The 59,172-nt window shown below is 51.6% G+C and overlaps 2 protein-coding genes and 1 pseudogene across 6 annotated transcripts; 1 reads left to right on the plus strand and 2 right to left on the minus strand.

Annotated features, from left to right (window-relative positions):
• Positions 1-16,757: 16,757 nt before the first annotated feature.
• Positions 16,758-21,463, minus strand: LOC103000190 (ADP/ATP translocase 3-like; annotated as a pseudogene).
• A 4,239-nt stretch (positions 21,464-25,702) lies between these two features.
• On the plus strand, positions 25,703-55,233 carry LOC130706203 (melanoma-associated antigen 10-like). 4 transcript variants are annotated; one of them, XM_057537504.1, is made up of 3 exons: positions 25,703-26,122; positions 53,897-53,989; positions 54,300-55,233. In XM_057537504.1, exons 1-3 carry the CDS (start codon positions 25,996-25,998, stop codon positions 55,175-55,177), a joined length of 1,098 nt encoding a protein of 365 aa, XP_057393487.1. In that variant the 5' UTR covers positions 25,703-25,995; the 3' UTR covers positions 55,178-55,233. The 4 variants fall into 4 exon arrangements, with proteins under 4 accessions (XP_057393487.1, XP_057393489.1, XP_057393488.1 ...); XM_057537506.1 differs by having other exon boundaries at positions 25,703-26,080; XM_057537505.1 differs by lacking the exon at positions 25,703-26,122 and having other exon boundaries at positions 53,610-53,989.
• LOC103018497 (melanoma-associated antigen 10-like) lies at positions 46,500-48,438 on the minus strand. 2 transcript variants are annotated; one of them, XM_057537508.1, is made up of 2 exons: positions 48,173-48,438; positions 46,500-47,862 (listed from the first exon to the last, which is right to left on the minus strand). In XM_057537508.1, exons 1-2 carry the CDS (start codon positions 48,366-48,368, stop codon positions 46,988-46,990), a joined length of 1,071 nt encoding a protein of 356 aa, XP_057393491.1. In that variant the 5' UTR covers positions 48,369-48,438; the 3' UTR covers positions 46,500-46,987. The 2 variants fall into 2 exon arrangements, with proteins under 2 accessions (XP_057393491.1, XP_057393492.1); XM_057537509.1 differs by lacking the exon at positions 48,173-48,438 and adding an exon at positions 47,937-47,998.
• Positions 55,234-59,172: the final 3,939 nt, after the last annotated feature.

Consider the following 59,172-nt stretch of genomic DNA (forward strand, 5'->3'; position numbering starts at 1 on the left):
CAGCCACCATCTTGGCTACATGAGTACATTTGGGAAAGGAAGAAGAAGTTTTACCACTTCAAAGGCAAGAACTATAACAGTAGTTCCCAACCAGGACTAGGGCTCTCTGTTGGTGATAGCATGTGACACAAAGACCTAGAAAACAAATAGGGTAGGGTTATTTTGAAAAATGACTTAGCAGACCAGGTTCCCAGCAAGCCGGTTGATCCCCAGTACCCAGCCTCCCCTATTCCTCTTTCCCCTTTATAGATCCACACCTGTGAGGGCCCCCAACTCATACACCCCCATGTGGGGTCCTCTGGGGGACTCTGCTTATGAATGTATTCCGCCTGTGAATTTCCACACAACACATTTCTCTTGTGATGTTTCTCTGCACAATATCCTTTTCCCATGAACTTCCCAAGGGAGGAAAGCTTCCACCAGGGGACCCAACACTGGGTTACATTGAATTCAAAGTTGAGATCGCTACCTGGCCATTTGGGGCCCCTCTTGCCACTGAATCAACAAGAAGGCTGTTATTTTACCTGCTGGCTGACTGCTCCTGATTATCGAGGGGAAAAAGGGTCGCTGTAAGGACCACATCTGAAACCTAGGAGAAAAGTCTTCTGGGAGTGTCTCTTAGTGTTCCCATGTCCAATAATGTAAGATAATGGATGACTGTAATGACTCACGCAGGCAGGACCACTAAGGGATCAGATTGGTTAGGGATAAAGGTTTGTATCTGACTGCCAGGTAGACAACCACAACCAGCTAGATGAGGTCATAGGGAACTGAAATGCTAGTGGAAAAGGAAGTTACAAATACTATGACCTCATGGCCAGTTGCAAAAATAACAGCTATAGAAGCTAGGCATACTTCGTCTTGCTTTGCTATTATATATTTAAATCTGCCCCATTACTTTTCTTTCTCCCATTTCCAAATCTTGCGTTTAAATTGTGTGGGTGGTGCTTAATCATATAATTTAACCTATAGATTACAGCATGACAAAGTGTAATTATGACAGAACTAGAGAAGGAACAGACATCCCCCAGAGAATGAGAGTGTATCTAATGGGACTTTTGACGTCCCCCCTTCTTGAAGAAGGCAAAGGCATATTCATGTATATGAGGTATGGTTGCATCATGCTAAGCAGAAGCGTAGTGTCACTGTTGTTATCATTTGGAAGAAAAATATGGGGTGTCAAAAAGAGGGTACACCTGGCTTTTTTCCCGGTGGCTTCTGGGAAACCTCCTGCGAATTATCCATGACAGTCCTGCAGGTGGAATTGCTGGGGGCTTTTTCCTCGTGTACCAGGTCTCCCTGACCTTCACTGCTCCAGCCTTCTGCTGCTTGTGTAAGCCACTGATTCCTTGTTCTCAACCCTTCCTGCTAGGGAAAGAGTGGCACTGCTTTCCTGAGGGGCTTCCCTGTTAGTGCTGTCTCCACCCAACCTTCTTCTGTACCGCATGCGCTGCCTGTGAATGGCTTCTGCAGCATGCACTCTACCTGTGAATGTTTCCTACCATGCCATCTGTCCCATGAAGAATCCCTGCTCCAGGCCTTCCTCGCTGTACACTCTGTCTCTGAACACCTTCTGCACAGTGCCGTCGCCCAAGGAGCACTTTGTGTGCCAGGCCCGTTATCTAATGCCATCTGCAGGATCCCTTTCCTCTTGAACATCCTCTGAACACCGAGCCCTGCTCATGAATGCTGCCCGTGTTCCCTCCCCATCCCACCCCCAACTGCCCAGGAACTCCTGTCTGCTGCACTCTTCATAACGTCATCAGCGCGATCTCCTCCTCTGGGTGCCTTCTGCATCTAACTCTCTGCTTGGGAATGTGTGGGTCTCTTCCTAAAGTCCTCTGGCTGTGAGGGATTGCTACAGGCCATTCTAGTGAAGATTGTCTGCAAACTCATATTTTTAACAGCTTTACTGATATCTATTTAACACACAAGAAACTGCACACATTAAAAGTGTTCACTTTTTTAAATTAGTTTTGACACATGTATGTATCTGTGGACTCATCACCCCATTAAAATAGTGAATATATACATCACTCTCAAAACTTTCCTCCTGCTTCTTTGTAATCCTTCTATCCTGCAGCCACCTATCTGCTTTCTGCTACTATGGATTACTCTGTATTTTGAAGCATTTTATATAAAAAGTTTTGTATAAAGAGTTTTACATAAATGGAATCATACAGTATGCACCCTTTGATGGAGGGATGGAAACATTCTAAATCTTGATTGGGATGGTGAGTATATACGAATGTATACATTTGTCAAAACTCATCATATGTACACTTAAAATGGATGTGTTTTATTGTCTGTTAAGTATTGTCAAATAAAAAACAAATACAGAGGGCTTCCCTGGTGGTGCAGTGGTTGAGATTCTGCCTGCCAATGCAGGGGACACGGGTTCGAGCCCTGGTCTGGGAAGATCCCACATGCCGCGGAGCAACTGGGCCCGTGAGCCACAGTTACTGAGCCTGCGCGTCTGGAGCCTGTGCTCCGCAACAAGAGAGGCCGCGACAGTGAGAGGCCCGCGCACCGCGATGAAGAGTGGTCCCCACTTGCCACAATTAGAGAAAGCCCTTGCATAGAAACAAAGACCCAACACAGCCATAAATAAATAAGTAAATAAATAAAAAATTTTAAAAAAAGACTAAAGGGAAAAAATTGCAAAAAAAAAAACAAATACAGACTCATTAAGGAGAGACTTTTATTCAGAAGAATTGTTGAAAGAGGGGAAAGGGACTTTGCAACAGAGGGAGGGGGACTTTTGCAATAGGGCGAATGCTGTGATAGTAAATTCTGCAGGCATCTGAAAAGTAAGGAAAAAAGTTTTTCTTTCTTAAAGAAGAGTAAGCAAGGTTAGAAAGAACTGGATGTGGGGAAGTGGGATGAAATGGTGGCATGATTGCATAGCAGATCAGAGAATATTTTCCACTGAGGCCAGTCTATTCTCAGGAGGGGCTGTCTGCTGACTCAGGCTGGGCATGGGCCAAAGTTCAGGGGCCTGGAGGAAGGAGAGAAGCTGAACCAAAGTTTGATGAACAAGCATTTTTTTTCCCACTCCATCTGTGCTTAAAGACAACTTAGAGTCTTCATAAGGATCTAGGCAGTCAGCTTTTAGGTCTGTGGTGCCAAATCAGGAGGGAGAGAGAAAAATGAGAAATGTTAATTTGGAGGGTTGTAGCCAGATATTGAAAGAAATTGGAAAAACTGAAAATGTGTTAAGTGTTGACAATGTGTGCAAGATTGCAGGATTCAGTCCAATTTACAAATTCTTACATGGTAACAAAACCACAAAGTTTTACAAAGAGGGGCAAAATAGCTCAGAGACAATGAACAGGACCAGAATGTCATAACCCACATCTCATAGTATTTTCTGATTTTCTAATGAAATGCAAAATGTCTCTCAGGGGTCACCCTCTTTTTGATGAAAGATCATCTCAAATAAGGTTATTCTTGATTGCAAACTAACTCTGGTCTTACTAGATTTGACCTGATCACTTGCGCAGGTGCAGCAAGGATGGTAATTGGCCATACAGGCCTTTTAAAGTTTGCTTTGCTGTAAGTTTTTATAAAGAATTTCAGATTGGACTTTGAAAGCCTCTCAAGGCTAGTAAGCCAAGCCAAGAACTTACCACCAGATTTCACCTGTATATACATATTGGTGAATTCCTCTCTTCTCAAGGTACCCAAAACAACCTAAGTTTCCTGGAGTTGCCAGGAAGAGACCTTCCTTACTCATCTATAAGGCTGGGAACTCTGTCAGCCAAGTATCAGGTTCCCAAGGGAGTTTTATAAGACTTGGCTTCATAAACCCAACCCGAGTTCCTTAAAATTGTCAGGTCATATGTGATTCTATGAACATCATTTACAGATATGACATTCCAGTCAAAGCCTTGGTTATATAACCAGTGTTTCCAATTATGTCCTGTTAATAAGAAAGGCAGGTTCTTATTGAACCTAGGCATATAACGGTATTACCATGAAAATAAGAGTGCTCAAAAATAATTTCCAAATTCTAGAGGGATTGGGCAGGGAGGAAAAGATAAATGGTTTGTGTCCATTTATGAAAGTATAATCTACTAAGTTGTTATCAGTTATGGATAGCCTAAGAGAAATGAGAAAGGGTTCCTTATATCCAGAGTATAGAGCATGAAAGCATCAGCAATATTCCAAAGAAAACCCATAATCATCTTTCATGAGTTCATTAAGTCCTATGTAATTAATTCTTGTTCTGCTCAGTCTTGGGTTAGCAGTCTCATGAACCCATCAGCTTCTTCACTAGAGTTCTGGAAATTCTGGCCTAGTCCAGTGACAGGATTTCAAAGTTATTTAAGTAATGGCATCAGAAGCTTGTGCCTCAGAGCATCTGGCATAGTCCTTTCCATGGGGGTCTGAGACAGTCCCTTTTTCTGGAAGATGAAGCATTCTGGCCAGTAGCTGATTGCAAGCGCTTTCAGGGAAGCCTTAGTGCATGACAAAAGATTTAAAATGCTCATGGTTAAAGATCTGATGAGAGTTCATCGCAAAAATAATGCAATTGACAAGGAAATTTTGTTGTTTCCGTGGCATGCAACATTTTAAAAGATAACTACAATTATGATTGATAACACTACACTTTTTAATATCAGGCAAAGCAACACCAGGACATATCATCAACACTGAGGGCATTGACAAACCTCCAGGAAATTAATACGATTTCTGAAACATTTATATTAATAACATTTCGCTCACGCAAATGTAACCTCGAGAAGGTTAGGCATCTCTTATGATTTGACAAAGCCTCCCATGAAACTCAATATATCAAATAAACCTAATTATTTCTGGCACCTCTGTTTTTACAAGGTAAGAGATACTTTGTGGTTTTCCAGGCTCTATCTGGGAAAACTCAAATAACCTTTGAGATCAAGAATATACCACTCAGGGGAATTCACTGCCGTTCCAGTGGTTAGGACTGAGCACTTTCCCTGCCGAGGGCCAGGGTTCAATCCCTGGTCAGGGAAATAAGATCTCACAAGCCACCCGGTGCAGCGAAAAAGAAAGAAGAAAAAAAAAAAGACTATATTGCTTAGGATTTGAGTGTGGGGAAAGTAAGATACAAAAGTTGTCAGAAGGTTTGAACACTTGGTTAAATAAGCTCACGTGTCAGTAAGAAACACTACTTGTCTATTTAACCAAAGTGACAAAATATTTTAAAAGTAAATCTTTGGAAGTAACGCAATTATAAAGAACCTTAGTTCTTTCAAAAGTGACAAGACTTGGTTGAAGGCCATGATAAAGTCAACATAAAGCAAAGAAAATTACTCTGATAAGAAAGACTCTTTGGCCGGAGGTGCGCCCGGGGCCGCGGGACAAGCGGGCGCAGAGGTCGCTTGTGTTGGGGGGCGGCTCCGCCGGAGCATTGTGGGTCCGGGGCTGGGGGCGTCCGGGCTTGCGATGCTCTCCGCACTCTCCCGGCTCTGAAGCCTCGAGAACATGGCTAGGCAGCTTAATGGGGAGTTGGCCTGCTGGGAACTAGGGGCCTGCTGGGGTCTCAGTTATTGGCTGGCCCCGGAGCACGAGGTTGCCAGGCATGTGATGGCAGCAGGTAGGAGTGAGCCGCTGGTGCGGTGACGAGCAGGGAAGGAAGGACACTGGCTGTTGGCCTGTGAACCTAGGCAAGAATGACCAGCCGACACAGTCCAGACCAAGGTCCGTGGGCCCAGCTCGGTCCTGTGCGTCTGGTCAGTGGAATAGACCTGCACGTGTGGCTCTTGTCACTCTAGGACTGGCTTCAGGACAGATCCTGCTGATGAGCCCAGGGCACTGCCCTCAGTTCTCCAGGAGAGTGCGCCGGAGTGGAGCCGGGGGGTGTGCCCGACTCAGCACTGCGGCCACGCACGTCCAGTCTGCTGGCAAGGGCAGTGGGGAGCCGGGGGAAGTCACGGCCTTGGGAATGTCCTCTGATGAAAAAGAACCTGCAGGCTTATAAAATACCTTGTGTGTGGAACGTTGGTGTATTGAAAAGCAGTTCTGTGTGCTTTTCCCCCCTGGTGTGGATCAGCAGTGCTGAGGCAGCAAGCGGGATACAGAAGTGTGAGCAGAGACTGTCTGGAATCCCCAGACTCCAGGGGAACTAAAGGTGACAGCCAGCCTAGCGAAGAGGACAGGAGTTGGGGGCCGGTGGCGGTGGGGCAGGAAGGCGCCCAGTGGCAGCGTGGCCCGTCTGCGGTGGCAGCAGCCCAGCAGGCGCCCCTCGTCTCAGGGCCCTAATCCTGGCTCCAGCCGGGTGGTCAGGGGAGCTGCAAGGTCTTCTGGGCGAGCAGAGCCCACAGTCCTGAGCTGTTCTTCTCTGTGTTTGGGTCATCTCCCCCCATCCAAGGGGAGAAATCTAGATGAGGTTTAAGAATCAGTGCTTTAAGACTGTGGATCTCGGAGTTGAAACCTTGGAACACGTGTTTTCAGCACAAGGTGTTAAAGTGAACGGAAGGATTTAGCGCCTTTTCAAGGAGGGTGTCTCCATGTGGGCAGAACTAGAGAATAAAAGGGTCTTGAATAAAAAAAAAAAAGAAAGAAAGAAAGAATCTTTGCTTTCTAGGCAGATTACTCAAAAAGTAAAGAAAAACCTTCTAGTACCTCTTATTAAGAGCAGACCAATAATCTAAGGAAATGTTTCCATTTTAACAGAGAAAATCAAATTCTAGTTTTGCATCAGTGTACTATTTGATATTATAGCTCATTTTTTTTAAACCTATCTCCTTTTTTTAAAACTTGTTCAATATGCTTTCTTTTTTTTTAATTTATTTATTTTATTTATTTTTGGTTGTGTTGGGTCTTCGTTTCTGTGCGAAGGCTTTCCCCAGTTGCGGCGAGCGGGGGCCACTCCTCATGGCGGTGCGCGGGCCTCTCACCATCGCGGCCTCTCTCGTTGCGGAGCACAGGCTCCAGACGCGCAGGCTCAGCAGCTGTGGCTCACGGGCCTAGTTGCTCCGCCGCATGTGGGATCTTCCCAGACCAGGGCTCGAACTCGTGTCCCCTGCATTGGCAGGCAGATTCCCAACCACTGCGCCACCAGGGAAGCCCTATAGCTCATTTTAAAAAATCTTATAAACAAACCCACTGAACTTTAGCCAGCTTTGACCACAAGAGATAAAATATCCTCTGAGAACCATATCCATTCAGGTTTTGTCCTACACTTCCATCTTTTTCATTCTGGAACAACCAGTCATTTTACTTTAGGACAAAATTATTCTTTTATTTAACAAAAACACATCCTGCATAGTTAATTTAGTATAAGTGTAAGGATTTAAGTTAGCAAAAGATCTTGGAAACTATCTTTAAGACTGACATACTACATATGAAACAATTACTGCTGAAATAAAGTTTTGTGAGAACAAATTCACTGTCATTAATTCCTGAGAATTTTGAGTATTCAATTTATAAAAGCACTTAAGTATCTCTAAACCAGTAATAATGGAGCTCCTTGAAAGACTTTTATAATTTAATTTGGTAATACCATCAGGGTAGGAAACATTATATATGCATACATACACACAAAAACATAAAATAAATAAGTCCTGGGGATGTAATGTACAGCATGGAGACTATAGTTAATAATACTGTACTGTATTGTATATTTGAAATTGGCTGAGAGAGTAGATGTTTAGAATTCTCATGATAAGAAAAAAAAAACTATGTGCGGTGATAAATGTTTACTAGACTTACCATGGTGATCATTTTGCAACATATACAAATACACCTGAAACTAATATAACGTTCTATGTTTTCAGACATACTTCTTAACCTCCGCTGTCTTCCAGGATGGCGGTCAGAACCCCTCTTCCCATGATATCACCCTTTATGACACCTGTCATACCTGTAATGCCACGTGGCTGAGTGGGGGCTTCATGGAGGCACAGTGGGCTGGTGTTATGAGAGCCCTCAAGTAAAATGTCCCACTTGGGGTCCGTGACTTTCTGACACCAGCAGGTAACCTTTTTTCTTGGCATGGGAAAGAGAATGATTTAACAGCCTCTCAATAGTACATTCTAATTAAGTAAGGCATGTTCAGGTCTGTGTTCCCCTTCTCTGACATAGGAAATATCTGCACTTAAAGGTAATCTTTAATTTAAACTTTTGTCTGCTTTTAATATTTTTATTAAAACGTTATCGAAAAGCCTCTTCTTCTGTGTCCCAAATAAGGCAAAAGAAATCCATTCTGTCACCAAATGAACACAACTTCTGGTCCGAAAAGTGACTACAGGCTTCAGAGACTTGGTACTCCAAGCGTAGTCAGGGATCTGCTGCATGGGAGTCACCTAGCTTTCGAGAAACGCAGAATCGCAGTCCCACCCCAGTCCTCCTGAATCACAACTTGCATTTTTATCAAGATCTACCAGATTTGCAGATTTCCAGTGCGATAACCTGAGCTCCCCCCACGCCGTTTTGCGGAACAGCGAGTTACGGTCCTGCGGGCCCCAGGGAAAATATTCCAGTCTTCCTTCTGTGGAAGAAATTTTCGTTGGAAAAGGGCGGGAAGCAATTTGGATACTAGGTGGGTAGTACTAGGCTGTGAAGTCAAGGGAATAATGGGAAAATGGAATTCTTTGAAAGTTTTCGGTGTCTTGGTGGATACGAAAAATTTTCGTGCCCTTGCATTTTTACTGGAAGCAGCTGTATTTCTGCCATCCTCCTCTAGAAAACAGACCAATTAAAAAAAAAATCAGGATTTCATTTAGTAAGCACCCACTGGGCTTTTACTTTTGCACCCGGCCCTGCGCTGACCGCTTGGAATATTCAAATAGGGAGAGCGACTGGTGACTGTCACGCCACAGCTCCCGTCCAGTGGGGAACAGACATGTTAAACAAGAGCCACAGTGGCTGCTGGGCCTGGCGTGGCACGTGGTGGGTCTGGCAGTTTCTTTCCAGCGACCAGCCTAGGAATTGCAGGGGACCCTATTCCACACCTATCCCTGTTCACAGTCCAAGGCTGGATTCTGTCCGGCTCTGCAGTTTAAGGTGCCGCGATTTCATCCGAACTCTGTCCGCCTAGGTGCAAACACTGGCTGAGGGTGGGGCGAGGGCTCCCCCTTTCGAGGGGGGATGGTGGGTGCCACGCTGCGCTGCTACGGGGCGGGCGCAGCCGCGAGTGGGCCGTGAGCAGCTCTGCGGGGGCGGGGCAGGAGCGGGGGTGGGGAGTTTGTAGCCCGACAACCCCTTTCCACGGGCTCCGGCCCAGAATGCACCGCGCGAGGGCTCCGGCCCAGAATGCACTGAGCGAGCAGCGGCAACGGTCGCGAGGTGCTTGTGGCGCACAGGCGCTCCGGCCTGCAGGCATCTCCAGCAGGTACTGCTCGGCGCCCGGGGCACAGAGAGCAATCCAAACCGCATGGGATTCCACACAATGACCCTTGCCATCTCCCTGGGCGTCCCAGGGGTTGGTGGCTACAGGTTTCCCCTGGAAGTGGGATCCCACTACATCAGGCATGGCATCGCATCAATTCCGTGCCATTTCCAGGCACCGCGACCAGCCTAGGAACTGCGAGGGAACCTATTCCACACGTAACCCTGTTCACAGCCATTGCGGTCAGGACTAGTGGCTCTGGGCCTTATCCTGGAGGGAAAGTGGCTTCAGCCCTTCCTCCCCTGGCCTCCACCAACTTCCACTGACCAGGTATATTCCTGCTCTGGAATGAGGGATGTTTGAGGTAGCGGGTGTGTGAAGGGGTCGTGGGGACTTAGGGAGGTGGGCTTAGGTGTGGGTGGGGACAACAGGGGAATGAGGGCGGGAGGCTTGGGGACAGTAGTTGGACTTGAGTGAGGTCAGGGCTTGGGACAGGGATGATGCTTGGGAAGCGGTGGGACATGGCTTGAGTGGGGGCAGGGATTTGGCTTGGGTGGAGGCAGGGCTATGTTAGGGACAGGACTTGAGTGAGGGGATGGGACATCGGAAGGTGTGGGGGTTGGGGGGTGCTGTGAGTGGGAGGCTGTAGATGGGGCCCCGGGATGACCCCTTCCTGCCCAGAGGCTAAAAGTTTTTGAAAATCATTTAATGTATGTAAGTGATCAGTACATATCTCAATTTTCTGTGGAATAATTTTTGTGGCATCGATAAATTTTCCCAGATAAGAAAAAGGGGATGTTTTTTGAATCTTTTCATCTGCTATTACTAGACCAAAATTTTGAAGTGATCTTTGTAGTTGTTCAAGGGCATGCTGTAACATAGTAACATTAGAGTGAGCTAATAATATATCATCCATGTAATGAATTAAATATAAAGAAGGAAACTGAAGACGGACAGGTTGCAATGCCTGAGCAACATATTTCTCACATAAAGTAGGACTATTAGCCATACCTTGGGGCAACACCTTCCACTGATATCGTTGCATAGGCTCTCGAAAGTTAACAGCAGGCACACTAAATGCAAAACGCTTTTTATCTTCAGGATGCAAGGGAATAGTAAAAAAACAATCCTTTAAATCTATAACAATAATATGAAAAGTATGAGGAATGGCTGAAGGAGAAGGAAGACCGGGTTGTAATGCTCCCATAATTAACATAGTTTGATTGACAGCCCTTAAATCTTGTAATAGTCCATATTTTCCTGACTTTTTTTGTATAACGAATATTGCAGTATTCCAAGGACTAGTAGAAGGTTCTAAATGTCCTAATGATAATTGCTCATTAACCAATTGACGAGCAGCTAATAATTTCTCCTGAGTCAGGGGCCATTGGTCCACCCACACAGGTGAATCACTCACCCACGTTATGGGATCAGCAGTGAGTGGAGGAGACTCCAAGGCCCCTAAGAAAAACCCAGTCCCTGTCTATTAGTGAAAGTCCTTGGAACAGCAGGTTCAACAACTCCCTGTTGATTAATGCCTAAGCCTCCATTAGGAAGAAAACCTTGGTTCAGTAACATACTAGTCACAGTAGAGTTAGGGCTACATAATAACACTCCCATATCTTTAAGTATATCACGGCCCCATAAGTTAACGGGCAATCCAGGAACAATGTAAGGTTGAAAATAACCCATGTGCCCCTCCTACTCGTCGCGGCGTAGCGTCCGCGGGGGGTGGGGGTGTCCCGCGGCGGCGGCGGCGGCGGGGGCGGCGGCTTCTTGGGCGATTACTGCCATCGCCGCGTGCGCGCGCGCTCGCGCTCGCTCGCTCGCTCCCGTCCCTCTTGAGCTCTCTCCGGCTATAGTATCAATCATAGCTGTTGTAAAAGGGGCTGTAGCCCCGTATTGGGCACATGCTGCCTTTAGATCTTTTAAAACTTTAAAAGGGATAGCCTGATGTTCCCTAATACCCTGCTGAGGATTATTAGGATCTGGTCTTTCAATAACCAGGCAGCAAAACAAAGGATCTTCTCCTCTCTGCATTGCCCCTTGAACAGCCCTCTGCAGCGGGCTTAAAGGGACAGCATCATGTGATTTACAAACATTCAATTTTTTAAGAGACTTTTCCACCAGAGCCAATAAAACATCATCATTAGGATATTTATTCCTTTCATATCGTGCAGCTTCCTCAGCAAGATCAAAAGGCACATTCTCCTCTGAAAAAGGAGGGCTGATTGCTGCCTCTGCAAGCGGCGGAGCAGAGGAAATAGGTTTAATGTGTTCCCCTTCAGAAAGGCGGGGTACAGAATCACAGAGGGGTTCCAAACACTCCTTGATCAAATTCCATAGACTAAAGGTAATAATCGGAACTTGAGCTGGGCCATTGGCCTTATAATGATTGCGAAGATCTTCCCCTACTTTCTCCCATATAACGGCGTCTATAGAACCTCCCTCAGGAAACCAAGGAGAAACCTCATATACATGCTGTAAGAATTCAGAGATCTGTGAGGCAGATACTTTTGTGCCCCGTGCCTTTAACATAGACAGCAGCACTTGGGCGAATAACTCACGCTCCTTGGAGCCTTTTTGTCCCATCTTATTTTACTTCTGACTCTTATTTGCCTTATGCCTCTTATTTTCCCTTTTTATGATTCGTGGCGGCCACTTACTCTTCTATATTCCGCATAAGGATCCACTTACCTCTTTTTCTATATTTCCTCAGCCGTCAGGTCCCTGTTCGGGCGCCACTTGCGATGGTCCAGCCACCGCAGGGGGTCTTCCAGGTCCCTACGGACAGGGGTAAGGGACTGAATAGCCCCGTGAGTATGGGGTCAGAAGGACCAAGACAACTGATGGTTGCAAGGCACTTTATTTAGAATCTACTGAATCTTATATAGACAGAAGAGGAACTCATTATTAGACAATAATCCCATGGAATTGCTTATCGTCTCAGTTCAGTCACTACCACGGACGTCAACAAGGTTACAACTCTCCTTGAATATTATCTTCCCTTAACCAGGCTCACACACAGCCCCCAGCCATGAGGAACAACCAGGACTCTCAGTTCCCTGAGGTCTCCTGGCTTGAGATAGCTTTGCTAACCTCTTTTACATTCCTCAGGCCTTTTGAGTGCATTCCAAGGTAAGGGCTTTGCTTTTTGTGAGAGACATACTGTCTCCTCCAGGAGTTACCTCCTGCTAAGACTGCATGCTTCCCACACGCGGTGCAGGATTCCGGGGTGGGGGGGTGTCTGCCCACCTGCCTGAGATCCGTGTACCCCTGCCGGCCCGCAGCGGCCTGCCCTGGTCTAGGCGCTGAGGGACGTTTGGGGACCTGGGGGTATGGGATGGCCGAGGGAAGGAGGGCCGCCCAGCAGGAGTTCCAGAGCCCTCAGGCCCTGGGTGGGGTCTCGGAAAGGCAGGGAGAGCTGTCCTCCAGCTTAAGTCCCGGGCGGGGCGGCCGCCTGAGGGGCAGGGGCACCCCCTCCCTGTCCCACTCCCCTGCATCACTCCTGTGTCCTGGGAGCAGGCAGGAGGCGGGGTGGGGGTGGGGCGTGTGCTGTGAGTGGGAGGCTGTAGATGGGGCCCCGGGATGACCCCTTCCTGCCCAGAGGCTGGCTCTGGACCCCCGGGGCCCTCGGTGCCGCCTGAGGAGGGCATCGGCCAGGGTGGAAGGCACTGCTCATCCGGGAGTATCCTCCCTGACCGTGAGACTGTGCCTTGTGCTCCTGCGCGTGCGTGACCCGGGAGGGTGTGCGTTTGCGTTCGGCGAGTGTGCGCCTGCGCGCTCCGCCATTTTCTGCAGTCCCGAGCTTGTGTCCGGTGCCTATCGGGAAACGCGACCGTCCACACAGCGAAATGGCTACCGTGGGCGTGAGCGGCCTCGGCGGCGCTTCTCCCGCGGTCGTGCCCGCGCCTGCCGCTAGATGGCGCGCGAGGATCACAATTGGGCCGGGCTGCCCTTCCCCCGTGGCCTGGAGGACATGGGTGGTTCCACCGTCCCTGGGGCTGAAGCAGCCCTCCCGACCACGTGTGCACCCTCGCCGCAGTGCCGGCGGAGGCGGGAGAGAGGAAGGGAGCTGGGTGCCCGCAAGGAGCCAAAGGGGCTGTTTGGCGGGGTGCCCTGGTGTCGGCGGTGTCTGGGCACTGGGCGCTGGTCTTCAGAGCTGGCTGGGGCCGGGAGCTGTGGACTCGCGGGGAGGGCGGCTCGACCCTCCAACCACGAGGGCCCTCGGGCGGAGATGCCTGCTCTGGGCGCTGGGGCTCCGTGGGGAAGCGGCTTGTTCCTAAGCGGTGGGGGAAGGAGGGGAGTGGGGTGGGCAGGGGCCTCCTGCAGAGCGGTGGAGCCTTTTCCTAGCTCAATGTTCATGGTGCCTTTCCGTGTTCTGTGCTAGAAAGTGAGTAGAAGCGGACTGAGGGGAGTGTCCTGGTTACCGAGTTGCAGAGCTAGGCTTCTTAAGTCTGGGACCTGTGCTTCTTTCGTCACATTATGTATTGCTTCCAGTTCGTGGGTAGTTTTTACCCCTAAGGCCTTGGTGAGCCTGGTGGACACGTCCTGATAGCTCTGGCAGTCAGTCCAAACGTGAGGCAGGGGCGCCTCTTAAACTGTCCTATTTGTTATCAAACCTCCTGCCTCCCAGATGCTAATGATGGTGCGCCAACACCTCGATTCTATGTAGACATCTAGCATTACTATTCATGCCAGACAGACCCTCTGTGTCATTTAACTAAAGCTCAACTGTTACACTCCGGGTGACATGATTGTGGCTCTCGTTGTCTCCCTTTCCACAGTCAGGTTCTGCCTTTCAGCCTTATTTGATGTTTATTCTTTCTAGCAAAACCTCTCCCTGAATTAAGGCCAGGCACAGCACAGGTAATTTTGAGGTTTATATTTCAAGTCCTAAGAGCCCCCATTTCCCAGAGCACCAGCAGTTCAGGGAAGCGTACCGACCCCATCCCTTATTCTCGGTAGAATCTGGCCTTTCCTTTTCAGCTAGCCCTCCCTCTTCCCCTTGTGCCCGATGTCTGGGCAAACTGGTAAGAAAGCCTGGGTGCTCCTTCCTTTGGCACCAGAGGGAGATTAGAACCATGTGTGCCCCTGACCACATGTGAAAACTCTCACCTCGACCCCGCCTCCTCACCATGGTAAAATCTCAGGCCACTCTCTATCCTTGCTCTCACAAGTCACTTCACAGCTGGTTGAGAGGCTTGTCCTGCTCTCTTGAGACCCCTTGATTCTGTAAGTAATGAACCATTTCTTGACTTCTTGGTGTGTGTGTGTGTGGTGTCATTGGTCTCCACGTCCAAAGCAAATTTTGGGTGGGGGTCTGTCTGTCTCTCAGGTTACATTGGTGGAAATTATGTGCAAGTCTATGGAACTGCCCCCCCACCCCCCCACACACAACCAAGAGAGTCAATTACAGACAATATCACAGGAAGCATGGCAGAGATTAGAGCCGCTCTGAAAGATGTAGGGGTGGTGGTCCCCATCATATCTCCATTTACTTTGCCAGTCTGTTCACTGCAGAAATTGGATGAATTCCGTAGAGTGACTGTATACCCCAGGCTTCACCAACTAGGAATTCCAGTTGTGGATGCTGTGTGCTGGACGTGGTATAATTGCTCAAGCAGATGAATAAGGCCTTAGGTCCATGTTACGTGGCCATTGATTTGATGAGTGCATTCCTTTCTATTCCAACCAACCAAAGAAAGAGGATAAGAAGCAGTTCACAATTATGTGGACATCTTTATTTACAGTTTGGCCCACTACCATGTTAACTCTCCTGCCCTGTGTCATATCTGTACTCTCTTATAACATAGTACAAAGAGATGTGGATCATCTAGACAGCCCATAGAACATCAGTCAGATCAGTTACACTGACACCATCATACTGATTGGACAGGAAGAGTAAGAGGCCTCTCTAAGACACATGTGCTCAAGAGCATGGGAGATAAACGCTATGAAGATTCAGGGACCTGACATTTCAGTGAAGGTTTTAGGAGTCCAGTAAGCAGAGGCATGCCAGGATGCCCCCTCCAAAGTACAAGACAAATCATCGCGTCGTGAATCCTCCACCACAAAGAAGAAAGTAGCACACCTGGTAGGCCCCAGCATTATTGCTGCGGTCCATGTATCAGGTGATGCAGAAGGCTGAGGGCTGGGGTGCAGGAGAGGAACCTGCAGCAGAGGTAGGGTGCAGGAAGGAACTTGCAGCAGAGGTGGGGTGCAGGAAGGAACCTGCAGCAGAGCTGGGGTGCAGGAGAGGAAGCTTCAGAAGAGGTGGGGTGCAAGAGAGGAACCTGCAGCAGAGGTGGGGTGCAGGAAGGAACCTGCAGCAGAGCTGGGGTGCAGGAGAGGAACCTGCAGCAGGTCCAGGCTGTAGTGCAAGTAGCTGTGTGGACCATCTTATATGACAGACCCCATGGTGTCAGAGGTATCAGTAATGGGCAAGGATGCAGTGTCAAGTTCAAGGTCAGCCCCTGTAAGAGAATTGCCACTCAGTCCCCTGGGGTTCTGGAGGAGGGTCATGCCATCAGCATCAGAGATTATATGTCTTTCTAGAAATAGCCTCTGGTGTGTTTCTGGGCCCTGGAAGAGACAGATGCTTGACTATGGGACACCAACTGACTCTGTGTCTGGAACTTCTCATCATGAGCTGGGTCCTGTCAAGTCAAAATCAGATGGCCGATCAGCAACTCACTGTAGGATGGAAGTGGTGCATCTGGAATGCAGCCCGGGCAGGGACAGAGGTATAAGGTTTGTGAGCAGTAGCACAGGCCCTCATGTTACCCATCACAGTCATACCAGAGCTCCTCCCTCAGCTCACACTATGGCCACATGATCCCATACAGCCAGATGAAGAAGGAGGAGAAGGTCTAAGCTTGGCTTTTGGATGGATTTGCTTGGTCTTTGGGTACAAGTTGAAAATGGATGGCAATTACATTCAAGCCACACCTAGGGATGTCCCTGAAAGAAAAGGGGGAGGGAAGATCTAAACCCCTAAAATGGGTTAGGGTGGAGGTACAAGGGGTGTTTTTTGTTTTTCTTTTGTCTGTGTCCTGGTTTTATTGTTTTGCAGCAGAATGCCCAACATTGAACATAATTGCAACTATTTGGCTGTGCCAAAGATAATAATGCTTAAGTGCAAATGGGAGACATGATTTTTTTAAATAAATATTTAAATAGAAGTTGGTCCTACGACCACCTGAAGTCTAGGTCTGGTCGGAGCTGCCTCACCTGTGGACCCGTGAAGACATCATGATTCCACTCCCTCCCTAATCAGTACATGGACACAGGGTGCCAATGGTCGTGATCACAATGAGCCTTTTGCCAGAGCCACCTCCACCTCTCCACAAACATGGTGAAATTTCTCGAAGATCAATGGTCCATAAACGTTAAGTATTCTACGTGGTTCTCTTGGTCTGTGTGCCCAGCGGGGTGGGGCCTAGCTGACCCCCTTCAGGCCATCATACAGGACCGGCATGGAGGCAGCGCCCATGAGGCAGAGGACGCTGGACAGGCGCCCTTGAAGAAGGCTTTGCCCCTTTCGTCTTTGAAGATCTTCTGCTAGCAGTTAAGGGCCCCCCTGTACATGATGTTGGCTCCTTTGTGCCCTGACTGCATCATCATCCGCCACCACTTGGTGCTGAAGGGGTAGGAGACCATGCTGGCCACCGCTGTCATGTTCTTAGAGTCAAGGAGCATGACTTTGGCGCTGTCGTACATGCCAAAGTAGGTGGCCTGGTAGATGATGCTCTGCACGGAGACGCTGAAGCCCTGGCACAGACCCTGGATGCCATCAGACCTGGTGATCTGCACCAGTCTCCTAATCCTTTGAACTCGATGTCAGATTTCCCGAAGTCAGCCGCCAGGTGGGTTCTGGTGAAATCCAGGGGGTAGACGAAGCAAGAGGGAGGTGGATCTGGCCACCCCACCAGAGGCCAGATTGCCAGCAAAATACTTCCAGAACTGCGTGTGCTTGTCCAAGGCCCCCAGGAAGCTCTGCTTATACTTATCCTTGAAGGCAGAGTTGAGGACTTGAGTGGGAAGTAGTGGATGACCCAGGTTGTCCGTCCAGAAGAACAGCACGCCCTGCTCCTTGGGGATGCGCACGATGCAGTCCACGACGCCCTTGTACTGCTTGTCGGCTACAATCTTCTTGCTGGTGTACTGCAGCTGCACAGCAGTTTTACCCACTCCATCGGGGCCACAGCCATCTTGGAGATGGTGGCGGCAATGCCTCTGGCCAGGAAGTCCTTGGCAAAGGAGAGGGCCTGTTTCGTTGTGGTGGCAGAACGGGCAGCTCAGTGAGTGGGGAACAGAGCGGAGGCACAGAGAGCTGGAGGGTGGGCGCTGCCGGTCAGCCCTGTTGCCGCTGGGACCGAAAATGCAGGCCTGGCATCTCATACAAGATGGTATACTGTCAGGGGATATACTTCAGACTGAAGGATGTGTCTGAGTGGGCGCATGAGCGTGGGATCCTCTGGTATCCCATATTGCATCACCCAGAAGCTGCTAGCTTTGTAGCATGCCACAATGTCCTGCTGAAGGTGCAGCTGAAGCACATGCTTCGAGGCGATACTCTGCAGTGATGGGGCGCCATCCTCCAGAATGCAGTATATGCACTGTATCTGAGACCTCCATGTGGCACTGTGTCCCCAGTAGGAAGAGTACGTGGGACTGGGAGCCAAGGGGTGGAAGCCAGAGTGGCCCCACTTTCCATCTTTCCTAGTGACCTACTCAGGTGGACATTGTGTGTCACATCTCCTTAGCTCTGGACTTTGCAGGAGAGGATATTCTGGTCCCTAAAGACAGTGCACTCTCACCAGGAGACACAGCCAGAGTCCTGTGGTGCTTATAGATATGACTGCTGCCCGGCATTTTTTTGCTCCCTGTGTCCAGAGAGCAGCAGGCAGGAAGAGTCGCCATTTCAGCAGGGGTAAGCAACACTTATCAAGGAAGAGGCAGAACTGCTCTGACAGCTGCGGCAGGCAGCAATGTGTGCGCAACACAGATGATGTGCTTAGGTGACTTGGTGCTCATTTGCCCAGTTGTGCCTGTGAATGGCCAAGTGCAGCAGTTCTGCCCTGAGAAGGGTATGGATGCCAGGGACTAAGGCCTCAGGGATGAAGAAGAGTGACCAAGACTGCAGAGGTGATAGCAGAGGGTGAGGGAAGCCTAGAATGGGCGGTGGAGGAGGGAGGTAACGAGTAGCTGTCACAGCTGCAAGACCAACTGCATCAATGGCGTTGTACTTCGTCCCACCAATTTCTCTCTTCTAAGTGGACACTCAAGAAGACAGGCACGTGGGAGCCACAGAGAAACTGCTCCCTGAACATGTGTCCATGGAACAGTGGATCTGTGTGGCGCAAGGGGTGGACTGGGGCAGCTACGGAAGCTCACCACTTAGATGTCACTTTAAGAGAGGACTTCAGTCAGCTGACAGCGTCCAGATGCAATGCTTTCAGGATCCACTGCAGCATTTGCACAGAGGTCATGCTATTCCCAGGCAGCACCCAGTCTACGACTTAGCACAGCAGGGCTACCAGAATCATTTCTGCTCAATGTGGGACTCCTCAATGGGCCGTCTTTGCACCAGAGCTCCCAGTGGGCTGGCCAAGACTTTCTCAAAGCTGCACCATCGTCTAAGGCGCTCCCTTCCAGCCCTTCTTCTATCTCCCTCTCCTTCCACAGGTGTCGTACATTCACTGTGGTCTGAAGGCTCTTCCTGCCTACCCCCCTTTATCTTTCTCAATAAATCTTTTGCACTTTCTAACTCCATCTTGGCTTCCTGGAGGACCTGAACTGACACATTTCATTTGAGGCAAGAGAGTACTCTGTCTCTTCTTCCATGGCAAAGGTAGGAGAAAAGCCAAAACACTCTTTCCTCCTAAAAATTTCCTTTCAAAATTACCTTCGAAATATTTTCTCTTCTCTTAAATAGCATTGATGGGATGGTGCTTGCTGCAGTGGCTTTACCATATTTTAGTAAATTCAGCACCGTAGGGGGTTTGTTTGAGGGATTTGGGAGCTGATCACACGCAACGAGCTTTATTGGGTTGCATGTGCTCCGTAGCATGAGACCATCCAGAGGCTTATGGGTGGGCTAAGGAAACACCACCCAGAAGGAGAGGAGGGTAAGGTAACTGTTAAGGGAGAGGGAATCAGAGAGGAGGCTTAAATGTCTTGGTGATGGCACTCAGCAGCATGGCAGGGAGTCTCTAGGTCAGAGAATTCTGAAGGGCAGCAGTGGCTTGGCGTCTTATCAATGGCCAATGGATGTGGGGTAAGGTGTCCTGGGAATTACAAGGCAGGCAGGCCCTAATTGACTAATAATCTGCTGGTTTGGGCTATTTTAAAAATAATTTAATGTGTAAAAACTGGAGTTTGGCACCAGTGGGATTTTGAGCTAATGAATCTCAGCCTGCAACGAAGAAATAGAAAAGCGAGGGGCCAATACACAGAGGCCATCTGAGGCTGATTTATATAACAAGCATTTTGATGTATTTCTGTTGAGAACGGAGACCGTGCAGGGACTTAGCACCTCCTGTCCTCAGGTTTGGGCTAAAACCCTGAGGAGACAGGCAACATTCCATTTAACATCCTGTTACATATTTAATAAATATGTATTCAATACTATGTATATAGCTATGTTCTGCCATGCATTGCCCCAGGTGCCAGAGATACAATGGATAGCGAAACCACTCATGGTTCCTGCCATCATGGAGCTTTGAATTGCGGGAGGAATTGCACAAATACATATGTAATCATTATGTTAAGTGCTTGAGAAAGGCAAGTACTACAAGACTGCTACAAGAGTGTGTTAGAGAGGAACTTAAGTTAGATGGAGGCAGGAGTGCCAGTTGAGGTGCCCTTGGTGAAGGGACATGAATGCTGAGACCTGAAGGATGAGTAGGAGTTGGCCAGGCAAAGAGCGAGGGAGGTTGTGCTCAGGCAAAAAGAACAGAGTATGCAGTGGGCACAAAAGTGACCTCTACCTCAGCCACCCACTTCTGCTGTCACTTTCCAGGCTTTGTCATCTCCTGTAACTGCCCCCACCTTGATAATCAGTGATTCAAGCTTCTCACTCTGATTACAGACTCCCCGCTGTGGTCATTTTCCAACCTCTTCAGGGCCTTCAGGCATTGCCTTTCTCTGTCTCTCCCTATCTGTCAGCCATCTCCTTTTTCACTTAATCTTTATTTAAATGACTTTACTCAGGTATAATTAAAATGCACATATTTAAAGTGTACAGTTTGATAAAGCTTTCTCATACCCCTTTGAAGTCCCTCCCTCCTGTATCCTGCAACCTTGTTAAACTCACTTATTACTTCTAGCAGCTTTTTCTTGGTAGATTCTATGAGATTTTTCTACATAGAAAATGTTGTCTTCAGATAACAGCAGTTTGACTTCTTTTCTAATAATGAATACCTTTTACTTCTTTTTCTTAACATGAGACAGAACTCTTCTCTGTCTTAGAAAGGCTTTTTGCTTAGCTCCTTAGCTTCTGACTCAGTCCTCTACCTCTTCTTTGTCATTGCAATCTTGGCTCCTTAAGTCTCCAATTTTGTGTCTCCAGGCCTGTGAGACCACTGAAAGCTGTGCTGGTTTTTTGGTCCCCAGATATATCCATCTACCTGGATGAAGCCTGGATTCTCAGCCTCCTTCACTGCCCTAGAATTGGCAAATGTCCCCAGAGGAGAAGAAGCTGTAAAATATCAGTGTACCTTTCCATGGTTCTCCTTTCTCCTGCACGTTGGCCCCTTAAGTTCTGATCACTTCAGTAGGTCTCCAGTGGTTTAAACTGATCTTTTTCGTCATATTTTTAAAAATTGTTTTTGCTATTTAGAATGTTATTATTATTAAATATTGCATATATATAAAAGAAAGATAATGTATCGTGTACATTAACAGTCCAAGGAATAGTAGAAAACCAAACGCCCATGAGTCTGTAACAGAGGAGAACAAACCTAACTCCATATTCGATCTATTCCTTTAGCTCTAATCTCTGTGCTTAGTCATGCTGGCTCTGAACCTTTGTCTCTTCAATCAGTAAAAGAACATTGCCCCATAGCCTGAAATATACAATAGTCTTTTCTCAAGGCTCTGCCTCCCAGGCTTAACCTTTAAAGCCATAACACTTTCATTCATATAGACATAAAAAGTTATAGAACAGAAAATCACATTTGTCTTATTGAAGGTTTACAGGAACTCCGTGACCTGATCTACCTGGACGCCTACAAGAACAAGGGACTATCACATCCTCTCTGGGGTCTGGCCAGCACCAAGAGGTCTGCAACAACCAGCCACACCCTCTCCCCTTTTAGTATAAAAGAAGCCTGAATTCTACCTTGGGGAAAATGGTTCTTTGGGATATGAATCTGCGATCTTCTCAGTCTGCTGGCTTTCTGAATAAAGTCGCTGTTCCTTGCCTCAACACCTTGTGTCTCCATTTATTGGCCTGTCATGTGCCGAATAGTATGAGCTTGGACTTGGTAACAAATCCACCATGAAGGTAAGCTTTAGGTACAGAGCCCCCCGACCCTCCTCACTTATATTCAGCCCTAGTCCACCCTCGTGCCACTATTCTACATTATTGTTATTTTAAAAATTCATTTAAAATGAGATATAATTGACGTATAACTGTGTAAGTTTAAGGCGTACAGTGTGTTGACTTCATACATTTATATGTTGCCATGTGTTACCACCTTAGGGTTAGCTAACATGTCTGTCACATCACATAATTTTATTTATTTATTTATTTATTTATTTTTTGGCTGTGTTGGGTCCCCGTTTCTGTGCGAGGGCTTTCTCTAGTTGCAGCAAGCGGGGGCCACTCCTCATCGCGGTGCGTGGGCCTCTCACTGTCGCGGCCTCTCTTGTTGCGGAGCACAGGCTCCAGTCGCGCAGGCTCAGTAGTTGTGGCTCACGGGGCCCAGTTGCTCCGCGGCATGTGGGATCTTCCCAGACCAGGGCTCGAACCCGTGTCTCCTGCACTGGCAGGCAGATTCTCAACCACTGCACCACCAGGGAAGCCCACATCACATAATTATCATTTATTTTTTGTGGTGGGGACATGTGTCATGTTTTAATGGGATTTTCCTGTTGTTCTCTATAGGAGCATTTGTCTGCCAAAAACTACCCTGTCATACCCATAAGCAGAAGTCAAATCAATAAAATCATGACCCCTTCAATGTTTCTCAAATTTTACCACCTGTTCTCATCTCTTCTACCACCATGTAGTCCAAATTAAGACCATATATCCCCTATATTAGTCCAACAGCCTCCTAAATTGATCTTGTATCCACTTTGCCTCCTTCTTATGCGTTCCTCATATAGCAGCCAGAATTATTTTTAAAAAACAAATCATATTATGTTACTTCCATGCTCAAAACCCTTCAATTGCTTCCTACTGCTTTCTTAGCATAAAATGAAAAACATTTTTAATCACAATAAATGGCATTTGCTGAGTTGTGATAATGCTCAATGTACCAGGCACAGTATCGTTTGATTTTCAGAGTAATGCAAATGATTATTTCCATTATTTCCCTTGTTTATACCAATGAGTAAGTGGAAATCTATAAAGTTGAATTGAATTGGTTAAGGACACAGTTAGAAGCGGTGAAGCTGGAATTCCAAGCCAGGCCTTTTCAGCTCCAATGTACGTGTTTGAAACAGTTATATAGATATAGATATATAGATACCTGACTTCTTCAGGGCAGGCAGGTAGGCTGGAGACCCAGGGAAGAGTTAATGTTACAGCTTGAGTCCGAACGCAGTCTGGAGGCAGAATTTCTTCCTCGTGGAGGGACTTCAGTCTTTTCTCTTAAGACCTTCAACTCTTTGGATGCAGTGCACTCAGATTATGGAAAATAATCAGCTTTATTTATAGTCCACTGATTCAAATGTTAATCACATCTAAAAATACCTTCACAGCAACATCTAGAGACATGTTTAACCAAGCAACTGGGCAGTACAGCCCAGCCAAGTTGACACATAAAATCAACCACCATACTCCCTGACTATATTTTCATTGTAAAGAATTCAAACAATGGGAAGTATAGAGAAGAAATACCGAGAGTCACACTCCCACCTCTGTCCCCTACCCTCCACAGAGGTGAACACTGTCAACCTCTCAGTGAACATCCTTCCAGAGCTCTGCCTATTCCTTTAACATTCATACATATAAACATATATATATATATATATATATGTTTATAATTTGGTTTATTTTATTTAAATGGGATCATTCTATAAGTATTGTTTGTGTCTTGTTTTCCCTCTTGATTGGTAAGTCACATATATTTATCTTTTATTTTTTTACTTGGACAAAACATTTATTCAGTGCTTACAATATTAGGTGATACAATTGAGTAAAAAGCAAAAGTCCATCTTTGACCCCCTTCCTGAACCTCGCCCTCTTCCTCAAAGGTAAACACTGTTATCGTTTGGTGTGTACACATGCAAACTTTGGACACAATATTACACACGGAGCTGAAGATGACAGAGTGTGACTCTGCATCCCCTTCATGTGCTCTATTCTTCTCCATCCTTACCCCTGCATAATTTATGTCAAGAACGGCATGTTATGACATTGATATTATGTCATGAGACAAAGTCTATATTAATAAGAGAGAAGCTTGTTTGTCTTGCAAGTGTGACACTATGAAGCATATGAGAATCTTAAGACTATTCCTATGGAGGACTGTCAGTGACTGATGGCTGTAAGAATCACCCTTTCCTTTCAAACCTGGGGCCAGGAGCTATTAGCTCCCAGGTTGGGGGACGGGTATATAAAGGTCAAGAATAATTTTTCAACCAGAAAGCCAAGACTTTGTTTTACTGTGTGGATTTATTACACAATTATCTGCAGGAACTTTCCAACAGAAGATATCAGGGGAAGGGAGGATTTTGAGATGGGGAGCTTATCCTGGGTTATCAAGATGGGCCTTAAATCCAATCACAACTGTCCTTATAAGACAGAAGCAGAGGAGATATCTTTCTCTCTCTCTCTCTCTCTCTCTCACACACACACACACACACACATATACATACAGAGGAGGAGAAGGTGTTGTGAAGGAGCACAAAGAGATTGGAAGATGCTGACCTTGAAGGCGGACCTTGAAGTGATGCAGACACAAGGCAAGGAATGCTGGCAGCCAACAGAAGCTGGAAGAGGCAAAGAAGAATTCTACTCTAGAGCCTCCAGAGGTAGCTCAGCCCTGTCAACCTTGGATTCAGCTCAGTGATAATAATTTTGAATTTCTGGCCTCCAGAACTGTGATAGAATAAATTTCTGTTGTTTTATACCACCCAGTTTGTGGTAATTCATTAGAGCAGCCATAGAAAACTCATACAGGACCAAGTCTAACTGTTCAAGTGTCAGCCACAACTTCCATACACACCTAGTGTGTCAGTGCTAAATGTCAGATGGTCACAGAGGAGGTAGGAGCTTTGGAAAGGCAATTGCCAACATGCTTGGATCCACAGGCTCCAGGGGTAGGAACAATGCATAAAGATTTTGACCTTGGGAATCTCCCTGAGACTGAGGAATGGGAAGAGAAATTAAAGGGGAATCTGAGGACTTGGATCAATGTTTACTCCCCTGTGAGTGGTTTGTGAGGTAGACAAAGGAAGGCAACAGTAAATAGAGTTACAGGGCCCTCATTCTTTAAGCGAGCACTCTAGGGGAGAGGCTTGGTCAGAGGCCAGTGATTCGAGGGACCATATTAATAAATTCTTAATTAATTAGTGGCACTTTGGCAGAATCTTAAAGCTGTAATGAATCTGCCATCACCGTGGTGCACAAGAAATCTAGGGGACATGGGATGACTATGCATGGCAGGATGCTGGGAAAATGGAGACAGAGACTGACTGGAGATCAAGATGCCCTAGACCACCTCAGAGGCCACCTATGGTTGTATGTAAGGCTCAGGGGAAAGGGGGAAGACATAGAAATAGTCACTGCTATTTGTACTCTGTTTAATGCCCTTTAAATCAATCTTATGAACTTTAAAGGAACCAGTTAATAATAATAACTTTAGAAAGACAAATGGCCAAGATTCCTCTGAATGAATATTCCCTTGTTAGTTTTGGATTTGACAAAGTAACTTTCCCCAAACCTTTAAACATTGGCCACAGAACTAATCAAACACTCCTAAGCATTTAAGGAAAATTACCTGTATATCGGACTGTCTTTACTGTTTCAAATACCCTTAAAAGCCTGGAGGAGAGAAGCTTTAACTGTCAGGCTCACAGAGACAGGGGGCTAGATTCCAAGTCTGTGACCGCACTAGGACCTCCCACCAGCAGAGGGCAGTGGTCCAGACAGCGCGGCCTCTTGACTGGCCGAGGGAGGAAGGCTCTGAGAAGTGATGGGGATGCCGCTAAGCCTGTTGCAGCCCCTCACAAGCCTGAACGGCTCAGGAAGTGCTTTCCCCACAGGATGCTGGGGAACAGAAGGTGTTTCTCCTCGATTCCTGCAGGGAATACGTGTGCGCGGTACACATACCGTCCAAACGGGGGCGGCTCACAACCCGTCCGGATGTCCCAACCAGAGTTAAAGTGGGCTTGCCGAGGCAGCTCTGGGGAGTTGCTCCGGGCGGCGATGGATTCAGCCAGGTTATAACGCTCTGGAACGGCTTTTTCCCATTGAGAACACTCAGGGAGGAAGACAAGATCCGATGGAGCATTGCGTCTGGAGAGGCGTGGAGGCGGGAGGAGCGGAGACACCCAGTACACGGAGCCCTCCACATCCCAAAGGAAGAAGTTGCATTCCTTTTTTCCTTTGTTTCTCTTTTGGGAAATCCTGTTAGTGCTCTTTTCCTCACGGTTTCCACTTCTTTGTCTTCCTGGGAGAGTTACTCAGTGTTAACTTTCAGCTATCTAATTTAGTCATCAACGGTGTCATTCCTTCTATCGGAATATTTTATTTTATTTTATTTTATTTTTGGCTGCACTGGGTCTTCATTGCTGCGCTGGACTTTCTCTAGTTGCCACTAGAGGGCGCTACTCTTCCTTGCGGTGCGAGGGCTTCTCGTTGCAGTGGCTTCTCTTGTTGTGGAGCGCGGGCTCTAGGCGCTCAGGCTTCAGTAGTTGCAACACGCAGGCTCAGTAGTTATGGCACGCGGGCCCTAGAGCATGCAGGCCTCAGTAGTTGCGGTGTGCAGACCCTAGAGTACGCAGGCTCAGTAGTTATGGCACACGGGCTTAGTTGCTCCGCGGCATGTGGGATCTTCCTGGACCAGGGATTGAACCCGTGTCCCCTGCATTGGGAGGCGTACTCTTAACCACTGAGCCACCAGGGAACCAGAATATTTTCTTAATTCAGGCAACAGAATTTTTAAATTTCAAGAATTCCCATGACTTCTTTTCAAATTAGCCTCTAGTATTCTCCAGGTTAGTTAGTTAGATATGTCCCTAGTCTGTTGTTAGTGGCAACAAAGACACTGCTCCCAGAAGGCTTCTGGAGTGAGCATTGACCTTGGCAGCAACCTAGAGGAGACTCCCTGATTTGACATTGCAACCCATGCAGGGATAGGGCACTGAAGCTGTCACTGCAGAGAATGGACAGCTAATGGTGTTGGTGCGTTTAAGATTTTAGTTCTTTGACTAGCCTGTCCAGGGCCTAGAAGCTGTCTGGGCTGGCTACCTATTAGCTTCAAGGGCCCAAATACCTGTGGCCATAGAACCTCAATACTTAATTTGCAAAGTGAACAAACATGCTCAAAGTGAAATCTTTTGGAGGCTAACTAGGTCTGGCATTTTCAGACTTGGCTGAGGAAATACTGTTTTTGGCAAAGGCCACCCACACCCTGAGGAATTCTTGAACCACCATTCAGTCACCCAGGGAAATTCCTCCTATGCTTCCAGTTGTCCCTTAGCGTCTCCTTTCCTCCTCATGTCCTTGGGGCTGAGGTTTTGGATGTAATCAGTACATGTTCCTTATTAGGGGAAGGACACTTAAGACTCCCTTTATGGAATATTGGTTATGAAAGCTATTTTTATTTTCTTTAAGAGATACTGATTTAAGTTTAAGCTGTCGCTGAAGTGTGGACTTTAAGATTTGTGACTCATTTCTTTACAGAAGTGAGCGAAACTTTTTGTATACCGCTCCCCAGCCTCTCTGAGATCCGGATGTCAGGAAGTACTGCAAGTGGTCATCGTGCCCTATGGCCTCCAGTGCGACCTGGAGCTTCTCGATGCCTCATGCAGGGGGCCAGAGCCCCTCCCTGGACCCCCACAAATCCATCTGCCATGGCCAACAGCCTCCACCGGATCACAGCAGCCCCAGCGCCTCCCCTCTCAGCATCACTTACGCCCCTCGTGGCCAGGCAGCTCCTCCCTGCACCCTCCCCGACCACATCCCCCCATAAACCCTCCCCCACCCCCCAGCTGGTGGCACTCGTCTCTGGGCCCCGAAAGCCGGGCGCCCCCCCATGCGTAGAGGTCAGACTGCCTCTCTCACCTCCCCACACCGGGGAGTCCTCCCCCGAGCACCCTCAGAGCCAGGGGCTCTCGCCTCTCGCACCCCAGACGCAGAGCCCACCCGTCTTGCCCTCGCCCACCCGGGAGCCGGAGCCCCCTTCCTGCCACGAGCATCCTCCCCCACCCCACCCCCCGCCCCGGCGGGAGCTCCCCCAATGCCTACCGCACCCGCGCCCGGGAGTCCTCCCCACTGACCCGCGCCCCCGCCAGGAGTAGCTCCGCCTTCCTCCCGCCACACACAGCAGCCGTTAGCCCTCGCCTTGTGTCTCGGCCCGAGGAGGGGGAGTGGCCCGCCCGTCGCGTCCTCCCCACCCCCACAGCCAGTCGTCCTCTCCTCTGGCCCCCAAAGCCGGCCCCACCCGCCCAGCAAGAAGCCCTCTGCTCCGGGCCCCCCCACGCTTAGCCATTACCCCACCCTCTGCACCCCAACTCCAGAACGACCCCACCAGCCACCCCGGCAGCCAGCGGTCCTCCCCTCGGACCCGCACACTGGGGGACCCTTCCCCCAGCCCCCCTTCAGCCCGCTGCCCTCTGCCGCCCCTCCCCCACTCCCCATCGAGCAGCCCGTACCCCTCCCCCCACCCCCACTCCTTCCCAGCGCCCCCGGTACCTGCGGAGTCCAGCCCCCGGCAAAGCCCCCGCCTGTCTCCTGACTTTCTCTGACTCTGTGGATGACGCCGGAGTCCCGCTCAGAAGGGGCTGAAGAGCTCGTCTCAGCACTGCAGCCAGGAACTGTGCAGCCGACTGTTCCAGGCACTCTGTGCGAACGCCACGTGGTTTTCCGGGTGCTCCCGGAAGCCCGAGGAAGATGAGGGAGAAAGATCTAGACGTCTCCTTACACAGAAAGTGGTTGGATCAGAAGAGCACGTGAGGAGGCGCTTTGCTACGGAAGCAGCAGTAGCCACGCGCACTGAGGGCGTGAGGTCCCAAGGCTTGGCGCCTCCGGAAGCAATCACAGTAGAAACCCACCTGTAAAGACAGATTGACCTATGTGCCACCATGGGCTCTGCATCTCCAAGTTTGCTCCTCCGACTCCGCAGCCTTGCAGGGAGGCCTTCCTATTGGTGGAAGGCCAATGGGCGTGTCTTTTGCTTCCGGAGGCGCCAAGCCTTGATTGCATGGTCATCCTTATTTAACTGATCCATTTCAAAGTATCAGGAAGTTGCAGACATACAAGCACACTTCACTCCTTAACACCTCAGCACGCATAGCATTACCTAGAGATCAATACCTGTTTACTGTTTTTTTTTTTGGTTTTGGAGGTAAAATTTACATACAGTGAAATGCGCAAGTCTTAAGTGCCCCATGCAGTGAGTTTTGACAAATGCATACGCCAAGCTCTTGTCAGGATACTGAACATTATCAACACCCCAGAAATTCCCTTTGTGCCCATTCCCAGTCAGCTCCCACCACAATTCCACACAGAGGCAACCGCTGTTCTAAATTTTTTCCATCTTAGATTACTTTCACCTATTTGAGAACTTCATATGGATGGAATCATGTGGTATGTACTATTTTGTGTCTGGTTTCTTTCATTCAGTATGATGATTTTGAGATTTATCTATGTTGTTTAATGTGTTGCTTCTTTCCTTTAATAACTGAATAGTATTCCATTATCTGGATATATTCGAGTTGGTTTTTATTCATTCACCAGTTTATGACCTGGTCTCTTTTCATTTTGGAGTATTATAAATAAAGCTACTGTGAACATTCGTGTACAAGTCTGTGTAGACATATGCTTTCATTTAGTTGGGTAACTACCTAGAAAGGGAATTGCCACATCATAGTAGAGTTGTTTTATAAGAAACTGCCAGAATATTCTCCGAAGTGGTTGTACAATTTATGTTCCCACAGATATGTATGAGAGTTCCTTTTCTTTCCAATCCTCCTCTGTATTTGGGGTTGTAAGCCTTTATTTTTAGCCATTTAAGTGGGTGTGAAGTGGTAACTCATTGTGATTTTAATTATCTCCCTGATGACTAATCATGTTGCGTGTGATGTTTTTATGTGTCTGTTCAAATAGCTTGCCCACATTTATGGGTTGTTTGTCTTTTTATTATTTACTTGTAGGTGTATTTTTTTAAAAAATAGCTCTTTTGAGGTATATTTGGCAAACAATAACCTGGACATGTTTAAGCTGTACTATCTGATAAGGTTTGACATATATATATATATACATATATATATATGTTCATGAAACCATCACCACAATCAAGGCAATTAAAGATATCCATTACTCTCAAAGTTTCCTTGTGTCCCTTTGTAGTCCTTTTCTCTTGTCATTTCTTCTTCCTCTTGTCCTCAAGCAACCACTGATCTGCTTTCTGTCACTATAGGGTAGTTTGCATTTTCTAGAGTTTTATGTAAATGGAATCATATAATAAGTGTACTTTTGTATCTGGCTCCTTTTACCCAACAAAATTATTTTGAGATTTATCCATATTGTTGCATGTATCAACAATTCACTCCTTTCTATTGCTGAATAATATTCCATTGCATTAATGTACCATAATGGGTTTATCCATTCATTGGTTGATGGACATTTGGGTAGTTTCCAGTTTGGGGCAACTATAAATAAAGCTTCTATGAACATTTGTGTACAAACCTTTATATGGACATACATTTCCTTTTACCTTGGGTAAATACCAAGGAGTGGTATGGCTAGATAATATAGTAGAGGTATGTTTAACTTTCAAAAAAACTACGAAATCGTTTTCCAAAATGGTTGTACCATTTTACATTCCCACCAACAGTGTAGGAGAGCTCCAGTTGTTTCCTTTTACCTTGGGTAAATACCAAGGAGTGGTATGGCTAGATAATATAGTAGAGGTATGTTTAACTTTCAAAAAAAACCATGAAATCGTTTTCCAAAATGGTTGTACCATTTTACATTCCCACCAACAGTGTAGGAGAGCTCCAGTTGTTTCCTATCCTTGTCAATACTTGGTATGGCCAGTCTTAATTTTAGCCATGCTGATAGGTATGTAGTGTAATCTCATTATGATTTTAATCTGAACTTCCCTGACTAGTGATATTGATGTCAGCCATCTGTTACTCTTCTTTGGTGAAGTGTCTACTTAAACCTTTTGCCCATTTTACAGTATTATTATCAGGTTGTTTGTCTTCTTATTAAGTTGCAAACGTTCTTTATATATTCGGAATACAAGTCTTCTGTCAGGTATATGCTTTGCAAACATTTTCTCCCAGTCTGTAGCTTGTCCTTTGAAGAGCACAAATTCTAAATTTTGATGAAGTTAAGTTTATCAATCTGCTCTTTTATGAATTGTGCTTTTGGTGTCATATCTAAGACATCTTTGTCTAACCCAGGGTCACAAAGATCTTGTTTTCTTTTAAAAGTTGTATGGTTCTAGGTTTTATATTTACTTAGGTTTCTGATCCATTTTGAGTCAATTTTTGTGTGTTTTGTGAGATATGGGTCAAAGTTCATTTTTGTGCATGTGGATATCCAATTATTTCATCATCATTTGTTGAAAAGACTATCTCTACTGTAATTTTTTGCCTATATCAAAGATCAGTTTTCCAGAAATTTGTGGATTCAGGGCTGTCTATACTGTTCTATTGATGTATTTTCTATCTTTATACCAATAACATGAAGTTTTGATTAGTGTAGTTTTGTAATAATCTTTGGAATCAGATAGTGTAAGTTCTATAACTTTGTTCTTTTCAGTGTTGTTTTAACTAGTCTAGGTTTTCTTGCATTCCCAAAAATGGGATTTGGGGATTTTGATTGGGACTGGTTTAAATTCTGTAGATCAATTTGGAGAGAATTGACATCTTTTCACCAATACTGAGTTCTTTGAGCCATAAACTAGGTCTCTCTCCATTTATTTTGGTCTTTAATTTCTCTCACCAATATTTGGTATTTTTCAATGCACTGTTCTTTCATATTTTTTGTCAGATTTGCTCCTAAGTATTGCACATTTTTGATGCTATTGTGAGTGGTATTGTTTTTAAAATTTTTAATTTCTGATTGATCATTGCTAGCATATAGGAATACAATTGATTTTTGTATATTGATCTTATATCCTGCAGCCTGCTGAACTCACATATTAGTTCTAGTAACTTTTCTATAGATTCCATTGCATTTTCTAAATAGATAATCTTGTCATCTGTGAACAAAGACAGTTTACTTCTTCCTTTCCAGTCTGGATGCTGTTTACTTCTTTTCCTTGCCTAATTTCCCAGGCTTGAACCTCCAATACAATGTTGAATAGAAAGTGTAAGAGTGGACATCCCTGTCTTCATTCTGATTTTAGGGGGAAAGCACTCAGTCTTTCACCACTAAGGATGAGGTTAGCTGTAGGTTTTTTATAGATGTCATTTATCAGGTTGAGGAAGTTTCCTTCTATTCCTAGTTTTCTGGGAGTTTTTTTTTTTTTATCATGAATGGATGTTGGATTCTGTCAAATGCTCTTTCTGCATCTATTGAGAATATTGCTATAGTCGGAATGTATCCCCCCTGCCCCCCCCCCAAAATCGTATGTTGAAATCTTAACTCCCAAAGGTGATGGTATTAGGAGGTGGGGCCTTTGGGAAGTATTTAGGTCCCAATGGGATCAATGCCCTTATAAAACAGGCTCCAGAGATGCCTTGCTCCTTTAGCATGTGAGGACCTAGCAAGAAGTTGCTGGCTATTAACTAGGAAGGGAGCCCTCACCAGGATGCAACCATGTTGGCACCTTGATCTTGGACTTCCAGCCTCCAGAACTGTGAGAAATTTCTGTTGTTTATAAGCCACACAGTCTGTGGTATTTTGTTATACCAGCCTGAATAGACTAAGAGATATGTCATATTGTTTTTATTTTTATTTGTTAATATGCTGAGTTACGTTGATAAAATTTCAAATGTTTAAACTTGTATTCTCATTATAGACTACTTAGTCATAATATGTTATCATTTTTGTATCTTGTTGAACTCCATTTGCTAAAATTTTGTCTAGAATTTTTGCGTGTATGTTGATGAAACACATCAGTCTGTAATTTTCTTTTATATGATGTCTTTGAATGGTTTTGATATAAAGCTAGTGCTGGCCTCGTTGAATGAGTTGGAAGTATTCTTTCCTCCTCACGTCTATGGAAGAGTTTGTGTAATATTGACATTATTTCTTCCTTAAATAATTGGTAGAATTTGATATTCCCGCTTGCATATTTGTTTACATGTGAGGGCAGGCTGCAGAGGATGTCATGCTGGGTGGCTAAAACTTCAGAGACCCAGAGGACACAGTTCAGGGTGACCACAGTGGAGGGAAAGTGAGAAGGAAAATCCTGGACAGGAAAGAACCACAGGCACAGAACCCAAATTTGGCATATAAACTCTACCCAAATCTCTGGTGACACTGGGATGTGTATGTACAGGGTAGACTCCAAGAAAATAACTGAGCAGAGATTTCAGATGACGCTCAACACAGGGGAGACAGAGTTTGGAGTCTGAGTTTAGCTAAGTTAACTGGCTGCTAAAGCAGCAGCAGCAACAATAACACCTCTTTGGAGAAATATAACAGAAAGCAAGAAGCCAGAGCCACTAGAACACATTATTGACAATGTCCAGGATATGATGCTTAATTACTAGACGAAACAAGAAAATGTGGTGACACTCAAGAAAAAAAAAACATTCAAAGGAAACTGACCCTGATACTATAATTCACAGACAATATTTTTAAAGCAGCTATTATAAATATGCTTAAGGACATAAAGCATGCTCATAATTATATTTTTACAGTGATATATGTGCTTCTTCATTAACATATAATATAACAGTATCTAAAACTGGTCTACCAAGTGTCTAATTTTGAGGTAATGCTATTTTTAGTAAATATTTCTAGATATCTGCAATAACTATAATGGGATATAGAAATATTTATTTTTGTTGGTGATGAAGTAACATGTACTGCTAATAGTACTGTGGCTTGCTGTCCACATTCATAATTGAAGGATATGCTATATTTTAGTTGCTTGAGTAAAAATAAATATGAATTTTCCCCCATTCAATTACAGATTCCTTGAGTTCTTAATGTCAGGTTTAGATCTTAAGGTCACAGATACTGTTTTTCCCAGTAAAACCAAAAAACCATGTCTGGCATATAAGAGGTGCTCAAAAATATTTCTTAAATACATGAATACATCTGTGTTCCAGTCTGGTGGTTAAGGGATTAAAATATGTTCCCTAGTCTTTCATATCCATCTTAATAATGAGCTGAGGGGCTTCCCTGGTGGTGCAGTGGTTAAGAATCCGCCTGCCAATGCAGGGGACACAGGTTCGAGCCCTGGTCTGGGAAGATCCCACATGCCGCGGAGCAACTAAGCCCGTGTGCCACAACTACTGAGCCTGTGCTCTAGAGCCCACGTGCCACAACTGCTGAAGGCCTCATGCCTAGAGCCCGTGCTCTGCAACAAGAGAAGCCACCACAATGAGAAGCCCGCGCACCGCAACGAAGAGTAGCCCCCACTTCCTGCCCGTGCAGCAGCAACGAAGACCCAACGCAGCCAAAAGCCCGTGCGCAGCAACGAAGACCCAACGCAGCCAAAAATAAATAAATAATTAAAGAATTTATTAAAAAAAAATGAACTGATAACAAAAGCTACTATTTGATGATTGTTTGATATGTGCCAGGCACTGTTTTATAAATAGTATCTCATCTTATTCTTACAATGACCCTGAGGCATGTACTATTATTACTCCCATTCTCTTGTTACAGAAACTGAGCCAAATAGATTTTAAGCAATCTCTTTAAGGCTACACTGCTTTCTAGCTGGTGTTAGAAAGCAGATTTGTGTGATCCAGAGTCTGTATTCTTAAAGTATTAAGATAAGCTTACTCTGGGTGTCTCAGGCTTGGAGATTGGCCCTCAGTTCTAACATGTCCTGCCCAGGTCTCCTTTGTTGACTAAGGCTCAGACCAGTTCTCTTTCACCCTCATCTTCTTAGGCAACCTGTAGGGCCACCTGGGGGATCTCAGCCATCCCCTCAGCTTCACAAACCAACTCAAATCTAAAGACCACCAAACCTGGATCTCCAGGGCCGAATTCTCTTCTGTTCTCCAAATCCTAATGCCCATCTGCCCACTGGACACCTTCCGCTGATGTTCTTTAAGCTCCTCTACACCAATGCAAGGGTCACCTTCTCTGTGAGGACTTTTCTGACCTTTCCTAATAGATCTTCTCACCTGCTGCGCCTGCCATACTCTGTATACACCTTACCACCACCTCAGTCATATCATATTATCCCCTGCCTCTCCTTACCACTCTGGAGACCATTTCTAGTTTGTTTCTAAATTCTTAGGAATTAGGACAATGTCTGACACAGTAGGTACATAGTAGATGCTGGTTGAATATATCAATACATGAATGAATGATATGTATCAACCCTACTACTTAAATAACACTTTGGCTGTTGTGTTTATTATGACCTATATACATAATCAAGTGTGTAATGTAAAAATATAAATGTAAAGTGTAAAATGTAAAAATAAAAAATACATGGTCGAAGGGAATAATAATGAATTTATAAAATAGGAAATTTTAGCAAGGAAAAAGAAACCAGTCAGAGTAAAATTAAGCATTACATATAGAAGAACATTAACAAGAATTTTCACTAAATTCTCATTAGAAACAGTGGAAGCCAGGAGACAGCAAAACAACATCTTTAAAGTGCTGAAAGGGAAAAAACTTTCAACCCAGAACTCTATATCCAGGGAACATATCCTTAAAGAATGAAGGTGAAATAAGTATATTTTGAGATAGATGAAAGCTAAGAGAATTCATCAACAGATCTGCACTAAAAGAAATGCCAATAAATGCTTTCAATCTGAATAAATATGACAGTAGAGAGAAACCTTGACTTGAAGAATACCAGAAATGGTAAATATGTGGGTAAATATTAATACTTTCTCTTAATTTCCTTATAACACATGTGACTTTTTAAAGTAAAAATGTTGAAAGTGTATTATAGGGTTCATAACATATGTAGATGTAATATATATGGCAACTACAGCATAAAGGATGGGGTAGAGGGGGAACAAATTTATGTAGTAGAAAGGTTCTTACATTTATGTACAATATTAACTCTAAGCAGACAGTGAAAAGTTAAGGATATATATATTATAATCTCTAGAACAACCACTAAAATAACGCTGCAAAGAGGTATAGCCAAAAATATAGCAGATAAATGAAAATGGAATTCTTAAAAAATATTTGATTAACCAAGACAGGAAAGGGGAACACATGAACAAAAATAAGTGGGATAGATAGTGAAAGGATAGACCTAGGTTCCAACCGTTTAAAAAATTACATTCAATGTAAATGGGCTAAACATTCCAATTAAAAGGTAGAGATTATCAGAATAGATAAAAAAGACCTTTTCTGTCTATAAGAGATTCAGTTTAAATATAAAGATACAGATGTTTGATAGTAAGAGGATGCAAAATGACATACCATGCAAGGAGTAAGCATAAGAGAATGGGAAGGGCTATATTAATACTAGACAAAGTGGAGTTAAAGACAATGAGTATTACCTGAGATAAAGGGTAATAATAATATAAGGATCAATTAATCAGGAACACATAGAATTCATAAGTGTATTTGCACCCAATAACAGAACTTAAAATATCTGAAATAAAATTTGACAGAATAAAGGGAGAAATAGATATTTCAACAATTTTAGTTGGAGATTTTAACACTGCTGCTTCAGCAATTGATAGAACAACTAGGCAAGAAATCGGTAAATATATAGAAGATCTGTATGACATAACCAATCACCTTTACTTCACTGACACTTATAGAACAGTATACCTAACAACTGCAAAATATAGATTATTTACAAGGGCACATTGTACATTCACCTGGGTAGATCAAATGCTGGGCAATGAAACAAGTCTCAACAGAAAGAGAGAAATTTTATCTAGTAAATTATCTGAGTCCACGGTGGCATTCCACTACAAATTAATAACCATACTATATCTCCAAATATTTGGAAATTCAACATCATACTTCTAGAGAACCCATGGGTCAAAGAAGAAAACATAAAAGGAATTTAGAAAATATTTCAAATGGAATAATAATAAAAATAAAACGTCAAAATTAGTGGGAGACAGCTAAAGAAGTGATTAGAAGATTGTTAAGTACTAAACCTTGATAAAAAAGATTTTGGAAAAAAGGGAAATTATGGAAAAATACCCCTCATGAACAGTGTAACAAAAATCTTTAACTATCAGCAAGTCAAATCCAGCAATACATAAATAGGAAAGTTTTTCTATTGCCTACTCACAGATGTGAGGCACAGATATTCAGTGACTTGTATAGGCCACTCAGCTGTTAAGAGACTTTATGTTCACCTGACCCAAAGCCCACACGCTTTCTAATGCCATGGCTGCCCGGGTGGGTGAGGGCAGGCTTTACAGTGTGAAGAGGTGTGATAAGGCTCCTGGCTCGGGCACAGCCAGCCCGTGTCTGTTGTGCAGAGTCCAGGCTTAATGAGGGCAGGATGTGAGTGCAGGGTGGGGTCCTGTTATTAGGTTCCTCTGCCCCCACAACTCCTGGCTTCCGGCACCCCACCCCCGACACATTTGGGACAGTTACCGATGGAGGCCATTCTGTTGCTGGAGGGCCAATGAGTGTGCCTGGATGCTCCCAGCCCTGCCACATCAAGCCCTTACCAAGCAGGTCCCGTTGCGGCAACACTGACGCCTCCAGGGCTCTCCTGATCCAGCCATTTGCCCTGCACAGAGACGCTGAGACCTTTCTCCTTCGTCCACCTGGGCTTTCTGGGAGCAGTGGGAAGCCCACGGTGGCCTCAGCACGGAGGGCCTGGGACACCCCTGGACTGTGCAGCGCTGAGGCGCATTCTTCTGGCTCTCAGGCTCCGTCCAGGGCTTCGAGGTGGCCTCTGGAGTCGGCTCGGCAGCCCGCAGGCAGCGCCCACAGAGTCGGAGAAAGTGAGCGGGCGACCAGGGGCTTCGCTCAGGCGGGACCCCAGAATTACCGCGGGCGCCCTGGGCAGGGGCCAGATCGCTACCCCGACAGGCAGTGGGGGCGGGAGGGGCGTCGGGGGTCCCGTCACGCTGGCGAGGAGGGGGTGGGGCTCCTGCCTGCGGGCAGCGGGGGGAGGGGGAGGGGAGGGGATGGTGGCTCCAGCTGCAAAGGGGCAGGTGCTGGTGGGAGGGGGAGGGGCTCCTGACTCAGGATGGGGGGTGCGAGAGGTGGTCTCCAGGTTGCCGGGGTCGGCGTAGGGGGCAGGGGCGCTCCAGGTCCCGCACTGGGAGAGAGAGGCTGGGACGGCCCCTGGTTGGGGGGTCTGGGAGGGGAGGGCTCTGCTTCGCCTGGCCTCCCGCCCAGATGAGTGCTCCCTGGCCCGTGCTGGGCCTGGCCGCCGCGCCCCCCCAGCTCCTCAGCCTGCCCCCGCGCGTGGCTCCCGGTGGCCGCGCCGCTGCCTCTTGCGCCCCCTGGATGCCCGAGGTGGCCGCCAGGCCTGCCGCCTCCCTGACCTTGATCCCTCGGCCCCTGAGCCCCTTCTGCTACTACTGCGTGGGCTCCCGCTGTTTCAGGGAATACCCGGCCCCTCCGGGCGGGCCCACAGAGGACCCTGACCAGGCAGACCCTGCAGACACACGGAGGTGGTAACGCGGTCACAACCTTGCAGGGCAATAAAGAGCACGGGGACATGAGAGCGATGTTCCGCCCAACACGTGTTTGGCGCCTCCGTCCTGGGCCCGGCTGAGCAGTTGAGTCCCCTCAGCAGGAAACGATGACAGGGGACAGCCCACCCCCGGCACAGTGCGGGCACCTAGCAGACACCCGGTGAAGCCCCTCAGACGCCCTGCCTCCACTCACTAGAGAGACCCTTCAAGGGCTTGACAAGCACAAGGAAGGGCCTGGCATCCGCGGCTTCACGGTCGCGGGGACACCGTGTCCAGCAGGGTCTTGATTTGACAGATGAGAAGAGCTCAGGCCTCCCCGGGTCAGAGGCCTGAAAAGAGCCCTTACTGTCCTGAGACGCACAGGGGTGGAGGGGACGGTCCCCGCCAGGGGCCTGCGGGGGTTCAGTTTGGGGGTGCTCTCTGGTGTCTGGACAGCAGGACTGAGGTTTGCTTTGCACTGCGGGTCCTGCGTCTGGTGACATGTTCTTGGTTCTCTTTCCCTTGCCTTTTCGAGCTAAACACTTCAAGGGCGCCGTGCTCCAACACCCTCTGGTCGCTGGGGTGTCGAGCTTAGAGCGCGAGTCCTTGTGGACGAGCCCCCCTAAAGAGTGTTTGCCTTGAGGAGCAAAGGAAGTAAAGCTCCACGGTCATACTGTCGAGGTAAGAGCCCCGAGCTCAGCGGGAGGAGAGAGCACACACACCAGTCCACCAGAACCAGAAGACTGGGGGCTCCCTTCTTTGCACTTTGGCGGCAGGTAGAGCAGGCCCCCTGAGACGGGCACACTGGGCGGTGCAGGACAGGAGCGCCGTCACCCGGGTGCTGACCTGCAGGTGCCGCCCGGCCCGGGCTGCTCGCGCTTACATCCCGAGGCCCGCTGGTGCGCGCTCAGCCCCTTTCTAGGGTTCGTTGACTGCGGCACGCCTTCACTTTTTTTTTTTTTTAAAGAAAGGTTGTGACCAAATTAAAGGTTGTTGACCAAATTCTTTTTTTAATTTTTATTTATTTATTTATTTATGGCTGTGTTGGGTCTTCGTTTCTGTGCGAGGGCTTTCTCCAGTTGTGGCAAGTGGGAGCCACTCTTCATCGCGGTGCCCGGGCCTCTCTCTATCGTGGCCTCTCTTGTTGCGGAGCACGGGCTCCAGACGCGCAGGCTCAGTAGTTGTGGCTCACGGGCCCAGTTACTCCTCGGCATGTGGGATCTTCCCAGACCAGGGCTCGAATCCGTGTGCCCTGCATTGGCAGGCAGATTCTCAACCACTGCGCCACCAGGGAAGCCCACGCCTTCACTTTTAAGGAGTAGGTTGCTCTCCTCTTGGTCGTGGACTTGCGTAGGCCTCCTGACCTGGGACCACAGGGCGATGCTCCTATTTAAAAACCACTTTCCCGTTCACCTCAGCCCGTGGGGAACTTGCTTACGTGTAACTCTACAGAGAAAGGGGAGATTGTGCGGACTGTAATATCAAGCTATCTGCTTTTCACAAAGGCACCTTTTGATTTACGAAGTCCAGGCTGCCTGGCGTCAGTAAAGAGAGCAGCGGCGTACCTCACGCCAGCGCTGAGTCCCTCTAGACTTTGCACCGCGTGTCTGCGGACTGACGTTGGCTGAGCTCCCGCCCTCCTGGGCTGGGTAGAGGCAGCTGCCCAAGCTCCCGCAGGAGTAAAGGGGACGCGAGAAGGGGCTTCACAGGCTGACCTGTGACAGCCACATAGAGTCGCCGAACCACTCGTGCCCGGGCCACCAGAGGAGAGGCCGGGCTGGTCCCGAGCCCTGGGCTTGACTTCTGTTCCCAGGGCGTCCCAGGCGACAGTGTCTAGGACAGTGGAAAGGCTTCTCAACCGGAAAGGGTGGCTCAGAGAGAGAGAGGGCTGCGTCACAAGTGCTCCAGACTCTGTAAGGGTGACCCTGGAGGCCGAAACGGGCAGAGCCACGTGAGTCTGGCGATCGATGGCGGACTCACTTGCCACCAGCTCTGCCCGAGCCTCCTTCAGCCCCGTGGTCAGCCCGGGGCTGCCCGTCCACCAGCCGCGGCCTCGTCGCCCTCGCTGCCGGCTGTGCCGATACCAGCCGCGGCAGGGCCCCGAGGGCTCAGCACCACGCGGACACACACGTGACTGAGCCAGCTCGCACTGGTCAACGACGTACATTCTGGAAATGTGCTGGGTCCCCGCTTCGGGGGTGGGGGGCGGGCGTCCTGAGCCTGCGTCCCCACGAAGACAGTGAGCAGGGTCAGCGCCCAGTGATGTGTGCAGAGCACTGAAGGCCAGGGCGCGCCCCCAGCTCACAGCTGCTGCCTCCACGTGTGGGGGATGGGCTGGGGGACCTGGCCAGGCCTCTGTGGCTGTCACAGCGATAGGGCGACATCCCCTCCCAAACACTGCTAAGGAGGCGGCGGGGGGGGGAGCGGGAATTGCCTGGAGTTCCAGGGGTTAGGACTCGACGCGTTCACTGTGGTGGCCCGGGTTCAATCCCAGGTCGGGGAACTAAGATCCCCCAAGCCTTGCGGGGTGGCCAAAAACACAAAAAAGGAAAAAAAAAGGAGGGTTGGGGGAGCAGGGGAAGTAGACCCAAGGTACGAGGAATGATCCAACCACCAGCAGCCAGAGGAGCCGCGGGTCAGCCCGGGTGAGGGGTGGTCCCATCTGCCGCTCCTGTCTGTCACAATCCAACAGCTAGTGGACGTCAGGGGGGTCTCTTGAGCAACCCAACAGCAGTGCCCCAAAATGAACGATGCAAAAATGGACAGAAGGGAAGGAAGAAACAGGTGTACAATAGAAGTGGGAGACTTCAGTTCCCCCTGTGATGGATTCAAATGGATCCCCCAGCTCCCACCCCAACCATTAAATCCACCTGTTGCAGTGCTAATCCCAAGGTGAATGTGTTTGGAGATAGCACCCTTGGGGGAGTCAGTAAGGTTAAATGAGGTCATAAGGGTGGGACCCTAATTCCACAAGAGTGGTGTCCTTTGGAAAAGAGGAAGAGACAGGGAAGATCTCCCTCCCTCCCTCACCCTCTCTTCCTCCCTCCCACCCTCCCTCTCTCTCTCTCTCTCTTTCTCTCCCTCCCTCCCTCTCTCTCTCTCTCTCCGTACCTTCCTACCCCTCTCTTTTTCCCTCCCTCGCCCCCCCTTTCTCTCTCTCCCTCCCCCTCTCTCTGTCCTTCCCTGCCCCTCTCTATCTCTCTCCCTTCCCTGTATCTCCCTCCCTCCCCCCTTTCTCTCTTGCCCTCCTTCCCTCTCCCTTCCCCTCCCTCCCTCTCTCTCCCTCCCTCCCTCTTTCCCTCTCTCTCTCTCTCCCTCCCTCCCTCCCGTCCCCCCCCAACCTGTGCACAGAAGCAGCCAAGTGAGAGACCAAGAGAAAACCGGCTCTCTGCGAGCCAGGAGGAGAGGCCTTCCCTCACCAGATAGTCCACACGTTAAGCCACACAGCATCCCTCAGTAGACTTAAGGGGATACAAACAAAAGGACTGAAATCATACAAAGTATGTTCTCTGGCCAAAATAGAGTGAAATTAGACATCAATAACAGAAGGAAACTTGGGAAATCTGCAAAGAGAGGGAAATTGTGCCAGGCCTCCCCAAATAACAGCATTAGTCTGGGACGATGCCAAACGCAACAGCACAGGATGAGGGGCTGAAACAGCAGACACAGATTCTCAACGGTGGTGGGGCCCGGGAGGCCGAGAGGGAGGGTCCAGCAGGGGTGGCTCGTACTGCGGCCGGTCTCCTTGGTTGCAGGTGGCCGTGCTCTAACCGCCCCTCACGTGGTCACCCTCTGTGCACGCACCCCCAGGCCCTGCCTTCTCTCCTTGCATGTGCTGATCTGCTCTTCCCTCAAGGGCGCCAGCCATCTTGCTTTAGACCTCATCCCAATGGCCTCACGTCAACCTGAGAACCACTAACTCCCGTCACAGTGACATTGTGAGGTTCTGGGGGTTGGGGCTTCAACATGCAAAATTTGGGGGGACGCAGTTCAGTCCGTGACAATAGCCCAGGGAACACACAAGACATCACAAGGGAAATTAGAAAATACTTTGAAATGAAGAAAACACATACCAACGCCCCCAGGACTTACGGCACGCGGCCAAAGAGGCACTTGGGAGTTAAAGCTGCAAACACCTGTGTTCAAATGGAAGCAACACCTCAAATGAATAGCCTCACCTTGAACAGGGACAAGCGAGAAAAAGAGTAAGGCGAATCCAAGCATTCTGATAACAAATTTTCACGAGAAAAGGAAAACTGCACTAATCCACGTATGCGGGGATCAGAAGACACGTACTGGTTTGGAATCTTCACAACGTGGGGGAGGGCGCGTCTTTCTTACACACTCAGTAACAAGAGCTACATCCACCGACCACTTCATTTGGCCCAGGCCTTTTACAAACAGGTCACATCATGGGGAAGCCCACGCCAATGCTTTTGCCTTGTACTATTACGAGGCCCATTTTACAGACGGAGAAATCGAGGCATAGGGAGTCTCCATGATTTGATCAGCTTATCACTAGAAGGACTCTTATTCAAGCTGAGCTTTGTGTACGTGCAAAGCCCCGTCCCTGCACTGGCCTGACTTGTCTCCCCAACAGTCAAGGGGGATTCAGCTGTCCTCCACGGGGTCCTACTACCTGATGCCTCAGGCCACATAATGGAGAAAACACAGGGAAGCCAGGCATTAGTGCCCATGAGAGCCTGACACTGGATTCTGCCCACGTGGCCTCCCCAGCCCCATCAGGTCACCATCTCTCGTGAAATGGACACGAGGGCCAGGGAGGAGGGTGAGGGTCTAGGACTGAGGGTGTGAGGATGGAGAAGGGTCCTGGACGTGGGGGTCCGAGGCACGGCCCTCGGCAGGCGGCTCTTCTGCGCAGGCTTGGGCCCTGCTCTCTCCTTCCACTGCCCACTCTGCTCCCTTCTCTCCCGGCGGCGTGGTGGCCCCACCTTCTCCTGCAGGCTCACTTCCCCGGGCAGACTGGCTGTGAGGCAGGCGGCAAGCCTGCATTCAAAGCACGGGGACCGCCGGGCTGGAGGACTCTCAGCACCCCCACGGGGCGTGAGTGTCTGTGCCCTTCAGGGCCCCGTGGATGACCTCAGTCTGGGTACTGGAACATACATGACGCGTTCCCTATACATACATGTGGTATGGCGATGCATGTGTATATAGGCACATATATTCTACACACATGTTATATATATATACATAGGACACACACTGCACTGCACAGACATGTAAAATGTATTACTCACTATGAATGAGGATGAAAAAGTGACAAACACGTAACTCCAACAGGTAATATGATCTAATCATCAAAGCAAGCGTTTCCCTAAATCACCTGCCACTGCTCAGGCCTCTTCAGCTAAAACTAAACGTTTCTTAAAACAGGTTGCCAAAGTCCGGAGGCTGGTGAGGAGCCCCGAGGGGACGGTGTGCGGTTCTCTGTGCTCCCCCCACGGTCATGGGCGCGGCAGCCCCCCATCCAGCATCTGTGCTGGGACTGCAGCCTTTCTCTCCCCTGCCTGCCCCCAGAACTCATCCCTGTGCGGATCACAGAGGGATTGTCTTCAGCGTCCATTTCTTCCCGTAGAAGCCCTTCTCGTGGCCCAAGAGTGCTCACTTTTGGAACACCTGCGTGTGTCCTTTTCCCATCGCCGTCCCAGACCGTCGGATCCAGCCTCCCTGGAGGCTGCCTCGAAAGCCCTGTTTCCTTTCCGCAGTGGGGTGGTTTGGTTTCTGCTGCCCCCGATCCTGGCCTCCCACGTCCACCTTGGGTCTCTGTGGGTACTTGCCCTTTGAAGGACTTGATTTGGGGCTTCAGCGTGTAGCCTGTCCCATTGAAAGCGAGCATTTCACTGGTGCGCTCCCAGGCCAGCCCTGCTCTCCTTCCCCACGCCCGCCCCTGCCCCCCTCCACCTCCACCCCCGGGGCCCTGTCTCGCTGTTACCTTGAGGATACATAGAATGATTTTGTTTGCTTTCAGCTTACACGCGTTTGAACGGGCCTAAGTGACACGGACTCACTCTCAAGGAAATTTCCTACTTGCTGACCTAGACGCGACTGGAGGAAGCCCCTGTCCACGTGCATTTGGAAATAGATGAGGGTCTGGGTGTCAGACGCACCGAAACCCGAATGAGAGTCGTCCGTCTTCACCGCAGGTGGGAGGATAGGATGGTGGGTTTGGCGATGCGCGTTCTCTGTCCGTTGTGGGCGACTTTGTCCTTCATAGCCACCGTGGAGGGGACAGAGTGGCACCTTGGAGAGGCCCGTCTGCGAGGATCCGAGGTCCCTGTCCCAGCTCTGCCACTAAGCAGGGTCATCTGCCCTCTGTGAGCGCCACTGCCCTATTTCTGAAAGGGGAGAGCTAAGAGGGTGTGGAAGAGGACCTCCCGAGGTGCCTTTCAGCCTAAGGACTGGCATCCTGGATGGAGCTCCCAGGCCTAGATTCGGGCCTGCTCCCTGGTCTTTACGCTTCTAAAGTGGTTTACAAAGCATTCTTTCAGGTCAGTTCCTCCTGTAGGGACGTGACCTCGGAGGCTGCGAATTTCGGTGGAGGCCGTCGGTGGCCCCTCGGAAGGGGCCCGAAGGCTGGGGCCTCCTTGGGCGGGCCCGCCTGTGTGGCCTTGCCTGCTGCCGCCCTCCTCGGGCCCTCCCTCGCCCCCTGGGTCCCGTAGGAGCTGCCTCCTTCCTGGTCCCCCTCCCTCCCAGGTGCCAGCCAGGCCCCGGCAGTGGGTTTGTGTGCACCGTGGGGGTCTTTCTCAGCCGGGTCTCGGGACCCTTCAGTTGGGCGGGCACAAGCCCTGGTGACGTCCAAGGCCTGCCTTTCCCAGCCTCGCCCTGCGGCCCCTGCCCTTGGCTTCCGCGCCCTGATGCCCCCAGCCCAGAGGCCCTCCAGCCGCTCCCCTCCCTCGCTGCCGCCAGGGTCTCGGGGTGTCTGCCAGCGTTCACTTCCCTCCAGTATCTGAGGAGGCTCCTGGAGGGGCCTTGTCCCGGTAGGCACTGGGGCCTTACAGTCAGTCCCAGGCAGTCTCAGTCCCTCCCTGCCCGTGGCTCAGCCATGAGCAGCTCAGCAGGCCGGGCTCCCGTTGGGCAGGAGGGCCCCAGGGCAGGAGCAGGGACGGGGCGCCGTCACGCGGGAAGGAGCCGGCACTGGACAGAAATGCCGGCGCCTGGCAGCGGCGGGTCTCAGCAAACCACAGACCAGCCCCGCACCGCCTCTGCTTCTCCTCGGCACCTTCCTTTCTTGGGCCTGCTTTTCGTCAACTGAAAGACACCGTGTAGCACCGAGAAGAGCAATGAGTCGCCAGTCAGAAGGTCGGCCACGGGCCGGGGGTGGGTGGGAGCAGCGTGGGCTCGAGAGGAAGTCAGACCAGGGCTCTGGTCCCCACCCCGTCACTTAGCAGCACGTGACCCTGGGAAGATTCCCAAGCCCCGTGGCCTCAGGTTCTTCACCTGTGAAGCGAGTGGGTGTGACGAGCCGTGTCTTGTAGGGGCTGCAGGGATGCGCGTGAGCTTCGTAAAGCAGCTCACAGGACCTGGCGTCTGTGGGAACGTTGATGACTGGCAGTTATTTCTCATATTGTTTGGATCACAGACCCTTCCCCTCTCTCCTCTGGCCTTTGGTTGGGCGGTTTCTTGTCCCGGTCATGTCAGAGAACATGCAGCTTCATCACCATCACCTCCCACAGAAGGAAGCCCCGCTTCCCAAAGGCCCAAACTGCCCTGGCTCGGGGCACTTACACTCCAGGGCCCGCTCCTGGAGCCCCACCGCCTCGTCCCATGTTGACTTGTTCTGTGGGACTTGGGGGACGTCTCACCACCTTCCTCATGTGACTGCGGCTCCTAGACCATCCCCCTAGGTGTGGGTGTGTCCTGCTTTTCCTAGCATTCCCGCTACTAACACAGGCCCTTCCAGAGAGCAGAGGCTCCGTGGAGGGCTGCCGAATAAATAAGCCAGAGAGCAGGGGGCTTACTTACTCAAATCAAGTTTTTCATGCTTTCGTAAATCACCGTGCAAATCCAACTAAACAGAGATAGCTTAGTTTTACAGAATGACAGACAAGAAGGATAAGAAGCAAAAACTCACTACGATTACTTTTATTTTTCTAATTCTTCCCCCATCTATATTACTGCTAAGTACTTTCACACTTCCAGAGCAGTTCTGATTCCAATTCCATGTTATCTGCCTCAGGGTCACAAAATGGAATGGGAGATTTCCCAATCTCTTTTACAAAACAGCAAAACTCTTGTACTTAAACTGGGTAATTATAAACACATTCTAATCAAAGTCATTCACAAAGTTAGACACTGTAGCTTGTTTAGTCTTCCATTAAAACGAATAACATTTGAAAAATTCCTAAAGAAAACAGATGATATTCCATGTCAACATACACAACAGGAACCCAAAGATGCTACACACCATGTTCCCCCCACTCGCAGGGGCCCTCGCTACTTGGAAACTCGACCGCTCTCTCTTCAAACTCAGAGTGAAGGACCAACCTCACTTCCTACCAGTGAACTTGGGCCTGGAAGGAGCCTGGCTGCTGCTCTGGCTCAGGCCCCCTCTTCCTCATCGCTCACACCCTCTGCACACAGGGATAGGAAGGACCTGAGATCCCATCCATTGACCCTGAGCAGATGCTCCAGGACCTGCCACTTGCTGGTCTCCACGTAGGCCCGGGGACCCCACAGGAACTCGTAGCGGGTGGGGTCGCTGTGGGGCACCTGCCGGTACTCCAGGTAGCCCTCCTGCACCCACACTTCGGTGAGGAGCTCCCTGGGCTCTCCATAGATGCAGTGCTGCTCCCCTACATACACCTCCATGATGCTGAGCAATTCCCAGACATCCTCCTCAGGGGTGCGGTCACCGTACAGGGCGATCTGGCCCAGAATCAGCACCAGGAGGCCGGCCTTGGGCCTCTGCCCATCGCTCAGCACTGCATCACAGGTGAGGCCCAGGGTGGGGACCAGGACGTAGGTGCACTCGCGGGGGTCCACCTCCTTCACGTCCACGCCAAACACCAGCTGCATGCACTCGCAAGCTTGGCTGAAGACCACGGGGAAGTGGTCCCGATGGTCGCCGAGGACCATATTCAGCATCTCCGCCTTGCAGATCGGCTCCTTGGTGCGATACTTGAGGAGCAGGAACGCCACCAGGTCAGCCATCAGCACAGTAAGTGCCTCCTGGGGCAAGGACTCGGCATAGGCGGAGAAGGAGGGGGCGACGGGGGAGGAGGAGGACGAGGGGGAGGCGGCCTCCTCGCCCGCAGCCCCGAACACCTGCGCCTCCACGGGGCCCTGGGCCTGGACTGGGGCCTGAAGGTCAGCCTCAGGCTGGCGCAGCTCGCTCATCTCGACCAGGGCCCTGATGACTGGGGTCGGGCCGCCGACGGGAGTCTGGGCAGGGGTGACAGGTGGGGACCACGGACCTGGGGGAGAGAGGGGGTGTGAGCGGCCTCGGCGGAGAAACGCACCCTGGGCAGCTCTGACAAAGGCCACTTACAGGGCTCGCCTGGAGGGGTTCCCTCGGGCATCACAGGGGCGCTCCTCCTGGGCGGCCTGTCCCCTGCCAACCTGAAGAAGGAAGCGACGTGGCCCCTCAGGGTGCAGCCAGCACAGCCCCAGGTACCGACCGGGGCTGAGAGGGCTGTGGGGAGGTGCGGTGACTTGGGCCTTGTGGGGTCCCCTCTGTTCTGGGACGGGGAGCCCCTGGGTGCACACTCAGGGCACACACCTCACCTTGACTCCTGGCGCTGCCTGGGCCTCCTCTGCTCTGTGGCCTGAGGACACGTGCCTCAGACCTGGGCCTTCGCCTCCCGGTTCCTGGAGCCCCTGTAAGGGGAATGGAGGGCGCACCTCGGGTGTAGGTTGTGCCACAGCCCTGGGCCCCTCGGTGCTGGTAGGAGGGGTGGGCCGGACTCTGTGGGCCCCCCATTGTTCCGGGGATTGGGCTCTCCTCAGTCCTCTCCCGGGGTCCACACCTTGACCCCGGCAGATCCTGGGACTCCTCCCTCTGCTGACCTGATGTTTCCCCTCAGACCAAGGTCCTCACATCCTTAGACGCCTCCATCCCCAACCACGTGGCAGAGGTGAGAGCCTGCAACGTCAAGTCAGCCCTGCCCGGGACCTCCCAGGGCTGACAGCATGGGCGAGCTCCTCTGAGGTCCCCTCTGTCCTCCCACAGGGTCCTCACCTTGACGCCCGGCAGGACCTCGGATACCCCCCTTTGCCCACCTGAAGCCCTGCCCCTTACCCCAAATCCGCACTCTCTCTGGGACCCGGATGTCAGGAAATGCTGCCTGGGGTCATCCCGCCCCGCTGTTGCCCAGGGCTGACCACACGCATGGGTTTCTGTGGGCTCCCCTCAGTCCTCCCTCAGGGCCCTCACCTTGATTCCACGCAGGACCTGGGATCCTTCCCTCCGCCCACCTGAGACACCGCCCCTTATACCCGCTCCCCAGTCTCTCCGCGGCCAGGATGTCAGGAAGTACTGCAAGCGCTCATCGCGCCCTATGGCCTCCAGTGCGACCTGGAGCTTCTCGATGCCTCATGCAGGGGGCCAGAGCCCCTCCCTGGACCCCCACAAATCCATCTGCCATGGCCAACAGCCTCCACCGGATCACAGCAGCCCCAGCGCCTGCCCCTCTCAGCATCACTTACGCCCCTCGTGGCCAGGCGGCTCCTCCCCGCACCCTCCCCCACTACATCCCCCCATACACCCTCCCCCACCCACCACCTGCTGGCGTTCCGCTCTGGGCCCTGCAAGCCGGGCGCCCCCCCATGCGTAAGAGATCAGACTGCCTCTCTCACCTCCCCATACCAGGGAGTCCTCCCCCGAGCACCCTCAGAGCCAGGGGCTCTCGCCTCACGCACCCCAGACGCAGAGCCCACCCCCTTGCCCTCACCCACCCGGGAGCCGGAGCCCCCTTCCTGCCACGAGCGTCCTCCGCCCCCCACCCCACCCCCCGCCCCGGCGGGAGCTCCCATAACGCCTACCGAGCCCGCGCCCGGGAGTCCTCCCCATCGACCCGCGCCTCAGCCAGGAGTAGCTCCGCCTTCCTCCCGCCACACGCAGCAGCCGTTAGCCCTCGCCTCGTGTCTCGGCCCGGGGAGGGGGCCCGAGAGTCCTCAGCATCGACCCGCGCCTGCGCCAGGAGTAGCTCCGCCTTCTTCCCGCCACACGCAGCAGCCTTTAGCCCTCGCCTCGTGTCTCGGCCCGAGGAGGGGGAGTGGCCCGCCCGTCGCGTCCTCCCCACCCCCACAGCCAGTCGTCCTCTCCTCTGGCCCCCAAAGCTGGCTCCACCCGCCCAGGAGGAAGCCCTCCGCTCTGGATCCCCCCACGCTTAGCCATTAGCCCCACCCCGGCAGCCAGCGGAGCTTCTTGATGCCTCATGCAGCAGAGCAGGACCCCTCCCTGGACCCCCACAAATCCATCTGCCATGGTCAACAGCCTCCACCATATCACAGCAGCCCCAGCGCCTCCCCTCTCAGCATCACTTACGCCCCTCGTGGCCAGGCGGCTCCTCCCCGCCCCCCCACTACATCCCCCCATACACCCTCCCCCACCCACCACCTGCTGGTGATCCGCTCTGGGCCCTGCAAGCCGGGCGCCCCCCATGCTTAGAGATCAGACTGCCTCTCTCACCTCCCCACACAGGGGAGTCATCTCCCGAGCACCCCCAGACCCAGGGGCTCTCGCCTCTTCCACCCCAGACGCAGAGCCGACCCCTCTTGCCCTCGCCCAACCGGGAGCCGGAGCCCCCTTCCTGCCACGAGCGTCCGCCACCCCACCCCACCCCACCCCACCCCCCGTCCCGGCGGGAGCTCCCATAACGCCTACCGCACCCGCGCCCGGGAGTCCTCCCCATCGACCCGCGCCCCCGCCAGGAGTAGCTCCGCCTTCCCCCCCGCCACACGCAGCAGCCATTAGCCCTCGCCTCGTGTCTCGGCCCGGGGAGGGGGAGTGGCCCGCCTGTCGCGTCCTCCCCACCCCCACAGCCAGTCGTCCTCTCCTCTGGCCCCCAAAGCCGGCCCCACCCGCCCAGCAAGAAGCCCTCCGCTCCGGGCCCCCCCACGCTTAGCCATTACCCCACCCTCTGCACCCCGACTCCAGAACGACCCCACCAGCCACCCTGGCAGCCAGCGGTCCTCCCCTCGGACCCGCACACTGGGGGACACTTCCCTCAGCCCCCCTTCAGCCCGCTGCCCTCCGCCGCCCCTCCCCCACTCCCCATCGAGCAGCCCGTACCCCTCCCCCCACCCCCACTCCTTCCCAGCGCCCCCGGTACCTGCAGAGTCCAGCCACCCGCAAAGCCCCCGCCTGTCTCCTGACTTTCTGTGACTCTGTGGATGACGCCAGAGTCCCGCTCAGAAGGGGCTGAAGAGCTCGTCTCAGCACTGCAGCCAGGAAATGTGAAGCCCACTGTCCCAGGCACTCTGTGCGAACACCACGTTGGTTTCCGGGTGCTCCTGGAAGCCCGAGGAAGATGAGGGAGAAAGATCTAGACGTCTCCTTACACAGAAAGTGGTTGGATCAGAAGAGCACGTGAGGAGGCGCTTTGCTACAGAAGCAGCAGTAGCCATGCGCACTGAGGGCCTGAGGTCCCAAGGCTTGGCGCCTCCGGAAGCAATCACAGTAGAAACCCACCTGTAAAGACAGATTGACCAATGTGCCACCATGGGCTCTGCATCTCCAAGTTTGCTCCTCCGACTCGGCAGCCTTGCAGGGAGGCCTTCCTATTGGTGGAAGGCCAATGGGCGTGTCTTTTGCTTCCGGAGGCGCCAAGCCTTGGGACCACACGCCCTCAGTGCGCGTGGCTACTGCTGCTTCCGTAGCAAAGCGCCTCCTCACGTGCTCTCCTGATCCAACCACTTTCTCTGTAAAGGGACGTCTAGAACGTTCTCCCTCATCTTCCTCGGGCTTCCGGGAGCACCCAGAAACCCACGTGGCGTTCGCACAGAGTGCCTGGGACAGTGGGCTTCACAGTTCCTGGCTGCAGTGCTGAGACGAGCTCTTCAGCCCCTTCTCAGCGGGACTCTGCGTCATCCACAGAGTCACAGAAAGTCAGTAAACAGGTGGGGGCTTTGCCGGGGGCTGGACTCCACAGGTACCGGGGGCGCTGGGAAGGAGTGGGGGTGGGGGGAGGGGTACGGGCTGCTCGATGGGGAGTGGGGGAGGGGCGGCGGAGGGCAGCGGGCTGAAGGGGGGCTGGGGGAAGGGTCCCCCAGTGTGCGGGTCCGAGGGGAGGACCGCTGGCTGCCGGGGTGGCTGGTGGGGTCGTTCTGGAGTCGGGGTGCAGAGGGTGGGGTAATGGGTAAGCGTGGGGGGGCCCGGAGCAGAGGCCTTTTTGCTGGGCGGGTGGGGCCGGCTTTGGGGGCCAGAGGAGACGACGACTGGCTGTGGGGGTGGGGAGGACGCAACGGGCGGGCCACTCCCCGGGCCGAGACACGAGGCGAGGGCTAATGGCTGCTGCGTGTGGCGGGGGGGAAGGCGGAGCTATTCCTGGTGCAGGCGCGGGTCGATGGGGAGGACTCCTGGGCCCCCTCCTCGGGCCGAGACACGAGGCAAGGGCTAAAGGCTGCTGCGTGTGGCGGGAAGAAGGCAGAGCTACTCCTGGCTGAGGCGCGGGTCGATGGGGAGGAATCCCGGGCGCGGGCAAGGTAGACGTTATGGGAGTTCCCGCCGGGGCGGGGGGTGGGGTGGAGTGGAGGACACTCGTGGCAGAAAGGGGGCTCCGGCTCCCAGGTGGGGGGGGGCAAGACGGATGGGGTCTGCATCTGGGATGTGAGAGACGAGAGCCCCTGGCTCTGAGGGTGCTCGGGTGGGGGGACTCCCCGTTGTGGGGAGGTGAGAGAGGCAGTCTGATCTCTACGCATGGGGGGGGCGCCCAGCTTCCAGGGCCCAGAACGGAGCACCAGCAGGTGGTGGGTGGGGGAGGGTGTATGGGGTGATGTAGTGGGGGAGGGTCCAGAGCGGAGGGCTTCCTGCTGGGCGGGTGGGGCCGGCTTTGGGGGCCAGAGGAGAGGACGACTGGCTGTGGGGGTGGGGAGGACGCTACGGGTGGGCCACTCCTCCTCCTCGGGCCGAGACACGAAGCGAGGGCTAACGGCTGCTGCGTGTGGCGGGAGGAAGGCGGAGCTACTCCTGGCGCAGGTGCGGGTCGATGGGGAAGACTCTCGGGCCCCCTCCCCGGGCCGAGACACGAGGCGAGGGCTAAGGGCTGCTGCGTGTGGCGGGAAGAAGGCGGAGCTACTCCTGGCGCAGGCGCGGGTCGATGGGGAGGACTTCCGGGCGCGGGCTCGGTAGGCGTTATGGGAGCTCCCGCCGGGGCGGTGGCTGGGGTGGGGGGAGGACGCTCGTGGCAGGAAGGGGGCTCCGGCTCCCGGGTGGGTGAGGGCAAGGGGGTGGGCTCTGCAGCTGGGGTGCGTGAGGCGAGAGCCCCTGGCTCTGAGGGTGCTCGGGGGAGGACTCCCTGGTATGGGGAGGTGAGAGAGGCAGTCTGATCTCTTACGCATGGGGGGGCGCCCGGCTTGCAGGGCCCAGAGCGGAACGCCAGCAGGTGGTGGGTGGGGGAGGGTGTATGGGGGGATGTAGTGGGGGAGGGTGCGGGGAGGAGCCGCCTGGCCACGAGGGGCGTAAGTGATGCTGAGAGGGGCAGGCGCTGGGGCTGCTGTGATCCGGTGGAGGCTGTTGGCCATGGCAGATGGATTTGTGGGGGTCCAGGGAGGGGCTCTGGCCCCCTGCATGAGGCATCGAGAAGCTCCAGGTCGCACTGGAGGCCATAGGGCGCGATGAGCGCTTGCAGTACTTCCTGACATCCTGGCCGCGGAGAGACTGGGGAGCGGGTATAAGGGGTGGTGTCTCAGGTGGGCGGAGGGAAGGATCCCAGGTCCTGCGTGGAATCAAGGTGAGGGCCCTGAGGGAGGACTGAGGGGAGCCCACAGAAACCCATGCGTGTGGTCAGCCCTGGGCAACAGCGGGGCGGGATGACCCCAGGCAGCATTTCCTGACATCCGGGTCCCAGAGAGAGTGCGGATTTGGGGTAAGGGGCAGGGCTTCAGGTGGGCAAAGGGGGGTATCCGAGGTCCTGCCGGGCGTCAAGGTGAGGACCCTGTGGGAGGACAGAGGGGACCTCAGAGGAGCTCGCCCATGCTGTCAGCCCTGGGAGGTCCCGGGCAGGGCTGACTTGACGTTGCAGGCTCTCACCTCTGCCACGTGGTTGGGGATGGAGGCGTCTAAGGATGCGAGGACCTTGGTCTGAGGGGAAACATCAGGTCAGCAGAGGGAGGAGTCCCAGGATCTGCCGGGGTCAAGGTGTGGACCCCGGGAGAGGACTGAGGAGAGCCCAATCCCCGGAACAATGGGGGGCCCACAGAGTCCGGCCCACCCCTCCTACCAGCACCGAGGGGCCCAGGGCTGTGGCACAACCTACACCCGAGGTGCGCCCTCCATTCCCCTTACAGGGGCTCCAGGAACCGGGAGGCGAAGGCCCAGGTCTGAGGCACGTGTCCTCAGGCCACAGAGCAGAGGAGGCCCAGGCAGCGCCAGGAGTCAAGGTGAGGTGTGCGCCCTGAGTGTGCACCCAGGGGCTCCCCGTCCCAGAACAGAGGGGACCCCACAAGGCCCAAGTCACCGCACCTCCCCACACCCCTCTCAGTCCCGGTCGGTACCTGGGGCTGTGCTGGCTACACCCTGAGGGGCCACCTCGCTTCCTTCTTCAGGTTGGCAGGGGACAGGCCGCCCAGGAGGAGCGCCCCTGTGATGCCCGAGGGAACCCCTCCAGGCGAGCCCTGTAAGTGGCCTTTGTCAGAGCTGCCCAGGGTGCGTTTCTCCGCCGAGGCCGCTCACACCCCCTCTCTCCCCCAGGTCCGTGGTCCCCACCTGTCACCCCTGCCCAGACTCCCGTCGGCGGCCCGACCCCAGTCATCAGGGCCCTGGTCGAGATGAGCGAGCTGCGCCAGCCTGAGGCTGACCTTCAGGCCCCAGTCCAGGCCCAGGGCCCCGTGGAGGCGCAGGTGTTCGGGGCTGCGGGCGAGGAGGCCGCCTCCCCCTCGTCCTCCTCCTCCCCCGTCGCCCCCTCCTTCTCCGCCTATGCCGAGTCCTTGCCCCAGGAGGCACTTACTGTGCTGATGGCTGACCTGGTGGCGTTCCTGCTCCTCAAGTATCGCACCAAGGAGCCGATCTGCAAGGCGGAGATGCTGAATATGGTCCTCGGCGACCATCGGGACCACTTCCCCGTGGTCTTCAGCCAAGCTTGCGAGTGCATGCAGCTGGTGTTTGGCGTGGACGTGAAGGAGGTGGACCCCCGCGAGTGCACCTACGTCCTGGTCCCCACCCTGGGCCTCACCTGTGATGCAGTGCTGAGCGATGGGCAGAGCATGCCCAAGGCCGGCCTCCTGGTGCTGATTCTGGGCCAGATCGCCCTGTACGGTGACCGCACCCCTGAGGAGGATGTCTGGGAATTGCTCAGCATCATGGAGGTGTATGTAGGGGAGCAGCACTGCATCTATGGAGAGCCCAGGGAGCTCCTCACCGAAGTGTGGGTGCAGGAGGGCTACCTGGAGTACCGGCAGGTGCCCCAAAGCGACCCCGCCCGCTACGAGTTCCTGTGGGGTCCCCGGGCCTACGCGGAGACCAGCAAGTGGCAGGTCCTGGAGCATCTGCTCAGGGTCAATGGATGGGATCTCAGGTCCTTCCTATCCCTGTGTGCAGAGGGTGTGAGCGATGAGGAAGAGGGGGCCTGAGCCAGAGCAGCAGCCAGGCTCCTTCCAGGCCCAAGTTCACTGGTAGGAAGTGAGGTTGGTCCTTCACTCTGAGTTTGAAGAGAGAGCGGTCGAGTTTCCAAGTAGCGAGGGCCCCTGCGAGTGGGGGGAACATGGTGTGTAGCATCTTTGGGTTCCTGTTGTGTATGTTGACATGGAATATCATCTGTTTTCTTTAGGAATTTTTCAAATGTTATTCGTTTTAATGGAAGACTAAACAAGCTACAGTGTCTAACTTTGTGAATGACTTTGATTAGAATGTGTTTATAATTACCCAGTTTAAGTACAAGAGTTTTGCTGTTTTGTAAAAGAGATTGGGAAATCTCCCATTCCATTTTGTGACCCTGAGGCAGATAACATGGAATTGGAATCAGAACTGCTCTGGAAGTGTGAAAGTACTTAGCAGTAATATAGATGGGGGAAGAATTAGAAAAATAAAAGTAATCGTAGTGAGTTTTTGCTTCTTATCCTTCTTGTCTGTCATTCTGTAAAACTAAGCTATCTCTGTTTAGTTGGATTTGCACGGTGATTTACGAAAGCATGAAAAACTTGATTTGAGTAAGTAAGCCCCCTGCTCTCTGGCTTATTTATTCGGCAGCCCTCCACGGAGCCTCTGCTCTCTGGAAGGGCCTGTGTTAGTAGCGGGAATGCTAGGAAAAGCAGGACACACCCACACCTAGGGGGATGGTCTAGGAGCCGCAGTCACATGAGGAAGGTGGTGAGACGTCCCCCAAGTCCCACAGAACAAGTCAACATGGGACGAGGCGGTGGGGCTCCAGGAGCGGGCCCTGGAGTGTAAGTGCCCCGAGCCAGGGCAGTTTGGGCCTTTGGGAAGCGGGGCTTCCTTCTGTGGGAGGTGATGGTGATGAAGCTGCATGTTCTCTGACATGACCGGGACAAGAAACCGCCCAACCAAAGGCCAGAGGAGAGAGGGGAAGGGTCTGTGATCCAAACAATATGAGAAATAACTGCCAGTCATCAACGTTCCCACAGACGCCAGGTCCTGTGAGCTGCTTTACGAAGCTCACGCGCATCCCTGCAGCCCCTACAAGACACGGCTCGTCACACCCACTCGCTTCACAGGTGAAGAACCTGAGGCCACGGGGCTTGGGAATCTTCCCAGGGTCACGTGCTGCTAAGTGACGGGGTGGGGACCAGAGCCCTGGTCTGACTTCCTCTCGAGCCCACGCTGCTCCCACCCACCCCCGGCCCGTGGCCGACCTTCTGACTGGCGACTCATTGCTCTTCTCGGTGCTACACGGTGTCTTTCAGTTGACGAAAAGCAGGCCCAAGAAAGGAAGGTGCCGAGGAGAAGCAGAGGCGGTGCGGGGCTGGTCTGTGGTTTGCTGAGACCCGCCGCTGCCAGGCGCCGGCATTTCTGTCCAGTGCCGGCTCCTTCCCGCGTGACGGCGCCCCGTCCCTGCTCCTGCCCTGGGGCCCTCCTGCCCAACGGGAGCCCGGCCTGCTGAGCTGCTCATGGCTGAGCCACGGGCAGGGAGGGACTGAGACTGCCTGGGACTGACTGTAAGGCCCCAGTGCCTACCGGGACAAGGCCCCTCCAGGAGCCTCCTCAGATACTGGAGGGAAGTGAACGCTGGCAGACACCCCGAGACCCTGGCGGCAGCGAGGGAGGGGAGCGGCTGGAGGGCCTCTGGGCTGGGGGCATCAGGGCGCGGAAGCCAAGGGCAGGGGCCGCAGGGCGAGGCTGGGAAAGGCAGGCCTTGGACGTCACCAGGGCTTGTGCCCGCCCAACTGAAGGGTCCCGAGACCCGGCTGAGAAAGACCCCCACGGTGCACACAAACCCACTGCCGGGGCCTGGCTGGCACCTGGGAGGGAGGGGGACCAGGAAGGAGGCAGCTCCTACGGGACCCAGGGGGCGAGGGAGGGCCCGAGGAGGGCGGCAGCAGGCAAGGCCACACAGGCGGGCCCGCCCAAGGAGGCCCCAGCCTTCGGGCCCCTTCCGAGGGGCCACCGACGGCCTCCACCGAAATTCGCAGCCTCCGAGGTCACGTCCCTACAGGAGGAACTGACCTGAAAGAATGCTTTGTAAACCACTTTAGAAGCGTAAAGACCAGGGAGCAGGCCCGAATCTAGGCCTGGGAGCTCCATCCAGGATGCCAGTCCTTAGGCTGAAAGGCACCTCGGGAGGTCCTCTTCCACACCCTCTTAGCTCTCCCCTTTCAGAAATAGGGCAGTGGCGCTCACAGAGGGCAGATGACCCTGCTTAGTGGCAGAGCTGGGACAGGGACCTCGGATCCTCGCAGACGGGCCTCTCCAAGGTGCCACTCTGTCCCCTCCACGGTGGCTATGAAGGACAAAGTCGCCCACAACGGACAGAGAACGCGCATCGCCAAACCCACCATCCTATCCTCCCACCTGCGGTGAAGACGGACGACTCTCATTCGGGTTTCGGTGCGTCTGACACCCAGACCCTCATCTATTTCCAAATGCACGTGGACAGGGGCTTCCTCCAGTCGCGTCTAGGTCAGCAAGTAGGAAATTTCCTTGAGAGTGAGTCCGTGTCACTTAGGCCCGTTCAAACGCGTGTAAGCTGAAAGCAAACAAAATCATTCTATGTATCCTCAAGGTAACAGCGAGACAGGGCCCCGGGGGTGGAGGTGGAGGGGGGCAGGGGCGGGCGTGGGGAAGGAGAGCAGGGCTGGCCTGGGAGCGCACCAGTGAAATGCTCGCTTTCAATGGGACAGGCTACACGCTGAAGCCCCAAATCAAGTCCTTCAAAGGGCAAGTACCCACAGAGACCCAAGGTGGACGTGGGAGGCCAGGATCGGGGGCAGCAGAAACCAAACCACCCCACTGCGGAAAGGAAACAGGGCTTTCGAGGCAGCCTCCAGGGAGGCTGGATCCGACGGTCTGGGACGGCGATGGGAAAAGGACACACGCAGGTGTTCCAAAAGTGAGCACTCTTGGGCCACGAGAAGGGCTTCTACGGGAAGAAATGGACGCTGAAGACAATCCCTCTGTGATCCGCACAGGGATGAGTTCTGGGGGCAGGCAGGGGAGAGAAAGGCTGCAGTCCCAGCACAGATGCTGGATGGGGGGCTGCCGCGCCCATGACCGTGGGGGGAGCACAGAGAACCGCACACCGTCCCCTCGGGGCTCCTCACCAGCCTCCGGACTTTGGCAACCTGTTTTAAGAAACGTTTAGTTTTAGCTGAAGAGGCCTGAGCAGTGGCAGGTGATTTAGGGAAACGCTTGCTTTGATGATTAGATCATATTACCTGTTGGAGTTACGTGTTTGTCACTTTTTCATCCTCATTCATAGTGAGTAATACATTTTACATGTCTGTGCAGTGCAGTGTGTGTCCTATGTATATATATATAACATGTGTGTAGAATATATGTGCCTATATACACATGCATCGCCATACCACATGTATGTATAGGGAACGCGTCATGTATGTTCCAGTACCCAGACTGAGGTCATCCACGGGGCCCTGAAGGGCACAGACACTCACGCCCCGTGGGGGTGCTGAGAGTCCTCCAGCCCGGCGGTCCCCGTGCTTTGAATGCAGGCTTGCCGCCTGCCTCACAGCCAGTCTGCCCGGGGAAGTGAGCCTGCAGGAGAAGGTGGGGCCACCACGCCGCCGGGAGAGAAGGGAGCAGAGTGGGCAGTGGAAGGAGAGAGCAGGGCCCAAGCCTGCGCAGAAGAGCCGCCTGCCGAGGGCCGTGCCTCGGACCCCCACGTCCAGGACCCTTCTCCATCCTCACACCCTCAGTCCTAGACCCTCACCCTCCTCCCTGGCCCTCGTGTCCATTTCACGAGAGATGGTGACCTGATGGGGCTGGGGAGGCCACGTGGGCAGAATCCAGTGTCAGGCTCTCATGGGCACTAATGCCTGGCTTCCCTGTGTTTTCTCCATTATGTGGCCTGAGGCATCAGGTAGTAGGACCCCGTGGAGGACAGCTGAATCCCCCTTGACTGTTGGGGAGACAAGTCAGGCCAGTGCAGGGACGG

This window comes from Balaenoptera acutorostrata, chromosome X (genome assembly GCF_949987535.1).
Source record: "Balaenoptera acutorostrata chromosome X, mBalAcu1.1, whole genome shotgun sequence".
Taxonomy (NCBI): Eukaryota; Metazoa; Chordata; class Mammalia; order Artiodactyla; family Balaenopteridae; genus Balaenoptera; species Balaenoptera acutorostrata.

What these genes read in the sequence shown, in the direction of transcription:
- LOC130706203 (XM_057537504.1), top strand. Translation starts at nt 25,996, where the DNA reads ATGGAGCATTGCGTCTGGAGAGGCGTGGAGGCGGGAGGAGCGGAGACA. An exon ending in TTTCTCTTTTGGGAAATCCT is followed by an intron (nt 26,123 to 53,896) that starts GTTAGTGCTCTT and finishes TTCCCCTTACAG; the next exon opens with GGGCTCCAGGAACCGGGAGG. An exon ending in AGGCAGCGCCAGGAGTCAAG is followed by an intron (nt 53,990 to 54,299) that starts GTGAGGTGTGCG and finishes TCTCTCCCCCAG; the next exon opens with GTCCGTGGTCCCCACCTGTC.
- LOC103018497 (XM_057537508.1), bottom strand. Translation starts at nt 48,368, where the DNA reads ATGGGGGGCCCACAGAGTCCGGCCCACCCCTCCTACCAGCACCGAGGG. An exon ending in AGGCAGCGCCAGGAGTCAAG is followed by an intron (nt 47,863 to 48,172) that starts GTGAGGTGTGTG and finishes TCTCTCCCCCAG; the next exon opens with GTCCGTGGTCCCCACCTGTC.